The following is a 72,089-nucleotide window of genomic DNA, read 5'->3' as shown; positions in this document are numbered from 1 at the left end:
ACAACACAAGACATTTTTTTCCCCACATTATTAATTTAGACTAAGATAACAAATGAGTATTTTTGTGATTTCCAGAACAACAAATTTTCTTATATTATAGATTATCCTTCGTTTTTTTCTTCCCGATTTTATATTATTTATAATTATTGAGGCACAAGTTTTTTTTAGTTTTAACTAATTATTATTTTAAGTTATTTTAAATAATTGTTTAATGAATTAACCAAAGTATCAATTAAATTATGAACTCGATTTTAAATAAATAATTAATCATTAATATTAAATTGTTTTTGAATTATGTTTCACTCAAGGAAGAGCAAGGGATAAGTGATAAAGTGATAAGATATAGTTTAAATGTGAGCTGGAAGATTCGAAGAGATGAAGTTGGGGCATCAAAGTTGTTTCAAGTTTCATGTTCATGTCCAAAGTTATGCACAAACCAAAGTGAATCCAAACAAAATATGCAAATCCTTGCTACAAGCCACCTAAATGTCCTTGTTTACTGCTAAATCTCACAATGATCCGGAGTTTAGATAAATCCTTTGAGTTTTCACATATTAATGAATACATAATATATGTACAATAAACATAGCATACCATAGCATAATTGTCATACCCCAAAATTTGCCCATGCTATTTTTCATACACAAAACCAAATCAAAAGACAAAGCTCCAAAACACAGTCTCCCACACAGAAGTTCTAAACTAGGGTTTGAATAATTCAGAGGAAAATCATTGAATCAATGGCTCAAGGTGGTTCCATAGGGTCACTAACATCCCAAAGTATCTCCATATAAAGTTTCAAGTCAAACAGAGCAAATTTAGTCCCTCAAATCCTGATTAGGTCAACAGTCGACTCCCAAGGGCAAAACAGTCATTATACAGTCAAAACTCAAGATATTTGGTCAACAACATTCTCATAACCCTAAAATCATCATTTGATCAAGGGTTGATCATGATGATGCAAGGAAAGATCAGAGAAGTCAAAAGTCAAGAGTTACTATTTTGGGCATGAACTAAAAAAGTCAACCAAACTTTGAAAAATCACCAAATATTCATACTTCATCAGAAAAATTCCCACCAAAGCTCATTTTGAAGGGAATTCATTCCTCTATCCAATGGTCCAAGAATCAGGGCTCATAGGTCAATGGTTTAAGAAATATGGCTTCATACATTATAGGTCCTTTTCAAAAGTCAACAAAAGGACACTTTTTTCAAAAGGTCATAAAATGAGAATGGAAAATGATTTTTATATGGAACCAAAGACATTGGTTAGAAGACCCTCTAAGGTTTCCAAAATGTCCTAGAACACCTCCATACCTCAAAAATTGAGGGAGATACCCATTGTCAAAGTTGGACTATTTTGGAGGGAAAAATATGAAAGAATTTGAATATTTTTGCAAATGGGCCCAAGTTTTTTTTTTTTATCCAATCTTGATCCTCAAGTCTTCTAGAGCCCATAAACAATTTTCCACGAAATTATGATGATTATTTGGTTTTTTTGTTGAATTATTAATAATTAAAATAAGATTTAAATCAAGTAAATCAAAGAAATTTGAAAAGATTTGATTTAGTCATATTTTTATCAAATTCAATTATCAATCAACATAAATAATTGATTCAAGTTTGTGGAAAAGAGATTGGCAAGAGATTGGACTATATTGGCAAAATTTGACAAATTAAGAAAGATATTCAAATCAAATTTTCCAAAACTTGCATCTAAGGATTCAACAAGATTTTATTCAGTTTAGACAACCCTAATCAGTCTCTATAAGTACACAAACAAACCAAAGGCAAGGGTTCACGAATTGGCATCCCAAAGAGCCATCAAATCCGAGTTCAAAATTCATACAAAATTCAAATTCCAATTCTTGGCTACAAGGTGATTCAAGGCTTTTTGTTGATCTCAATTCATCCCTGGACTTCCAAGGAACCTCTCCCGATCGATTTCAAGCACTGCATCATCAAGAACACTTCACTACATCCCACGGTTTGTTCTTCTGAAAATTGATTCGATTTGTGTTTTTCATGCATCCTCATTGAAATCTTATTGCATAACATTGTTTGCCTTGATGTAATGATTGTTTCTGGACCGTTAATTGCTTTCCCATGCGTGTTTGCTACTAATTGCCATTGTTAGGGTTTTCGGTTTGGATTAGGGTTTTTCTCCACAGGTGAAATTAGAACCAATTGATACCATGGTTGAATTCGCAAGGTCCATACGAATTCAATGGACCTGGTGCGAAAAATTTCTGTTCTTGTTTGCCCCTATTCGCTATTTTTCAGGAATGGAGGAGACATATTATAGCGCATCTGAAAAGGAGCGCTGTTAAAAGAAGGGGCTAGAGGTAGAAGACGCTTGCGTGGCACCACCTGGTTGGTTAGTTTGAAGGGTTCGCGCGCGTTTTGGCTTTGGTTTGCAGACGGATCCCACGCGACATGAAACACGCGTTAGCGTGTACCCTCACCATCCTGACCATCAGATCTCGCTAGTTCTTCATCCAATGCGCCTGATGCTGCGTGACCATCATACACCACGCTCGTGCGCCACACTGGATCCAGCTAAGTATTTTTCAATTTTTTTTAGTTTTAATTACATAACCCTACTTTTATTTATATATTAGTATATATTATGCTTTTTAATCATTTTCTTTTCATTATTATAATACAACTATTATAATTATTTTCTAAAAATTTTTTTTTAATTAATATTTAAATTATTTATTTTCTTATATATTTACTTATTTACTTATTTAATTTATATCTAATTATTTATATAATCAAAAATTTCACATATGTTTTATTTTTTATTCTAAAAAATTCATAAAAAATATCTGTGTGTCTGATTTTATTTCCTCTTCCCGGTTTAATTAATTAGGTCGCGAGACCAATAATTAATTAAATCGTTTACATTATCTTATTCAATTTACGTCCCTTGATTAGGGTTGGTGTCGAACATTCTAATACACTAAAATCTTTTCTTTTCTTTTGTGCCTTGCCTTTTCAGGGTTATCAACATGGTTCATTCCGAATACGCGGCTGATTCAAAAACCCAAAGTTAAGTATTTTACTTAATTTAATTTATTTTTCTGTTTGTTTTATTTTATATAAGGGTTTGTTTCGCCTTCATCTTTTTCTACCTTGTTTCTTTTCAGGGTCAACCTTAAAGGCGCCCTATCAACCCTATCAGATCAAATCAGAGCTAAGTACCTTTGCCTATGTTATTATTTTAAATTTATCTATTCTTTATTTTAGGGTTAATCTTGTTCGCCCTCGAATTAGCCATACACTCACCCCCTCTGTTTATTCTTTCTTTTCCAATTTTCAGGGTTTGTCAACTGCCAAAGCTACGAGTATTGGTAACCCTAAACCCTATCCACAAATTATTACTTGTGTTAAACCTTTTGCCTTTTATTTTTATATCCCGCTGGTTTCAATTCCCCTCTCCTCCGCTGGTTACAATTTCCCTTCCCCATTATTATTGTTATATTATTGTGTGGTTAGTAATTTAGGGAGTGCAACTCTGAATCAATTAGAATAACTAAACACAAGATAATATAATCTGAATTGAATCACATGATTGGTGCACACACGCACGCTTTTTGGGTAACCCTCTCTGTTGCCTGTTGCCTGTTGCCTGTTGCCTTTGTGTTTTTGCAGAATAAGCCTCGTCCCTCGAATTCGAGGATACCTCAGCCATGTTGCCTCGATAAAAAGGTCACGACCCTAATGATGCTGCCTTCGATACACAAATGACCTCGACCCTCGGATGTTGCCTACGGAAAAGGCTGAGGTATCTTCTGGCGGCCTACGAATAAGGCTTATTCTGATCCTTGCCTTAGACTACCTGCCCTTCTATGGCATGGGACAGTCTTATGGCAAAGGATATTTCGATGACCCTTAAACCTCCAAACGAAAGGCTTCCTGCCCTCTTATGGCAAGGATAGACCCTTTCATTCTGAAAGGCTAAAAGAGACCTATCATCTGAGTTTAAGGTAATTGCCCCTAATTGCCTTGCAATGCTCAAACTTTCATTATATTCTTTCTCATAATTTTTCAAAAAAGGGCAACGCTCATTTACGAGCTAAAGTCCCTATCTCTTTCATCTACATTTTCTAAACAAACGAGCAAGCAAAGCAATTAAGAGCCCATGGAAAACCATGGATGCAAAGGGTGCCTTACACCTTCCCTTTGCATAAATTACCCCCCGAACTTAGATTTCTTTAAAAAAGGTTTTTTTCTGTTTCTTTTTGCCTTTCCGAATTTGTTTGGATAAAATAAAAGTCGGTGGCGACTCTTGCTTACCGCGACATTTCGATCGATAAAAAGTCAGTTCACCGTATTACAGAACTGGCGACTCTGCTGGGGACGATTTCGATAAAAGAGGGGTTACCTTAAAAGTTTAGGAATCATTTAAATGTTTTCTATTGTTTGCTTTGTTTGATTTAATTTTGCAGGGCTGTTTTGGGTATTCTGTTGTGTGAAAGATCCTAACCCGGATCTGAGTACCTTAGGTATATGGCATGAGATCAAGGAGACTGCACAGCGTATACTGATGTGGTTGATCTGATGGCCATCGTTAGTGTGGCACATTGGTTTGTCCTGGTGTTCCTCGGGATCCGACCTGAGGAAATGCTTGGCTGCCGCGTGGTGTCATTAAGCACTAATTTGCCCTTAGAACCTTAGTCGAACTTGACTTTGGCCTATTAGAAAGTAGCGAGATGGCCGGCTTTGGTTCCGACTGAAGTTGGTTGATACTCGAAGCTACACTCATATGGACTGGACTTTCAGGACCTTTTCGGTTGGCGATTCGATTGCCGAACTGAGATAAGCGCCTTCGAGAAAGGTCAATGATATGAGCTCCTTAGAACCTGATCTGTATATAGGACAGGTTTGAACCGACTAAACTTCAGTGGGGAGGGTACGCGCCCCCAGACCACATGCAAGCCTAACCTTAAGGCAAAATTGTGTGACTTGTTTGTGTTTGTTATCTACTTGACATCATGACATCATAAACATCATAAGCATCATAACATCATGACTAACCATTCGAGGACCAAGGAATTCATCTTTGTTCTGTTTTGTAGGTCATGGAGACTAGAAACACCATTCGAGTTAACTTTGTGAAGATACCTTCCGAACTGAAAGAATTGGTATTAGAGATTCCTGGAGGTTCCCGATTCTCTGAAAGACATGGTCTCTTGCCCAGTTTAGTTACTTCAGGTTTTGACGAAGAAATGATGAGTGTACTATTTCAATTCTTCGATCCCGAGCATCATTGTTTTACTTTCCCGGATTATCAGCTGGTGCCTACTATGGAAGAGTTTGCTGACATACTTGGACTCCCCATCCGAGATCAGATTCCGTTCACTGGTTTGGAAGAAATTCCAAAATTAGAAGTTATCGCTTCCGCTTTACATCTTAAGAAGTCTGATATTGATGGTCATTGGGAAACCAGAAGTGGAGTCAAGGGATTCCTCGCTAAGTTCTTACTTGGGAAAGCTCGCATGTTTCTGAAGTCCATGAGTTATCAAGCCTTCGAAGACATATTAGCATTACTCATCTATGGTTTGGTGTTGTTCCCTAATCCTGATCAGTTCATTGATGTGCACGCCATAAAGATATTTCTGACACGCAATCCAGTTCCTACCTTGCTTGGAGATATCCTACACTCTCTTCACACTCGTACTATGAAGAAGCGAGGGACTCTTATGTGTTGCATACCTTTGTTATCTAAGTGGTTTATTTCGCACTTGCCTCGCTCAGTAATGAGGAACGACCAAAGGTTGAAATGGCACAAGAGAATAATGTCACTTTCACATTCTGATATTCGTTGGCTGTCTTTATCCAAGGAAAGTTTCACCATGATCGACCGTTGTGGACAATATCCTAATGTGCCTTTACTTGGCATACGAGGGGGTATTACTTATAATCCTTGCTTGGCTTTACGACAATTTGGTTACGCTCGAAGAGATGGTCCTCACCATATGCTTATACAAGGGATTGTGTTTGATTATGAAGATGATACTCAGAATCACCGCCGGAAGTTCATACGAGCTTGGGATATGGTAAATAGAGTTGATAACAAAAGCTTGGGACAAAGAAACTCCATTCCTTTGGGGCCTTACCTTAGATGGGTACGCACTCGTGCTCAACGTCTCATCATGCCTTATCCGTATGTCTTACCTGTGATAGTGGAGCCTGATTGCGAGGAAAGAGTTCCTCAAGTTATTACTCATCCAGACATGCCAACTGACATCGAAGAATTAAAGAGATCCTGGATTCAACTAAAGGAAGAAAGAGACACTTTCGAAGCTCAGTTTCGTGACAAAGAAAAGAAAGTGTTAGAACTCACAAGATTACTTCAAGCAGAGCAAGGCATCAACAACTTCATTGGTTCAAAAAGGAAGCGTCCATGGGAGACTTGAAGACTTTATCTTTTCTAAGTTTTATTTTATTCCTTATTGTAAAAGACAGCAATAAAACAATTTACAATTACTTTTTCTTAATTATTATTAATAAAGTTTCTTCTTGTTTTGTTTTAAACAAATTTGAATTCTAAGGTCCTCGAAACATTGCATATGCATAATCATATCATTCATAAACATCGCATCACAGGTTTCATAAAAACAAATGCCTCATCTTTCCGCTGTTTATTTCAGTAACAAAGATGGATCTCGAACAATCTGTCAAAGCTCTCCAAACTCAGAATGCTGAATTTCAAGCTCTGATTCTGAACCTGGCCAATGGGCAAAATGAACTGAAAGCCCTTCTGACTAAGAAGGAAAAGAAGACTCAGAAGCCCAAAGGAGTGATCAATCTGGGAAGAAGGTTCAAAGGTCGTCCCAGGAAGGCCGAAGATGCTGAAATCCCTAAGAATGAGGAAGACGAAGAGAGAGATGATCTCAGTGTCAAGAACAATCAGGGAAGCCATGTAGGTTCTGATGGTGAAGAAGAAGAAGAAGAAGAAGACGAGTATCCCCAAGACGAGGATTACGCTGATGAGAAGTATAGGCTACTGGAAGAGCGTCTGAGAAGTATGGAAATTCAGAAGGTACCTGGGTTGGATTTTGAAGAATTGGGACTCGTTCCTGGAGTCGTTATTCCGCAGAAATTCAAGACACCCGCTTTTGCTAAGTATGATGGAATCTCTTGTCCTAAGATGCATCTGAGGTCTTATGTGAGAAAGATTCAGCCTCACACTGCTGATAAGAGGCTCTGGATCCATTTCTTTCAAGAAAGTCTATCTGGAACTCAACTCGAATGGTATTATAAGCTGGAAAGTGCTAGTATCCGCACTTGGGAGGATTTGGTTGTGGCTTTCTACAAGCAATACCAATATAACTCTGATCTTGCACCGACTCGCATGCAACTTCAAAGCATGTCCATGGGTCCTAAAGAAAGCTTCAAGGAGTATGCTCAAAAATGGAGAGACTTAGCTGGAAGAGTCCAACCTTCTTTAAATGATAGAGAGTTGGTAGACATGTTCATGGGCACGCTAACTGGGCCATTCTATAGTCACCTGCTGGGTAGTTCTTCTTCTGGGTTTACTGAACTCATTTTAACTGGAGAACGTGTGGAAAATGGTATTCGAAGTGGGAAGATTCAAGTGGGTTCTGCCTCTGGAACTACAAGGAAGCCATATCAAGGAAGAAATGAGTCTAATGCTATTCATAGTCAAAAGAGTCGTGGTAAGGAGGATCAGAATCAATCTGTTGGTGCCATCCTTATCTCCGCACCAATATCTCAACAAGCTCCTAGACAAGACTACCAACGCAAGACTGATAGACCAAGGAGGCAATTCACCAAGATTAACATGCCTTTATCTCAAGCTCTGCAACATCTGTTGAAAGCCAACCTGATCACCATAAGAGATCCTCCAAAGAACGTCACCACTACGTCTCCAAATTATGACCCTAATGCAAAATGTGTGTATCATTCCAATAGCTCTGGACACACTGCTGATAATTGTTGGGCATTGAAAAACAAGATCCAAGACATGATCGACGCTGGCGAAGTTGAGTTCGACACCCCTGCAACTCCTAATGTGATCACTGCTCCCATGCCTAATCACAACAAGATTGCTAATGCTATGGATGGCTAGAAGGATGAACTTTTTTAGATCATTAGATTTACTTTCATTTGCAATTTCTATTCTGTTTGTTTAAACATTCGAATTATGATAGACATTATCTGTTTTAATAATTATCATCAGTGCATTGCATATGATTGTCTTGAGTACATTATTTCGTTATCACTCATTTTAAATTGCGTATTTACTTTGCATATGTTTTATGTTTACTCAACTCCTGCTAAAGTTGTATACCTTTTGAGGGAGGATGACGAAAATGATACCGCAACCTCATACAATATGCTTTTGAACGGACTATGCTGACGATGTACAGGCGTTGTTTCAACTCCTAAACAGTGGAGATATAAGGATGGTAATCCCTCGTCAACCCCTTTGAGCCTAAGGAGTAGAAGTTTCTTTTTGTACGAAACACCCGCATTTATAACCTGGGGCAGGGTAGTTCTCAGTTAATTTGGCTGTGCATTCTATTTCAAGAAAATCGTTCATTACGCCTTTCAACAAAGGGTTCAATCACAAGCGATCATCCGTACACATCAAAGAAATGTTGGAGATGTCAAAAGCCATTGATGGTTCATCAATCGTCAAGCGAGGCAGTCAATATCTTTCAAAAGAAAAAAAAAGGGTGAAAAAAAACATATATACAAAGAAAAGCCTGCTAAGTCAAAAATCAAAAAGAAGACTTAGGCAAAAATCAAGGCGTCCCGCTGACTGTAAGTTCAAAAGAGACAGTTCAGGCAAAAGTTAGGGATATCAAAAAAAATGAAAGAAGAGAAGTTAATAAATTCCTGAACGACACAATGTTGTGACTACCGAAAGGAAGAAGTGACTGCCATCTCAAAAATTCTCTTTGCTTGCGAATCATCATCATTATCAAAGGTGCGAACCCAAAAGTCTCTTGGAACCTGAATGCATAAGCCGAATTTACTGAGTTTAGGACTGAAGATCATCATGAAGAGGGGTGGGTACAATCAAATTTTGAGCCTTTATCCTTTGTTTCTTAAGCCGTGAACCAAGCCACGTTACAACCCTTGAAAGTCCTAACTGAAGCATGGTTAGTTCGAAAGCATACTGTCACCAAAAGGTATCCTGACTCCTTAAGGTTTATCACAAATGCTGAGTTGATATTTTGTTTTTACAAGCATCAGGTTTTTACAAACATCGCATTGTTACAAATACCATGTCTTTATAAATATCACGCTTTTACATCTCTTGTTTTAATGTTTTTTCAAAAACTCAAGACAAACGTATGCATTGCATCTCATGAATTCATTATTAAACATATTCTGCTACATAATTTCAAATGTTAGCATCAGAAAGAACTTGCACAGGGTACAACTAATGACTAACAGTTGTCCAGACAGACAAGATCATCCCAGAAGCAATGTCTCCTATGTACACAAGGGGCATGGCACGTTTGCTCAATCAATCAGGGGCAATCAAGTCAAGATTCAAATAATCTCTCAAAAGCCAAACAATCAAAGGCATACACCTCAAGTGGGTTTCAAACTATTTGTCCAAACAATCTGGGGCAATCAAGTCAAGATTCCGAGAACCTCTCAAGGATGCCAAAATAATCAGGGGCACGCATCCAAGAAGATCTGAAGCTACTTCTCAACCAACATAGGACATCATATTGGGCATATGATTACTAGGGGGCATGTCTCCTAAAGTGCACATCTTATAAAGTCCTCGCAAGGCGAATCTTTCCAAAGTTCCTGCTAACTGGGGGCAAATCTATACAAGTCCAGTTTGACATTTTAAGTGACGTGTCCTAAATCAAGTAGTAGTTACTATAATACTGGGGGCAACTTTCACTCATGTCTCCCCACAAAGCCGGGTTCACAAGATCATATCCCCACAAAGTAATCATTAAGAAGATATCTTCAAACGCTCCCGATAAAGACATGGCTCCCCAACAGAGTTTACACCTTCAACGCTGCATGTTCTCCGACACTTGGTTCTTTTCCAACATGGCTTACTAATATCTTTCTCCCCAGTCAGGGTATATCAAGTTACTGATCATCCCCAAGCAGAAATCATAAACCCCCAGCTGAGCATCTTCAAAACAAGATCAGACATCAAAATCACAAGGACACAGAGATTTATTTTCTCAATCAAGACAACATGAATCATACTCACATATCATATGACATAAACACATTCATACATTACATTACCTCGCAATAAATTCATCCATAAACATACAAAGTTTCTCATTTATTTTGAGAATCCCGTCACATAAACGCATTACATGCATCATGACATTGCATAAAGAAAAACCTTACCTTTTTCAGAATGCAGGTACCGACAAATGAACGAAATCTCCAACTTCCCAAGATCTAATTCAGCTACTACGAATGGTACTGACACGATCAACGCTCGAAGATCTAATTCATTTACCACGAACGGTAATGACACGATCACTTTCAAAGTCTAATTCAGCTACTACGAACAGTACTGACACGACAAAAGATCTAATTCGGTTACTACGAACGGTACTGACACGGTCAACTCTCAGAGATCTAATTCTATCATCACGAACGGTGTAGACACGATCACTGACCTTCTCAGTCTAATTCAGCTACTACGAACGGTACTGACACGACAGAAGATCTAATTCAGATACTACGAACGGTACTGACACGATCAAATTTCAGAGGTCTAATTCTATCATCACGAACGGTGTAGACGCGATCACTGACCTTCCCAGTCTAATTCAGTCACTACGAACGGTGCTGACACGACAAGAGAATCTAATTCTATCATCACGAACGATGAAGACACGATTATCTCCTCAGATCTAATTCTATCATCACGAACGATGAAGACACGATCACCTTTCCAAGATCTAATTCAAGTATCACGAACGATACTAACACGATCAATTTCCAAGGATCTAATTCATCTACCACGAACGGTAATGACACGATCAACGCGCGAACGACATCTTCTCAAAAGTCAACTACCAGATGGCATCCACAAGCCCATCTCCGACAAAAGTCCCTACTTCAAATAGGGCAAATTTCTTGGTATTCTTATGTTCAATCATCTTCCACCTTCAGATACCGACTGGCGCGCAAACCACTCTACATCTTCAGGTTTAAGATAATTGAACAGGGGCAGCTGTCATACCCCAAAATTTGCCCATGCTATTTTTCATACACAAAACCAAATCAAAAGACAAAGCTCCAAAACACAGTCTCCCACACAGAAGTTCTAAACTAGGGTTTGAATAATTCAGAGGAAAATCATTGAATCAATGGCTCAAGGTGGTTCCATAGGGTCACTAACATCCCAAAGTATCTCCATATAAAGTTTCAAGTCAAACAGAGCAAATTTAGTCCCTCAAATCCTGATTAGGTCAACAGTCGACTCCCAAGGGCAAAACAGTCATTATACAGTCAAAACTCAAGATATTTGGTCAACAACATTCTCATAACCCTAAAATCATCATTTGATCAAGGGTTGATCATGATGATGCAAGGAAAGATCAGAGAAGTCAAAAGTCAAGAGTTACTATTTTGGGCATGAACTAAAAAAGTCAACCAAACTTTGAAAATTCACCAAATATTCATACTTCATCAGAAAAATTCCCACCAAAGCTCATTTTGAAGGGAATTCATTCCTCTATCCAATGGTCCAAGAATCAGGGCTCATAGGTCAATGGTTTAAGAAATATGGCTTCATACATTATAGGTCCTTTTCAAAAGTCAACAAAAGGACACTTTTTTCAAAAGGTCATAAAATGAGAATGGAAAATGATTTTTATATGGAACCAAAGACATTGGTTAGAAGACCCTCTAAGGTTTCCAAAATGTCCTAGAACACCTCCATACCTCAAAAATTGAGGGAGATACCCATTGTCAAAGTTGGACTATTTTGGAGGGAAAAATATGAAAGAATTTGAATATTTTTGCAAATGGGCCCAAGTTTTTTTTTTTTTTATCCAATCTTGATCCTCAAGTCTTCTAGAGCCCATAAACAATTTTCCACGAAATTATGATGATTATTTGGTTTTTTTGTTGAATTATTAATAATTAAAATAAGATTTAAATCAAGTAAATCAAAGAAATTTGAAAAGATTTGATTTAGTCATATTTTTATCAAATTCAATTATCAATCAACATAAATAATTGATTCAAGTTTGTGGAAAAGAGATTGGCAAGAGATTGGACTATATTGGCAAAATTTGACAAATTAAGAAAGATATTCAAATCAAATTTTCCAAAACTTGCATCTAAGGATTCAACAAGATTTTATTCAGTTTAGACAACCCTAATCAGTCTCTATAAGTACACAAACAAACCAAAGGCAAGGGTTCACGAATTGGCAGCCCAAAGAGCCATCAAATCCGAGTTCAAAATTCATACAAAATTCAAATTCCAATTCTTGGCTACAAGGTGATTCAAGGCTTTTTGTTGATCTCAATTCATCCCTGGACTTCCAAGGAACCTCTCCCGATCGATTTCAAGCACTGCATCATCAAGAACACTTCACTACATCCCACGGTTTGTTCTTCTGAAAATTGATTCGATTTGTGTTTTTCATGCATCCTCATTGAAATCTTATTGCATAACATTGTTTGCCTTGATGTAATGATTGTTTCTGGACCGTTAATTGCTTTCCCATGCGTGTTTGCTACTAATTGCCATTGTTAGGGTTTTCGGTTTGGATTAGGGTTTTTCTCCACAGGTGAAATTAGAACCAATTGATACCATGGTTGAATTCGCAAGGTCCATACGAATTCAATGGACCTGGTGCGAAAAATTTCTGTTCTTGTTTGCCCCTATTCGCTATTTTTCAGGAATGGAGGAGACATATTATAGCGCATCTGAAAAGGAGCGCTGTTAAAAGAAGGGGCTAGAGGTAGAAGACGCTTGCGTGGCACCACCTGGTTGGTTAGTTTGAAGGGTTCGCGCGCGTTTTGGCTTTGGTTTGCAGACGGATCCCACGCGACATGAAACACGCGTTAGCGTGTACCCTCACCATCCTGACCATCAGATCTCGCTAGTTCTTCATCCAATGCGCCTGATGCTGCGTGACCATCATACACCACGCTCGTGCGCCACACTGGATCCAGCTAAGTATTTTTCAATTTTTTTTAGTTTTAATTACATAACCCTACTTTTATTTATATATTAGTATATATTATGCTTTTTAATCATTTTCTTTTCATTATTATAATACAACTATTATAATTATTTTCTAAAATTTTTTTTTTAATTAATATTTAAATTATTTATTTTCTTATATATTTACTTATTTACTTATTTAATTTATATCTAATTATTTATATAATCAAAAATTTCACATATGTTTTATTTTTTATTCTAAAAAATTCATAAAAAATATCTGTGTGTCTGATTTTATTTCCTCTTCCCGGTTTAATTAATTAGGTCGCGAGACCAATAATTAATTAAATCGTTTACATTATCTTATTCAATTTACGTCCCTTGATTAGGGTTGGTGTCGAACATTCTAATACACTAAAATCTTTTCTTTTCTTTTGTGCCTTGCCTTTTCAGGGTTATCAACATGGTTCATTCCGAATACGCGGCTGATTCAAAAACCCAAAGTTAAGTATTTTACTTAATTTAATTTATTTTTCTGTTTGTTTTATTTTATATAAGGGTTTGTTTCGCCTTCATCTTTTTCTACCTTGTTTCTTTTCAGGGTCAACCTTAAAGGCGCCCTATCAACCCTATCAGATCAAATCAGAGCTAAGTACCTTTGCCTATGTTATTATTTTAAATTTATCTATTCTTTATTTTAGGGTTAATCTTGTTCGCCCTCGAATTAGCCATACACTCACCCCCTCTGTTTATTCTTTCTTTTCCAATTTTCAGGGTTTGTCAACTGCCAAAGCTACGAGTATTGGTAACCCTAAACCCTATCCACAAATTATTACTTGTGTTAAACCTTTTGCCTTTTATTTTTATATCCCGCTGGTTTCAATTCCCCTCTCCTCCGCTGGTTACAATTTCCCTTCCCCATTATTATTGTTATATTATTGTGTGGTTAGTAATTTAGGGAGTGCAACTCTGAATCAATTAGAATAACTAAACACAAGATAATATAATCTGAATTGAATCACATGATTGGTGCACACACGCACGCTTTTTGGGTAACCCTCTCTGTTGCCTGTTGCCTGTTGCCTGTTGCCTTTGTGTTTTTGCAGAATAAGCCTCGTCCCTCGAATTCGAGGATACCTCAGCCATGTTGCCTCGATAAAAAGGTCACGACCCTAATGATGCTGCCTTCGATACACAAATGACCTCGACCCTCGGATGTTGCCTACGGAAAAGGCTGAGGTATCTTCTGGCGGCCTACGAATAAGGCTTATTCTGATCCTTGCCTTAGACTACCTGCCCTTCTATGGCATGGGACAGTCTTATGGCAAAGGATATTTCGATGACCCTTAAACCTCCAAACGAAAGGCTTCCTGCCCTCTTATGGCAAGGATAGACCCTTTCATTCTGAAAGGCTAAAAGAGACCTATCATCTGAGTTTAAGGTAATTGCCCCTAATTGCCTTGCAATGCTCAAACTTTCATTATATTCTTTCTCATAATTTTTCAAAAAAGGGCAACGCTCATTTACGAGCTAAAGTCCCTATCTCTTTCATCTACATTTTCTAAACAAACGAGCAAGCAAAGCAATTAAGAGCCCATGGAAAACCATGGATGCAAAGGGTGCCTTACACCTTCCCTTTGCATAAATTACCCCCCGAACTTAGATTTCTTTAAAAAAGGTTTTTTTCTGTTTCTTTTTGCCTTTCCGAATTTGTTTGGATAAAATAAAAGTCGGTGGCGACTCTTGCTTACCGCGACATTTCGATCGATAAAAAGTCAGTTCACCGTATTACAATAATCATTCGTCTCACTTTGTAATTTGAACAAGTTTCAGAAGTATTGCACATATCACAAATGCAATCATCACACAAGCAAATACATCAATTCAAATATTCACATATCAACAATGTGACTTGAAATGCAAATTAATGTGACTCATGCATGTGGTACCATGTGAATATCAAGCTCACCGCTCCCGATTAAAAACCAGAGCCACACTTCAGATTTGGACAAGATCAAAGCCCTCAAAATATGAACATATAGTTCACCGCTTCCGATCAACAAAGGAACAAAGCCACGCCTCTATTTCCACACAAGGATCAAAGCCAACCAGCGTATCATCTCCCCATGAATGCATGTGCAACAAGACTCACAATATATGCAATTAAGATTATCACACAACCTTAATTATCCAAGCATATCACAATAATTCGCACAATTCGAATTATTCACCAAAATGTTGCACAACACAATCATCATATAACAATCACAATAATGCATAAAAATTAGAATTCAACAATTATATATATCACAATTAGCACATGGTACACAATACCAAAACATATTATTCCCAAATAACATTCATACATGACATACACATACACAATTACACGTCATTTTCACAACCACATAATAATTAGGTCATCTAGTACTAGCAAATTCATTTCCATCACAAAGATCATTTCATTAGCTTCCTAACGCTTCGAACGACACTTAAATCGGAGTTACGGTCGCAAAGATATGTTCAAAACAATTTCTTATAAAAATATCATTTTCATAACAGTATGTATCGACACGAAACCTCGTGTGTCGACTCATAATTCAAAATTTGAATTTTTCAAAATAGCATGTATCGACACATGCTCATACGTATCGATCTCAAATTATTCATGTCTCTTTTTTTAGAAATTGCACAACATGTGTTGACGCATAGTGCTTCGTGTCGACTCATAACATGATTTTTCAAGACATGTATCGATACATCAACTTATGCATCGATACATACCACTTCCAAACTTCTGTTTTTATAAAATTACACAGTATGTGTCGACGCATACTAACATGTGTCGACTCATGTTATGAAAATTTCCCCAAACCATGTTCAGAAATCTTGTTCAGACTATGAGATCTCAATCAAACATCAACAATAGTCTATAGCAACAGAATACATGTTATTGAACATATAACTCACATCAATTTCATGAATTTCTACACAACCCTAAAATTTTGAAAATTATGAGATAGAGAGATGAAGAATTCTAAGCATACAACTACCCATTGCATACATATATACCCACAATAAAGAGGATTCTTCCCCTTACCTAAAATCAAAATCCTTCTTCTTCAAGATTCCCCAATTTTCTCTTTCTTTCTCTTTCTCTTATCTTCTCTTCTTACCAAATGTTAATGTTATGAAATGACCTAATTCGACTCTTACTATCTCCTTTCGCTCTAATGGGCTTAACTACCCATTCTATCTCAACTAATTAGGCCCATTAGCTATTATTTCATTATTCCACCAATAATAATAATTACTCAACTAGCCAAATTAACACAACAATACACATAATCAAATAATTAAATAATTATTATACCACAGAATAATTAAATAAGTAAATAATTAATAAAAACGCCAAATAAAATAATTAAATAAATAACTAATAAAATTAGAATGTTACAATGGGCGCATGGCCCAGTGGTAAGCCTTTTATGCTGCAAGGTTAAGGGCGTGAGTTCAAGACTCCCTAGGGCCAAAACATTTTTTAGCACTTATTTTATTCATTTTATCAGGTACTACTGTTCCTAACTTTACTGCTGCCCTTGCATCTCTTTGAAACAATCAAAATCGCCTTCGAGGAGGGTCATCCAACTCCAAACCTCATCCAAAGTGTGACCATTGTAACCGGCTTGGGCATACTATCGACAGTTGCTGGAAGCTGAATGGAAGACCTCCACGTCAGATAAATGCAGCTCAAATTGATTATCCAGATACTACGCAGACTTCGCCTTCACTTCAGAATCCTACGCCAAGCTACGACAATTTTCTCAAGTGGTGTAAGACTAATCAGAACTCTGGTTCCACGACTTCGGTTGCACACACTGGTAATTCATTTGTTTGCTTCTCTCAATCATCTCCTCTTGGTCCTTGGGTCCTCGATTCTGGTGCGTCTGATCATGTTACCGGTAATAAAGGTCTTTTCTCTTCCCTCTCTACCTCTGGTTTCTTACCTAGTATAACTGCCGCAAATGGTTCTCAAACCCAATCCCAAGGGATTGGTACTATTCAAATCCTATTGTCTCTCTCTGTTACTTTTGTCTTATATGTACCTAATTGTTCGTTTAATTTACTATCGGTCAGTCGTTTAACTCGTGCCCTTAATTGTTATATCACCTTTACTAATAGTAGTGTTACTTTGTAGGATCGGAGTTCGGGACACACGATTGGCGTCGGATGTGAGTCTCAAGGCCTCTACTACTTCTCTGCGTCATCTACCACATGCTCTGCCACAGATTCTTCACTCACTATACATGCGCAGTTAGGTCATCTAGGTCTTCCCAAGCTCCAAAAGATGGCGTCTAGTTTATCTAAATTATCTAGCTTACATTGTGAGTCTTATCCAACTAGGGAAACATACTCGTAGTCACTTTCCCAATGGATTCAATAAACGGGGTGCGTCCCCTTTTGCTTTAGTTCACTCCGATGTTTGGGGTCCTTCGCGTACTGAGTCTACCTTTAGGTCTAGGTATTTTGTCACTTTTATTGATGATTTTTCACGTTATACGTGGCTATTTTTAATGAAGAACAGATCAGAATTGTTTTCTATTTTTGAAAAATTTTATCAAGAAATAAGAACCCAATTTGGCTTGTCTATCCGTACCTTAAGAAGTGACAATGCGCGTGAATATTTATCCCAATAATTTCAAATTTTTATGTCATTCAATGGTATTCTTCACCAAACATCTTATCCTCATACACCCCAACAAAACGGGGTAGCCGAACGTAAAAATCGGCATCTCGTAGAAACCACTCGTACCCTACTTCTCCATGGTAATGTTCCTCTCCGGTTTTGGGGGGATGTGGTGCTCACGGCATGTTACCTCATTAATCGCATGCCTTCATCTATCCTTAATAATAAAATCCCTCACTCAATCCTATTTCCAAACTCTCCTTTTCACTTAACTCCTCCTCGAGTTTTCGGGTCTACGTGTTTTGTACACATCTCTCCCCTGGTCTTGATAAACTATCAGCTCGATTACTAAAGTGTATCTTTCTTGGTTATCATCGATCCCAAAAGGGTTATCGTTTCTACTCACATACTCTACAACAATACCTCGTATCAGCCGATGTTACCTTTTTCAAGTCTGTTCCATACTTCGAGTCTAGCCAAGTAACTCCGGAACCCTTTCAGGAAAGTACTCCTCCACCTCTTTCGGATGTCCCATTTCCCATTATCCCCCATCGTTTTAGCCTTATGGTTGACCCTCCCACTACTCGCCCACTTCAAACATATCAGCATCGCCAACCCACTTCTGTCGTACCTATTCCTGAGGCAGTACATGTCCCTGAGGTCATTGCAGACCCTCCCCCGACGCCTCCGCCATCACCAGATCCGATCCTGCAACCAGAGTCCGATTTTCCGATTGCTCTTCAAAAAGGTATACGTCAAACACGAAATCCTTCTCCACATTATATTGATTTATGTTATCATTGTCTTTCCCCTTTGCAGTATACTTGTTTGTCTTCTTTGTCTTCTGTTTCTATTCCTAACACTCCAGGTGAAGCATTATCTCACCCTGAGTGGAGGCAAGTAATGATTGGCGAAATGTGTGCTCTTCAAAGCAGTGGTACTTGGGAATTGGTTCCTCTACCCCCTGGAAAATCTTTAGTAGGTTGTCGTTGGCTTTATACAGTGAAGGTTGGTCCAGATGGTAAGATCGATCATTTTAAAGCTCGTTTGGTAGCCAAAGGATACACTCAGATTTTTGGGTTGGACTATAGTGATACCTTCTCGCCTGTAGCCAAGATGGCATCTGTTAGACTTCTTCTATCCATTGCAACCATTGGACATTGGCCTCTTCATCAACTTGACATCAAAAATGCCTTTTTACATGGTGATCTTGAAGAGGAAGTATATATGAAGCAACCACCTGGGTTTGTTGCTCAGGGGGAGTCCTCACATATGGTTTGTAGGCTACAAAGGTCTCTTTATGGTCTTAAGCAATCTCCGAGAGCTTGGTTTGGCAGATTCAGCACTGTAGTACAACAGTTTAGTATGGTCCATAGTGAAGCTGACCATTCTGTGTTTTATCGTCACTCTGCCCAAGGGTGTATCTATCTTACTGTATATGTGGATGATATTGTGAGAACTGGTAGTGATCAGCAGGGAATACTCCAGTTGAAACAACATCTCTCGAATCAATTTCAGACAAAAGATCTTGGCAAACTCCGCTACTTCTTGGGAATTGAGGTGGCCCACTCTAACGATGGCTTGGTGATTTCCCAGCGGAAATATGCTATGGATATTTTGCAAGAAACAGGATTGTCGAACGCTAAACCAGCTGATACTCCTATGGATCCAAGTGTCAAACTGCTACCAAATCAGGGGGAGCCTCTATCTGATTCAGGAAGTAGGAGATTGGTTGGAAAGCTGAGTTATCTCACAGTCGCTCGTCCGGACATCTCTTTTGCAGTTAGTGTGGTAAGTCAATTCTTAAATTCTCCTTGCCAAGAACACATGGATGTTGTTGTTCGGATTCTGAGATACATCAAGTGTGCTCCAGGAAAAGGTCTCGTGTATGAAGATAAAAGACATACCCAGATAGTTGGATACTCTGATGCTGATTGGGCAGGGTCACCCATTGATAGACGACCCACCTCTAGATATTGTGTACTTGTTGGAGGAAACCTTATATCCTAGAAAAGTAAGAAACAAAATGTTGTTGCAAAATCAAGTGCCGAGGCAGAGTATAAGGCCATGGCAATGGCAACATGTGAACTCATTTGGTTAAAACAGTTGCTCAAAGAACTTCAAATTGAAGAAGCAAGACCAATGACACTTGTTTGTGATAATCAAGATGCATTGCATATTGCTTCAAATCCAGTCTTTCATGAAAGGACCAAACATATTGAGATAGATTGTCACTTTGTCAGATAGAAGATTGAATCAGGAGAAATTGTTACAAACTTTGTCAACTCCAATGATCAATTAGCAGATGTGTTTACAAAATCCTTGCGAATTCCCAGAACTAATTATATATGTGGCAAGCTTGGTGCATTTGACTTATATGCTCAAGCTTGAGGGGGAGTGTTGATATTTGTAAATATATAGTGTTAAGAATATTTGTATATAGAATAGTACCACATCGACTATATCATGTAATTAGATGTAATCTCTATATACATAATAAAGTCTCTGTAGTGCTTTACAAAACACACGGTTTATTCAAATGCCTCTTAGTCTTTCGTATCTTAACAGTAAGTATAAATGATTAATTTTGAATGGACCTAATTAAGTATTTAACATCATTAACAAACAATGGCTACAACTTCTGAATGTTTCGGCCTTTGAATGCAACTTCTGAAAGCTTCAGCTTTTGAGAGTTTATACAGTTTCAACATGTTTGAGTTCATGTAACTATAGTGTATGATCCAATAAGTGTGTTATAATCTGAGTTTTTTGATGTTTTCAGATTATAGAGTGTGTTATAACCTGGTTGGACACTAGTCTAACTAACTTTGAGTTAGTTACGAGTTACTTGCGTGTGATTACTTGCTATATAAGTAATCTCTCTTTGTATCTCAATAATGTAGCTTGTACCAATTATTCAAATCAATTCAATCAATTGTACTGTTTTAATTTGAGCATGTAAAAATAATAAGTTACTAGAAAACATTGACTTCAATTAAAACCTGAAAAAATTACATTAAGTTTCAACCAAAATCCTCTCAATTTTGCTCCCGGCTTAATTAAAATTTATCAATGGCTAATGCTGCTACTTTATTTTTGATGATGATCAGCATCATATTCATATCACTAAGACATTAATTAATCTTTCATTCCAAATTCTGTAGGATCAGTACCAGGCTTTGCACCCATTGCAAAAAACTCAATAATAACCTCCAAAGGCATGCCCTTTGTTTCAGGAACTTTCAAGTAAACAAATATCCATGAAATGATGCAGCAACTAACAAATAAAGCGAATACCCTAATGAGACCGAGAAGTTGGAGCAAATAAGGGAACACCAATGTGACAGCCAAAGTGCAGGCCCAATATGTAAGAGAAGTAAGTGAGATACAGATTCCGCGAACACTAGTCGGGAAAATTTCTGAACATATGATGCTGGGAATAATACCAAGGCCCATGCAGAAGACACTTTCATAGACCACAAAACTGATAGCTGAAATTGATGCATTTAGGACTGGACTCGGTTGAAAAAACTGTTTCATAACTAGTACTAGGAGACATACTATCAAAATCAGTATTGTGTACAGCAGGATTGACCTGTCATGAAAAAATAAACAATGTTACTTTCATAAACTCTCAAGGGGAGAACATATATATTATATGAAAACATTTTGACTTCATTTTTTCTTCCATTATAGAAATAGTCTATACTTTAACACTTATACGATAGGTGTTTATATTGTAAATGCTTAATTGAGTTGTATATCCAAACAACACGTAACTGTAATGTTGTAATACAGATAAGGTGAGCTTAACAACTGAAATAAAAACAAGATAAACTTGTACTTAGGACAGCGCTGACTTGAAAAAACAGTCTTATTACTAGTACTAGGAGACATACTATAAAAATTGATATTGTGTACAGCATGATTGACCTGTCATGAGAAAATAAACAATGTTATTTGTCATGAATATTGGTATTGTGTACAACATGTTCGACATGTCTAGAACTGGTGTTTTCAACTTACTTTCATAAAAGGGGAGAAATTTTACCTTCATGAAAACAGTTTGACTTTATTTTTTCTTCTGCTATAGAAATAGTTTATACTTTAACACTTATATGATGGGTGTTTATATTGTAAGTGCGTAATCGAGTTGTATATCCAAACAACACCTAACTGTAATGTTGTAATACAGTAAGGCTAGCTTAAACAACTGAAATGTAAACAAGATAAACATGTAATTAATACTGAGACATAGTATTAAACATACCTTCTTCCAGCAACATCCATGAGCCTTACGGAAATAGCTATACAAGGAAGCATGAAAAATGAAGTAATGATATTTACAAGAAAAGAAGCAGATATTGAACTTATGCCAAAATTTGATAGAAGAGCTCCTACTCATGCCTGCTCAAGAATCTGAGGAGCATAGTGTAACACCCTTCTAATTTCCCCGCATAAATTATAAAGCAATCAGAGTTTAACATGAATAAAAGGGCGTCACAATTCATTTAAAATAAAATTCTACATTCATGGTCATTCTCTACTGAGAAACAACATTTGATTGGAATAAAATTCATGTTTATCACAGCGGAAATTAAACAAACTTTGGATAATTCTTAAAACCACATAAAATACTATTCATAAGGTCACATGCCTTAGTTTCAAAAGAAATAATTATCCAAACAATCAAAATGAAATAATAGAGTATAATCAACTCTCAATCAAGCGTTCCCCAGTGTTACAAGTCTTAGAGCATGACACCGACACCTATTTATTAAAACTAAAGACATGACTTTACAAGCCATCTTCACCGATCTCTTAAGCCGCTACTTCAATTTGAAATCATCAACGTAAGGGTGAGACTACATCATAAATTAAATAGCATTATAAATCGCCAGATATAGAATTCATAAGCAATTATCCACCCTACTTAGCATATTCAGATTTATCAATTCATACCAATCACAATCACTAACCAACACACAATATTATAACATTGGAACACTTCCATTCATGTTATAACGATTCATACACCTAATGCAATGCAACTATATGCATGTGGTACCAAACATGGGACAACCCATCTCACCGATCCACCATCGTCAAGGATACGGCGACAGCCACTCACTAATTCCACACAATGGGAATTAGCAACCACTGATCCACCATCGTCAATGATCAGCCACATAATGATTATGAAATGCATGCATCAACCATAACATGCTCATCGTCAACATTAATCAACTAGATGTCATAATCATCAACCAACACAACAATCAATAGCCACACCCAGTTTATGCTATCCTCAACCATAACAAACGCATATTTTACATCGACAATATATGTATATCAATCACCAGTTACAACCACGACATCATAACAGATAAAACATTCATCAAAACACATGATAACCATATTTACCACGAGCAACATCCATTTGCATAACAAGCAGAAGCAATCACATTATAACAACACACATCATTGCACATATTCAATTATGCAAAAAACAAATTGATCGGTCACCCTTTCTACCTAATTTCCGTCATGTATTGGGTCTAAATCTGTCGATTCGGTAACACTTTGATCAGAGTTTTATTGTTTTTGTTTAAGTATCTCATGTTTGATTGCTTTTATGTTTACTTTGCATTATGTTTTAATTTAAGTTATTTAGATTCTTTTGATGCCATTTGGTTGGTTTGGTACATGTTTCAATTTTGGTTGAAGAGTCTAAAGTGTCAATGTGTTATACCCCAAAATTTGCCTGCATCTTTTTTCAGAAAAAAGGCAACAGACTTCTGTATAAAAATTGGGAGTTTCATATAATCTTGGATTTTATTTCATAAATATCCTGATTTTATGAATACTCAGTTTTTAGAATTTTTCTTATACGGTATTTTGGTTCGCAGTTGAATTTATTCTTACACAAACGCCAAGTACTGTTTATCACTTCACACACGCTGTTTATTTGAGATTTATTTGCAGATAAATAGCACTGACGCAATTGGTACAGAATTAAATCTTTTTGCAGGCGCAAAGTCCGGGGATTCAGACTATACTGGTAACAAGTAAATTATTATTAGTTTTTTTTTTGTTTCCCACTAATTTTTGTACTATATTCTATTATTTTCAAAATCTTTTCCTTTCTTTTCAAATCTCTTTCTTTCAAAATCAAATCCTAACTTTATTCTACACATCTCTCTTTTTCAAACCCTACCATACACTTTCTTTCAAATCCTACTACCACTCAAATTTTCCTTTTTGTACGGAATCACTTCATTCCCCAACGTCTGTATCCTTCTTTTCACTCTATAAATACCTCTCATTTTTTCCATAAATTCTCACATCAAATTTCAACTCATCCCTCAAATTTCTACCTCTTATTTATTTTCTCTTCTTCCCCGGCAAAAATGGCAAAGTGGGTGGATACACTGTTTCTTATAGTCATCACTGTTTCAACGGTGATCATGTCTTTCTTCTGTCTGCATAGTCCTGAGAAATGCGGACCTGCGATGTTTACACTTCCTATTATCTATATGCTGTTGTTTATAGCATGGATTTTTAATCGTCATTTTTAAAGTTTGTTGTATCTTTTGTTTTCAAATAATGTACCGTTTATTTGTCGTACTGTTTATTATATTATGTAATATTTGTACTGTCAGTATTAAATGTCGTACTATCTGTCGTACTGTAGTTTAATTATCCAGATAATATTTTGTGTGTTTTCTGCCAGTTAAATATTTATTTCACTGTGCATTAAATATTTTTCAAGGTTATTATCGGTAATTTCGTTCGTGTACGGTATATTTTATTTATTTATTATGTTTGTGTTTTTCTAAGAACTCATGTAAATAAATTTTCACCATTAACACAACAAAAAACAAAAAAGAAAAAATTAACTTTAACTGTTGAATTTTCACTTTAACTGCTACGTTAATGCCTGAACAGTCAGTTGACAGTCAAACCCGCTGACAGTGCAATTCTCCGTGTTTTGTACCATCAATCAAATCAATCTTTTTGCATTTCAAAGTTCCAAGATTTTTGTTCTAGAAGTCTTCTGAACATCACATGATCAACAGAAACTCAGCACTGCACAAAAATCAGGTACGCTCAACTGTCTCCTACACGAACAGTCCTTAACTAGGGTTTTTGTTTTTTTCAGGAGAACAAGTTTTTTGAGACCTCAAATGGATTTCATGGACCTCCATATATCTCAAAGTACCACCATACAAATTTTCAAACTTCAATTCGCTCAGACACACAGTCAGCAGCTCAAACAGTCAACAGACGACCAGTTTGACCGAAAAGTCAACAGACAGTCAAAAATGAAATTTTTTGTCAACATCCATATTTTGTCAAAATATTCATCATTTGATCATTGGTTGATCATAATTCATCAAGGAAAGATAAAAAATCAACAAAACCCTAAGTTTCAAAATTAGGGTTTTTTCCTAAAAAGTCAACTGAACTTTGACTGACCATAACTCTCTCATCGTTCATTCAAAAAATTCCAACCAAAGCTTGTTTTGAAGGAAATTCAATTATATTTCAAATTCAATTGGTCCCATGGTCATTGGATTCACCATTTGAAAAATATGAGCTCAGACATTACATGTCATTTTCAAAGTCAACAAAAAGTGGTTTTTTGTCAAAGGCCATAACATCAAGATAACTTCTCCAAATGAAAAAAAGTTTCCAAAGTGGATTGTAGAGGACATCTTGAGGTTTCTAAAAAGTACAAGAACTCCTTCATATGATAAAAATTGAGGGATTTATGCCTTGTTGAAGTTGGCTATTTTTTGGGAAAATGCATGAAACCAACATTGATCAAAAGTGTTTTTTTTCCAAAAGGGGCCAAGTTTACATGATCCAAACATGTTCCCAACAATGCTAAGGGCCTCCCACGACCAACCTAAGGCCTATAACATTTTATTTCTTTTTTGGTTTAATTTTATTTCATTTAAAATTAAATTGAAAAAGAAATGGTGAAGGATAATGTTATGTAGCTTTGTTCTTAAGCATGAGTCACCAAGAATCATTCAAAGCTTTGCAGCATGAAAGGGTACAGCAGGCCTAGGGCAAGAGGGTGAAGAAAAATCAAGCCATGGTTGCTTGAATTCAAATCTTTATATATTATAAAATTCAAAGATTCAAAGAAACATTAATGCTTGGTAGCTTAGTTTTTAAGTACTTCTATGGTCTATAAATGAAGTAGAACACTTCATTAATCAAAGAGACACAAGTTCAGAACAAAATCTATGCTTGTAACACACTTGAAATTTTGTAAGAAATTTAAAATTCGAATTTTAAGTTTCAGTTAGTTTCAATCCAAACTAAACACTCAAACACGATCCTTGAACATCACTGAATCTATCCATATCAATTGCAAGCCTTGAAACACTCAGAATCATCTACTAGAGCTCACGGTTTGTTCAAACCAAAACTAACACGAATTCAACCATACATGCATGTTTAACAAGATGTAGACATATATTTGAGTTTGGTTTATTGTTCTGATCATTTCTGGAAGTTTAATTGAGGTTTGGATGCTTGTACACGAAATTGCCAATTTAGGGTTCTTGAACTCAAATTTAGGGTTTCTCGAATTAAGCAAAATTACATGTTCAAAGTGGTACCATTGAACTCGTATGAACCAGACGAATTGAACCATGGCCTCGCGCCAAATTTCTTTCACGTTTTGCTTGTATTCGTGTTGCACAGGTGTTGTAGGTTAGAGTTTTTACAGCCCTCTGCAAATAAGAGGTGTAAAAAGTGCTTCCTGAGGAAGAAGATGATGCGTGGCTCCTTCCCATTGGTTGGAGGGCGCGCGGTTTTTTAAATAACTTTTGATTCAGTGCTTTGCAGGTTCTGTACACATCATGCTCCTCAAAATCTGAACCATCAGATCATGCCAGTTATCCATCCAATGCATATGATGCGCTAGTCCATACTATAGACTTACTAGCCAACCACACCTGATCAAATGTTTTTATTTTTCATTTTATTTAATTTTCTTTGCAAAATTATTTTAAAATAGTTTTAAAAATCCAAAAAATACACAAAAAATATTTTTAGGTTTATAAAATAATATATTATTTTTTGATATAAAAATATTTTATTTTCCTTTATAACTAAAATATTTTGTTTAATTAATTAGTATATATTTATATATTTACTTTTTAATTATTTCAACCAATCAAAAAATCAAAAAAAATATTTTCTTTTTATTAAATTAAGTTTATATATATTATAAGCTAATTTTGTACATATTTGAAATATTTTTCTCTTTAAGTTTTAATTATTTGTATAATTATTTGTATAATTATATGTTAATTTAACTTATTAATTTTCAAAAACAACTTCAAAAAATCAAAAAAATTAGTTTTATTTTAAAATTAATTAACAAGCAATATGAACATATTTTAGACTTAATTTTTTATGTTTAAATTTTATTTCTAATGCATAGCATTTTAATTAAATTAATTATGCATTAATTCTAATTAAAATCAATCATACAAAAATCCAAAAATATTTCTTTTATCTTATTGCAATTTAAATTCCTTGATAAAGTGTATAGGTTGTCAAATTCATGTAAATAGCGTAGTTTACATTTCCCGCACAATCGATGTAATAGCGTAGATTTACTTTCCGCATTTTACATTTCCGCATTTTAATTCCAGTACATATAAAACTGCGTGTATGTCAAAGATAAAAACCGAAGCGTTAGATCACTAACTTCAAAGATAAAAATATCTGAATCAAAACACAATCACACTTGCACCTCTTAGGGTAATCCCTCTGTTACTCTTTTCAAAATCAAACTATATTGTTTCAAATGCAAAATCGAACTTTTGTTTACATCTGGTAAAAGGAGAATTTTCTAAAGGAAATGGGAAAAGACCTTATAAACTTAGGGTAGACCTCCTAATTGCTTGCTCAAATCAAAACAAATAAATGTCTCATATACCATTGTTTTTCAAAATAAAAAAGACAATACTTGGTATATATCCAAACAAGGATCATTACGAAGTTAACGTTCTTTTTTCAAAACATCCTTCGAAAGGTAAAACACTTTGTATACATCCGCACAAGGATCATTATAAAGTCAATTTACAAAATGAATTTTAAGACCATATACAAGCATTTCAAGGCAAGACAAATGATTCAAAACAAGTGAGCTAAGCAATTAAGAGCCCATGGATAACCATGGATACAAAGGGTGCTAACACCTTCCCTTTGTATAACCTACCCCCTTACCCAAAATCTCTTAAAGGTCTTTTTCTGTTTCTTTTATAAACCTTTCCTTAATTGGATAAAATAAAAGTCGGTGGCGACTCTCTGATTTTCAAAACTCAAAAACAAAAGAAGAGTCAGTTCGTATCTCTCACACGAGAGGTAGTAAAAAACCGAGCGCACGACAGAACTGGCGACTCTGCTGGGGAATTCAAAAAAAACAAAATGTTTTCAAAAGGGGTTACCTTAGAGTGTAGATCACTTCGATGTTTTCAATTGCTTGTCTTGATTGATCTATTTTTCAAAGGTTTGTTTGGGTATTTGCTTGTGTGAAAGATTCTAACCCGAATCTCGAGATACCTTAAGTATGTGACAATAGACCAAGGAAACTGTACGGCATGTACCGATACGGTTGATCTGGTGGTCACCGTTAGTGCGACACTTTGGTTTATACTGATATCCCTTGAAAACGATCAAGGAGTATGTTAGGCTTCCGAAATGTAATTAAACACTAATTTGTCTTAGAACCTTTAGTTGAACTTGACTTGTGGCCTATTAAGTGACTAGCTTTGAAATTGATCGAAGTTAGTTATCCTCGAGGAATGTTTTGATCGGCCGTCCGAGCGCCGTATTGAGATATTGTCTCCAAGGATCATAGAACCCGAATACTATCCTAGGACAGGTTTTAACCAACTCAACTTCAGTAGGGGAGGGTATCACCTATCAACCTCATGCAAGCCTTTAAACCTAAGGCTATTTGTTTGATTTGTTTGTGTGTGCCACATGTTTGACATCATGACATCATAAGCATCATAAACATATCATTTTCTCACTAATCATTTCAAGGATTGAAGAGTTTACCTTTGTTCTGTTTTTACAGGTAATGGCTCCCGTTACCAGAGATTATATCCGAATCAACATCTTGAGAGTACCATCTGAACTTAAGGATTTAATATCAGAATTTCCCAGAAATGCTCAATTCACTGAAAAGCACGGTCACCTACTCCATTTGGTTACCTCAAAATTTGAAGAAGACATGATACGGGTCCTTTTCCAGTTTTTTGATCCCGAACATCATTGTTTTACATTTCCTGACTACCAGTTGGTACCCACTTTGGAAGAGTTCTCTGAACTGATTGGGTTACCTGTTCGAGATCAATTACCTTTCACTGGTTTAGAAAAGATTCCAAAACCTGAAATCATTGCTGCTGCCTTACATTTGCGAAAGTCAGAAATCGAGTCCAATTGGGAAACAAAGAGTTGAGTCCAGGGTTTGCTTGCTAAGTTCTTAATGGAAAAGGCTCGATTACTACTAAAAAACAGAAGTTACCTAGCTTTTGAGGAAGTTGTGGCTCTTTTGATCTATGGGTTGGTTTTATTCCCTAATCCCGACCAGTTCATAAGTGTACACATTATCAACATTTTCCTAACCCACAACCCGGTACCTACCTTGCTGGGAGACATACTACATTCTTTACACACTCGTACCATGAAGAAACGAGGAACTCTTATGTGCTGTGTACCACTACTGGCTAGATGGTTTACATTACACCTTCCCCGATCAGTGTTGAGAAACGAACAAAGGATGCAATGGTCTTGCAGGATTATGTCTTTGACTCATTCAGATATCCGGTGGAACAACTTCTTTCAAAGAGACATTACTATCATTGACCATTGTGGAGAGTAGCCTAATGTGCCACTCCTTGGCATCAAGGGAGGCATCACTTATAACCCCTCTTTAGCTTTGCGCCAATTCGGATATGCACGAAGAAACGGTCCTCACGACATGATTATCCGTGGCATTGTGTTCGACTACGAAGATGATTCCCAAAGATATCGACGAAGGTTTATACATGCTTGGGGCAGTGTCTACAAAGTAGAAAGCAAAACTTTAGGACAATGGAACTCTATTCCCATGGAGCCTTACCTCAAATGGGTGCGGGCTCGTGCTCAGAAACTCATTATGCCATATCCCGCTATTCTACCTGTGACTATTGAGCCAGAAGTCGAAGGGAGTGAACCTCGAGTTATTCTACATCCGGACATGCCAACTGACCTGGAAGAGCTACAGAAATCTTGGGTTCAACTAAGAGAAGAAAAAGACACCTTCAAAGCACACTGTCAAGACTATGAGAGGAAAGTGTTGGAGCTCACCAGACAACTCCAGGAAGAACAGCAGATTAACACATTCCTGGGTGCAAAGAGAAAGCATCCATGGGAGGCTTGAGGAATCCTTTATTTTCTTTATTTTTATTTTGTAAGCCCAAAAAGAGGCAAAGAAAAGAAAAAAAGAAAAGAAAAAAAGAAAAGAAAAAAAGAAATAAATTGTTTGACTAATAAATGTTTGTTTCTCTTTTGTTTTAACAAATCTAAATTCTAAGATCCTTGAAAACATTGCATATGCATTTCATTCATAAACATTGCATAACAGGTTCACATGATGGGTTTCTCATCTCCTCGCTGTTTATTTCAATTAGAAGAGATGGATTCCGAAACAAGCGTCAAGAATCTCGAAGCACAGAACGCCCAAGTTCAGGTAGCAATTCTGGAGCTAGCAAAGGGGCAACAAAAACTGAAAGCCCTGATAATCAAGAAGAAAAAGAAGCCCAAAGGATCTGTAGGCTTAAGTCACCTTGCAAGGAAGGTCAAAATCCCAGTCAAGAGGTCCAAAAAGGTGCCGATTCCTGAAATAGTCGGTGAAGGTGATCGAGAAGACAATCACAGCAACCAGGGTTCTGCCAAACCCTCTCTCTCTTCTAACGAAGAAGATTATCATTCCGAAGACGAACAGGGTGATGACAAATACCAGCAGTTGGAAGAACGCATGAAAGCTATGGAGATACAAAAAATACCTGGTTTAGACTTCAATGACCTTGGGCTAGTCTCAGATATTGTTATCCCTCCAAAATTCAAAGTTCCTGTCTTTGCAAAGTATGATGGAGTTTCTTGCCCAAAACTACATCTGAGGTCCTATGTGAGGAAGATACTACCTCATACAGCAGATAAAAAATTATGGATTCATTTCTTCCAGGAAAGTCTGTCGGGTACACAACTTGAGTGGTACTACCAACTGGAAAGTACAAAAGTTCACACCTGGGAAGATTTGGTTGCTGCTTTCTACAAACAGTATCAATACAATGCTGACCTTGCACCAACCCGTACTCAACTGCGGGGCATGTCTATGGCACCAAAAGAAAGTTTCAAAGGGTATGCACAAAAGTGGAGAGATCTGGCTGGAAGGGTTGAACTACCCTTATCTGATCGCGAGCTGGTCGACATGTTCATGGGCACTGAAATTCTGGTTTGACAGAACCCATATGTCATATACGATGCCATGACATCTGGTCTGTTATAAACGCAGCAATGGTAGGATAGGATGATCTTTAATTTTGGTTCAACACCTGTATGCTAAACTATCATAATAATACTAGAACCATTTATGCATAATGATAACTCAGTTATCACAACCAGATTTTGATCTGAGGTGGTTCTGTAAAAGAACAAGCTTTGGAAGTATTCCCTGATGTCATATTGGATGTTACGACATCTTATACCAGATTAATAAACCAGTGCAGAAAATAAAGAACAGCATACAAACAGTAACGAACACACAGAATTGTTCACCCAGTTCGGTCTAACCAACCTACTCTGGGGGCATACCAAGCCAGGGATGAAGTCCACTATTAGCAGTATCAATTCAGAGCTAAACTCCCAGTTTACAACTCCTCACTTAATCACTACCCAATGACCCTTCTACCTAGGTTCTCCCTAGATATGGAATATCTCCATTCCACTCCCAATCATAGCAATGATGTCTAGCAGTCAACAACTCAGCCACTGCATCGACGGCTTAATCACCAACAATTTAAATATACATAATGGAGTAGTTCCAAGAACACAATCTTCACTCATTGCTTCACAGATTCTGAGTGAATATAATAAACCTCTTACCTACAGGCTTCGAGGCACAAATCAGTGACCATCCCACAACCTGGGTGGTTCACTTACACGGCTAACCCTAAAAACTACATATTGTCAATACTCGGCTAGCTTCATAAACTAGGTTACAAAGTTTCCTATTTATAACCTATTCCCAACTGGACTTGGGCTTACAATCACAACATTATTTGCTGTTACAAATCACAGAAAACTTTCTGCTAAAAACAAGGTCTTCAATCATAAGTTTCCTAATTTATCTTCATAATTAGAAACTGCATAATTCTCGAATATTCTAATCTTGATTCTCTTGACCTTTAAACCTGCGCCACATAGGATTGCATAATATTCCATAGAATATTCTGCATCTTTTGAGTACTTACTGAATCTTTATATTCCAGCTCAGCAGGCGCGTGACAGCTAAATATAACAGTAACTGCTGTCAAATACTGATGTCACAGAGCATGTCGTGACATTCCATAGAACATCTTGATGTTGTACCTGTTCTGCATAAATCACAGCAAACAGTATTCTTCACTTCAATTCTCTGCTTCTCACATATCAGGGTGCCAAAAAGACAGCCCATGATTTGTTCTATTACTGATGTACAATCAGCACAATCTTTAGTTTCCCAAAATAAAGACCGAGATAAATAAGGAAACATAATAGAAATAGAATAGAAAATGTAGCAGCTACTGCTGTCAAACACTGATGTCATGACGTCGAGCATGACATCCAACTCACAGCATGTATTAGCTTACACAACCAGAACCTGCATAACCTTTAACACTACACACCACATGTCATGACCTTAGTCAAGACAACAGAATACACATGAATGTTTTACCACAAAATGCAGCCAATCAAAACATCTACAATCTCCCCCTTTGGCAAATTTTTGGCTAAAACATTCTGTCACCACATTAGAGAAACATAGTAAAAAAACAACCAGCAAACTACCAGTTATGCAAAGCACATCAAAACATCAGTCGTGCTGAACAAGTTCCACAAGCTACACTATCACATAACATGAACAGAACCAACTTGTTCAATATGATCTGGGGTGACACTCTCTTCTCCCCCTGTTTGGCCATAAATGTTGCTAAAGCAACGGACATCTCCCCCTTAAAAGTTACTCTTCATGACATGACCACCTTGAGACTGTATATTGCAACTGTGAAGAGCCTTCCAACACTTGTTGACATGCAGCCACTAGACGAGTTCAAGATTTGTGGATACCAGACGCACATGATTAGATTCAACCATTCCCAGAAAAGCTGACTGTAATGATACATCTTGTTAAATAAACCTTTTCATAAGAAACTTCCTCTAACTAAGTTGAAAAAGCTCCTGCTGACTTGGACCACCTTCATTATGATGATAGAGTATAACAGACCAAGATAGTTTTCTAGAATTATATCTTGAACTAAGAAGACACTCCCCCTATCTGAGATAATTTGTGCTTCATACAGGAAAACTTGTAATGATGAATGGAAAATATAAGACGCATCTTCATATCTTCAAGAGCGCACCCTCTGCCCAACTAACTAGCTGACACACTTCACTATTACAAAGTAACTCCTTTACAAAATATACTCACATCAGAATTTAGATGTTATAACATCTTGTATAACATTAAGATACAGTTGAACAGCTCAGTACATTCAACTAACTCCACTTCTCTTTCTTCAACAGATTCAAGTCTACCACCTTATCTCCACCTGAAATAATTAACAAATAACCTTTTGACACTTGATGCTTCCATAGAAAGGTTGCCACAGACTCAACATAAAGAACTGCCACTTCTTCCACTTGTTGATCATAACCCTACCGAGTTGCACTCTGATCATGGTCTGCCAAGATAATTTGAAATTCTCCTTGATATGATGTTTCTCATAATGATTAACCTACTCTCGAATTAGAATTAGAAGAATCCTTTTTATCTACAGCTATGTTGATCATCTCACCAAACTTCTGTCTTCATAGTCATACTCACTACTGAAGTCTTCATCATGAAAGTAAACACGAATTGCCAGAACATGTTACCATCACCTACACTGATTGATGTCTTGTCATACTTCATACTCCCCCTGAGAATTACAACATAAGGATGTTTTGAATAATTGTCCTTAACTTGAAGCATTCTTCATTTGGAACTGCCACACTTTCCAAATTTGGAATCCTTAGTTTGCTTGCTACACAAGATCCAGACTGCCACTTCATGTACCTTGAAGTAGAAGAAACTTCTAAATAGCTCTTGAACATGTCTTCAACAGATAGGTCTGAACCTAATCTTTACTGGTGTCTTCAAGTGTTGTGATGTAACATACAAAACAAAGCATCACATACATCTTCTTCTTCTTCCACATAGTTGATGTAAATATCCAGCTCCCATCAAGACACTCACCATCTCCTATATGTTTCTTCTTCTTGAATCAACTCACCAGCCAACCATTGCCTTTCTTAATGCTTAATTGAAGATAACACAGAACTATAATTGATGCATAGTTCAAATCGGACCATGGACACTTCATACACATACTTAGCTCCCGACAGAGTATATGAATCTGTATTCAGGCTGTACATCCAATAAGTACTAAGTCTCCCGTCAAAGCACCTATTAGTCACTCAGATAGAATTTGCTGCTCACACCAGGTCCTTCTAAATGATCTCTTCTTCATACATGAAAGCATTGACAGTGATGTTACAACATCTGTTATGACATCATTCATTTAGACTCTTTGGATTTCTCATTCAACATCTCCTGTATGACACATGGGGAAAGACAAATAAAGCACGACCAACACCATCAGCTCAGCTACACATCAGTCATGATTAAGGGATAATATATGCCATATCTCAATAAGCTTTTCTTCAGACCTCTCTTTTGTCTTTGAGATAATGGATGCCACAATCTGTACCCCATGAGGAGATTCCCTCAACAAGGTTTCTGGAACAGATTCACTTATGACATAACTCCTGAAAATACCTCAGATTCCATACAGTAATCTGACTCCCTTGAATCATCACACAATATTCAAAACCATATTTCACTATGCACGATACACAGTATTCAGTTTTCCCCACTAACTGTTCTATGGTTAAGAAAACAATTCACACATCTGGTTCCTTTGATCAAAAGAACATACCAGATATAAGCTCATCTTGAATTTTCATAGAGGTCTTGAAAAGAAAACCTGAATGAATCCTTTCACTTGCACTGAGCTCTACTTCCAACTCCCATAAGCTTATGCCTGAACTAAACTGACATTTGGGATGGAAGGTTCAGTTGATTGTATTCTGACCAATCAACACAAAAAGCAGATGTCTCCTCTTCCAGATCAGGAGTAGGTTCCAAACAAATGTACTCACACTACATAAGTTTAGCACCAGAACATCTGTTCTTCAACTGGTAGCTGCATACCAGTATGCCATCAGTTCCTTCTTCTGCCACTTGAAAGGACTTCCTCCCTTTACAGAACCAGAGTTCAATGCTCTTACAGACCTGGTTGTGAAACCAAGTTTGAGTAAGCAACCTCCATCCCGCAGTTATGCAGTTATGTCATCCAAGCTCACACTTTGATGAATCCCTGCTTCTTTTCCAACGACATCAGACACTCTGATGCATGAGTCATCAGAAGGACTAGTTAGAGACTAATCCTCTAGCTGTACCCAGGATGCCACTTCCTTGAGCAAAGCTGTTTCCATGATGTCAAGAATACTGCCACTTGTTCTTGACTTCACAGTGTGCATTAGCCAATGCACTTCCTTACCTAGATCAGAAATAAACTGATCCAAGTAACCACTATCAAGATTATGATGTCTTCTTCTTCTTGTGAACTCCAAAGCTGAACATGTTTCTTGCCAGGAAATGTTTTTCAGAGATCATATGTTTATGTGGCCACCAAAGAGATAGATCTTAAAACATATGCACTATCCTTCCTGTACAGGGTCTTGAAGAAGAGATGTTCCAACATCTTTAAGAACATCAGTTATCTTGAACTCCAAGGATAATCAATTAAATACTTGTACTTGGCACAAATAGCAATTGATCTTAAATCCTTTCCCAATTAGATTCACCCTTAGGAAAGAGATAGATGAATCTTTCCTTACAAATGTGTCACGCAACAGCCAGATCCATGTGACACCGTTCAACAGCCAACTAAACACAAGGCTGAACCAGACGTGGGGAGGTTAACCAAATCTCCCCCTCAAACTAACAATCATGGAAATTCCACACCGCTTATCCATGCATTGTACATAAAAGTCTCATCATACAACATCCCTACTAGAGGCAACTAAATCCATGAGTTATACCTATACATACTTCATACCCCAATTGAGGGGACTATACTTATATAAACCATGGTTAACAAAAATACCGTGCAGCGGAAAACAACTAAAATTTATCCTCAACAAACCTCAGGCCTAACACAATAACCTACTAACATAGCTGCTCCCTTGGCATACAATAACATGTAGGTTTCATTCTTACCCTGTCATGAATGGTCCATCCTCCAACTTCAAGGGACCATTCAACCAATCATATGAACCCTCCTTGTTCAGCAGATTCTTCAGCTACGTCGGCTTCTTTCATTACACACGGATCTCCTTTTAATCCTTCTTGAAGAACTCAGAGATCATGAGAAATAAGTTTAATCATTTTATAGACCAAAATAAGATTAATACCCTTATCTTTCATCAGCCCCAGCTTCATAGACCACAGCTCCAGTGATACTTCATAGCATCTTCAACCTGACAGGTCTTAACTGATCATATATAATAAAGTGTTGAGGTGTCTTACGATGTTATGACATTAACGGTGATATTGCACCTTCAGCTTCTCTCTTGATGAGGATTCCTCTGTTTAGAGAAAATTTTCACAAGAAGGTTCATCTTCAGATATATCAGGATCATATTGGACGCCATAATCAAGAAGATTCTCTTAATTAGGTCACCACAAATAAGTTTAAGAGATAATTTATCAAGATCCTCACTCCCGTATGAAGAATTTGATATTAACACTTATAACTTTACCTTCTTCCTTTAAAAAAAAGAATACGTATCCTGGACAAATTGGTCTTCAATACCTGATTTGTTGAAAAATATTCTTTTGAGATGAAAAATAAAACCATGTGTTTTCTTTAAATCTGCTGAAACTTCCATGTCATACAACCTCCAGTAAAAGCCAGTCGTCTCCTGATCACTTCTTTAGCACATAGATCAAATAGGCTAGACTTTACATCTCAATCAAGTGCTCTTCTTCTCCTTTACCATTGCACCAGAAAGTATCATCCCTCGATCTCATCCTGAAACAGAATAGGATGCCTGCTCTGATACCAATTGAAATTCTGGTTTGACAGAACCCAGATGTCATATACGATGCCGTGACATCTGGTCTGTTATAAACGCAGCAATGGTAGGATAGGATGATCTTTAATTTTGGTTCAACACCTGTATGCTAAACTATCATAATAATACTGGAACCATTTATGCATAATGATAACTCAGTTATCACAACCAGATTTTGATCTGAGGTGGTTCTGTAAAAGAACAAGCTTTGGAAGTATTCCCTGATGTCATATTGGATGTTACGACATCTTATACCAGATTAATAAACCAGTGCAGAAAATAAAGAACAGCATACAAACAGTAACGAACACACAGAATTGTTCACCCAGTTCGGTCTAACCAACCTACTCTGGGGGCATACCAAGCCAGGGATGAAGTCCACTATTAGCAGTATCAATTCAGAGCTAAACTCCCAGTTTACAACTCCTCACTTAATCACTACCCAATGACCCTTCTACCTAGGTTCTCCCTAGATATGGAATATCTCCATTCCACTCCCAATCATAGCAATGATGTCTAGCAGTCAACAACTCAGCCACTGCATCGACGGCTTAATCACCAACAATTTAAATATACATAATGGAGTAGTTCCAAGAACACAATCTTCACTCATTGCTTCACAGCTTCTGAGTGAATATAATAAACCTCTTACCTACAGGCTTCGAGGCACAAATCAGTGACCATCCCACAACCTGGGTGGTTCACTTACACGGCTAACCCTAAAAACTACATCTTGTCAATACTCGGCTAACTTCATAAACTAGGTTACAAAGTTTCCTATTTATAACCTATTCCCAACTGGACTTTGGCTTACAATCACAACATTATTTGCTGTTACAAATCACAGAAAACTTTCTGCTAAAAACAAGGTCTTCAATCATAAGTTTCCTAATTTATCTTCATAATTAGAAACTGCATAATTCTCGAATATTCTAATCTTGATTCTCTTGACCTTTAAACCTGCGCCACATAGGATTGCATAATATTCCATAGAATATTCTGCATCTTTTGAGTACTTACTGAATCTTTATATTCCAGCTCAGCACGCGCGTGACAGCTAAATATAACAGTAACTGCTGTCAAATACTGATGTCACAGAGCATGTCGTGACATTCCATAGAACATCTTGATGTTGTACCTGTTCTGCATAAATCAAAGCAAACAGTATTCTTCACTTCAATTCTCTGCTTCTCACATATCAGGGTGCCAAAAAGACAGCCCATGATTTGTTCTATTACTGATGTACAATCAGCACAATCTTTAGTTTCCCAAAATAAAGACTGAGATAAATAAGAAAACATAATAGAAATAGAATAGAAAATGTAGCAGCTACTGCTGTCAAACACTGATGTCATGACGTCGAGCATGACATCCAACTCACAGCATGTATTAGCTTACACAACCAGAACCTGCATAACCTTTAACACTACACACCACATGTCATGACCTTAGTCAAGACAACAGAATACACATGAATGTTTTACCATAAAATGCAGCCAATCAAAACATCTACAGGCACTTTAACTGGCCCTTTCTACAGTCATTTGCTGGGAAGCTCATCATCAGGTTTCACTGACCTGATATTAACTGGAGAGCGTGTCGAAAGCGATATTCAAAATGGAAAAATTCAAATAGGCTCCTCCTCTTGTACCACAAAGAGGCCCATCAGTGGGAGAAATGAAGTTAATACAATGCATAGTCAGAAAAGTCGCAAAAATGAGCATCACCAATCTGTAGGGGCTGTTCTGATCTCTGCATCTGCACCTCAAAAAGATCAACCGCCGAAGTATACGCGTCGACCAGATGCACCAAGAAGAAACTTCACCAGAATCAATGTGCCAATCTCTCAAGCATTGCAGCATTTGTTAAAAGCAAATCTGATTACATTGAAAGATGCTCCAAAGAATGTCAACACTTCCTCTCCGAGTTATCGCCCCGATGCAACATGTGCATACCATTCCAACTGTCCAGGACATGATGCAGATCACTGTTGGAACCTGAAAAATAAAATACAAGACATGATAGATGCTGGGGAAATTGAGTTCGATCCTCCAGAGACTCCAAATGTCATCACTGCACCTATGCCGAAACACGACAAGACCGTTAATGCTATCATAGACACTGTTTATATCTATGATGTGAGGGAATTGTCAACTCCGCTCCTTGAAGTCAAAAGAAAGCTAATACGAGCTGGTTACTTTCCAGGTTGTGACCCTGATTGCTTTTATTGTGCACACCTACCCAATGGTTGTGAGAACCTGAAAATAGGAATTCAAAAGTGGATGGATCGCCGTATCATTATGTTTGAAAGGCTCCCTTCTATGGACGATTTATGCGAAGTTTTTGCAAATGGGATGAGAATAGAGGACGTCTTAGTGGTTTCTAACATACCATTGAAAATCCCTACCAAAGCTCCTTTCAAAATTTCTGCTGCACCCAAAGTGGCATCTGTAATCATCACCAGTCCGACTCCATTCCCATACTCCTCAGGCAAAGCTGTCCCGTGGAGTTATGACACTTATTTTTATGTTCATGGAGTTAAGCAAGACACCTTGACTGAAGAGGCCATGAATTTTACTACTCCAACTGTTGATAATATTGTGGGTACTAGTAAGATTACGAGAAGTGGAAGGATCTTTTCACCAGAAATTTCTCCAAATGTTGCTACTAATCCAGTCCAGGTCCCAGTTCCTAATCAAGATATCAACGCTCGAGGCAAAGAGCCGCTAGTTGAATCAGTTCAAGTACCGGTGGAAGTCACTGTTGAAGATCCGTCGAAGCAAGAAATGGAGGAAATATTGAAAATCATCTGCAAAAGTGATTACAATATTGTCGAACAACTGGGGCACACTGCTTCAAAGATTTCAATGCTGTCTTTGCTAAAATATTCAGAGGCTCATGCCAAAGCCCTGATGAAGTTCCTGAAAGCTGCTCATGTACCATAGGAGATTTCAGTCGATCAATTTGAAAATTGTGTTGCCAGTCTAACAGTGAATAACGGTCTCGATTTCTCTGATGCTGATTTAACCCCTGCTGGGAAAAATCACAATAAAGCCCTGCACATCTCTATTGAATGTAACGACACTACTCTGTCTCATGTGCTGGTGGACAACGGTTCCTCTTTGAACGTGTTACCAAAAGCAGTACTGGAAAAACTTGACTTCGAAGGAGTTGTGTTACAACCAAGCGATGTTGTGGTAAGAGCCTTCGACGGGTCAACAAGAACAGTGTACGGAAAAGTGAAGCTCCCAATCAGAGTGGGCTCTCAGATCTTTGATTCTACCTTTTACGTAATGGAAATTCACCCAGCATATTCCTGTTTACTAGGACGCCCTTGGATACATGGGGCAAACGCTGTAACTTCTACCCTGCATCAGAAGTTAAAGTATCCGATAAAAGGTAAGGTCGTCACAGTTTTTGGCGAAGAAGAGTATGTGGTTAGCCACCTAAGTAACTCCAAGTATGTTGAGATGGATGGTGAATTCATCGAAACTCCCTGCCAATCTTTTGAGGTGGTCCCTCCAGATGTCTCTACTGCCAAACACATTTCCGTTACTCCTGCTACAAATATAACTCCAACTATGGCTTCTCTCAAAGATGCCAAAGCTGTGATCGAAGAAGGTGGTTGCACAGTATGGGGACAGCTCCTCGATGTACCTTACAAGTTCGATAAGCTATGCCTAGGCTATGCTAATGGAAATCAGAAGAACAATCAAAGTCCTCGTTCTGGAGGATTAATGTCACATTTCATCAACCAAGGAGTGAACGTTGTGGAAGACGATGGAGTGATCTTGAACCATATTCCACCTGTTTCCATGGAAGTTTGGGATACTTTGGGAGAACCAAGCGGCGGGTATGATTTTCTAGTAAAGTACACTACACCTCAAAGTTATTTTATTGCCATGGAAGACATTACCCCAACTGGATGGGGTGATCAGTTTGAAGATTGCAAAAGTTTCACAAGTTCCATCACTGAGCAATACCAAAGTCCACCTAGTCCAAAAGAAGTCTAGGATACACTAGGAGAACCAAGTGGTAAGTATGACTTTATGGTGAAGTATTCTGCTCCCCTGAGCTCGCAGATCGCTATTGAAGACATCACCCCAACTGGATGGGACAATCATTTTGAATACAATATGACATTCACAAGCCCTATCGATTCTGAAGAAGTCTGGGAAACACCAAATAATGAGAATGATTTCCTGACACAAAACACTGCTCCCCAGAATGCACAAGTTTCCCTCAAAGACATCATTCCAACTGGAGGGGACGATCTTATCAGGTATCTCGCTCAGCCAACAGAGGTATCTCAGCCTGGGCTCTCGTATCCAGCAGAGTATCTTGCTTATCCTGAAGGATCAACAACTCATTTCCCCACCAAAGAAATCAATGTTGTGGAAGACGAAGAAGATAACTGCAACTGGAACAGCTGGATACTCCCTGCTCACAACAATGGATTAAACAACTGGGAAGCTGAGGATGTGATCTCCTTTGATCAGGAGCAAATGCAATTTCCTATTTTCGTTGTTTATATGTGCAAAGATAAAAATGGTTCCTGTACTACCGAACCATGAACTTGAAAGCCGTGTGCCTTGCCCGAAGCACACGGGTCCTTTTTATAAGGGTTTGTCATATCATGATCATGTTCATTCAATAAAATCATGGGACATTTGCATATTCAAATTTTGTGATCCTTTTTCTTTCTTTGCTTTCATTCATTTTCAAATAGCTATGTGTTCTTATACACACCCACATAATAAATGCAGATTCACATTCACTCTGGATCCTGTTGATAACGATTCTGCTATTGCCAGTCATGACTTCGAAAATCCGATTTACCAAACTGAGGACGAAAGTGAAGAAGACTGTGAAGTACCAAGGGAACTTGCAAGGCTATTAGAACAAGAGGAAAAGACGATACAGCCGCATGAAGAACCAATTGAGGTTATCAACTTGGGCAGTGACGAAGAAAAGAAAGAAGTCAAGATAGGGGCTGATCTAGAAGACAGTGTCAAGCAAAGACTGATTCAAATGTTACAAGACTACGTTGAGATATTCGCCTGGTCCTATGAAGATATGCCTGGCCTTGACACAGATATTTTGGTTCATCGCCTGCCGATCAAAGAAGGTAGCACTCCAGTTAAGCAGAAACTGCAGAGGAGTAGGCTCGATATGTCAAAAAAGATCAAAGACGAGGTCGAGAAGCAATTCAATGCTGGCTTTCTGAAAGTTGTGAGTTATCCTCATTGGATAGCTAACATAGTGCCTGTACCTAAAAAGGACGGGAAAGTCAGAATGTGTGTAGACTACAGAGATCTGAATCGGGCAAGCCCCAAAGATGATTTTCCTTTACCTCACATCGATGTACTGGTTGACAATACTGCACAATGCAAGGTATTCTCCTTTATGGATGGATTCTCAGGGTACAATCAAATCAAGATGGCGCCCGAAGACATGGAAAAAACAACCTTCACAACACCCTGGGGAACCTTTTGTTACAAAGTAATGCCCTTTGGTATAAAGAATGCAGGAGCAACATATCAGCGTGCAATGGTAGCTATGTTCCATGATATGATTCATCAAGAAATAGAGGTTTACGTGGATGATATGATTGCAAAGTCCAACACCGAAGAAGAACATCTGGATCATCTGCACAAGCTGTTTGATAGACACAAGAAGTACAGGTTGCGACTAAATCCGAACAAGTGTACCTTTGGAGTAAGATCCGGTAAACTCTTAGGTTTCATCGTCAGTAGCAAAGGTATTGAAGTTGATCCTGCCAAGGTCAAAGCCATTCAAGAAATGCCCATACCCCGTACCGAGAAACAAGTCAGAGGATTCTTGGGACGTCTGAATTACATAGCCAGATTTATTGCCCATATGACTACTACTTGTGTGCCGATCTTCAAACTGTTGAAGAAAGATCAAGTGGAAAGATGGAACGAAAAATGCCAGTTAGCCTTTGATAAAATCAAAGAATATCTCCAAAAACCGCCAATCTTATTACCACTAGTGGAAGGAAGACCTCTGATAATGTACCTAACAGTGTTAGAAGATTCAATGGGGTGTGTACTGGGGCAAAATGACGAGACCGGCCGAAAGGAGCATGCAATCTACTATCTTAGCAAAAAGTTTACCGATTGTGAAACAAGATACTCACTACTCGAGAAAACTTGCTGTGCCTTAGCATGGGCGGCTCGCCGACTAAGACAGTATATGCTAAACCATACCACTTTCCTGATCTCTAAAATGGATCCCATCAAGTATGTGTTCGAAAAACTTGCTCTCTCTGGAAGAATAGCGAGATGGCAAATGACCTTAACAGAGTATGACATCCAGTACACTTCACAAAAAGCGATCAAAGGAAGTGTGGTAGCTGATCATCTGGCTCATCAAGCAGTGGATGATTATCAAGCGTTGAACTTTGACTTCCCAGATGAAGACATTATGCTAGTTACTGACTACAAACAACCAGGACCGGAGGAAGGACCCGAGCCAGGATCCCGATGGACTATGGTTTTTGATGGAGCTTCTAATGCGCTCGGCAATGGCATCGGAGCTGTGATCATTTCTCCCACAGGAGGACATACACCATTCACTGCTAGATTATGCTTCAACTGCACTAACAATATAGCCGAATATGAAGCATGTATTCTGGGTCTCAAAGCTGCAATTGATTTAAGAATCAAGTTCCTAGAGGTCTACGGAGACTCGGCGCTTGTAATTTATCAAGTCAAAGAGGAATGGGACACGAAGCACCCGAATCTAATTCCATACAAAGAATATGTGCTAAGTTTGATTCCCTACTTTGAAGAAATCACTTTTGAACACATCCCGCGCGAAGAAAATCAACTAGCTGATGCCCTAGCTACCATGTCATCTATGTTCAGAGTCAGGTGGGACAATGAGGCACCAATGATCACCATTTACAGACAAGATGAACCAGCTTATTGCAATGAGATTGATACCGAAGGAGTGGAAGAAAAACCATGGTTCCATGAAGTAAAAAGATATCTCAAAGCTCAGGAATACCCTGAAGGGGCATCCATTAACGATAGAAAGTTTCTAAGAAGATTTGCTGCTAAATTCTTTCTAAGTAATGGAATCCTATACAAACGCAACCATGACTCGACTTTGCTTCGTTGTGTAAACAAGAAAGAAGCAGAACAGATTATGGAAGATATACACGATGGTGCTTTTGGTACTCATTCAAGTGGACATACAATGGCTAAAAATATTCTGAGAGCAGGTTATTACTGGTCCACCATGGAGACAGACTGCCATCATCACTCTAGAACTTGTCACAAATGCCAGATATATGCCGACAAAGTACATGTACCTCCAGTCCCGTTAAACGTCCTGACGGCTCCTTGGCCTTTTGCAATGTGGGGTATTGATATGATTGGAGAAATCAAGCCTACTGCCTCCAACGGACATCGTTTTATCCTGGTCGCTATCGATTACTTCACCAAATGGGTAGAAGCAGCTTCATTTGCTTCTGTCACCAAGAACGTGGTGGCCCGATTTATCAAGCACAATCTCATTTGTCGGTATGGCATCCCTAAAAGGATCATCACAGACAATGGCACAAATTTAAACAACAGAATGATTACTGAACTCTGCACACAGTTCAAGATCAAACATCATAATTCATCTCCATATCGACCAAAGATGAATGGCACGGTGGAAGCTGCCAACAAGAAAATCAAGAAGATCATACAAAAGATGACAGTAACCTACAAAGACTGGCATGAGATGTTACCTTTTGCTCTTCATGGTTATCGCACATCAGCGTGTACTTCAACAAGGGCAACTCCATTTTCCTTAGTCTATGGTATGGAGGCAGTTCTTCCAATTGAAATTCAGATTCCTTCCCTAAGGATTATGAAAGAAGTTGATCTAGACGAAGACGATTGGATTCAGACTCGGTTGGACCAGATAAACTTGATTGATGAAAAGAGACTCGCAGCTATTTGTCACGGTCAGTTGTATCAGAAGCGTATGATCAAAGCCTTCAACAAGAAAGTCAAAAGTCAGGCATATCAAACCGGTGATTTAGTTGTAAAACGCATCATCCTACCACAAAGTGACCCCAGGGGAAAGTGGACTCCCACTTATGAGGGACTGTTTGTAATCAAGAAAGTATTCTCTGACGGAGCCATGTTGCTTACCACTATGGACGGCGAGGATTTCCCACACCCTGTAAATGCGGACATAGTCAAAAAGTACTTCGCTTAAAGAAAAGCTCGCTAAGTTGAAAACCTGAAAGGGCGACTTAGGCAAAAATGAGCGTCTCGGTGGACTAAAAACCTGAAAGGGCGATCCAGGCAAAAATTAGAGACTAAAAAAATAATTATCCCGGTAGGCTGAAAACCTGAAAAGGCATCCTAGGAAAAAGTTAGGGAATAAAGCGTACGACTATGTCCCGTTTAGCTACCTACTCACCTTCAAGGTTCAACACATCAAAGGCACCGATCAGTCCAATCACTTTCTTCCAACAAGTGAGGGATGAGATACTCAAAGACAGATTGGCAATAGCATAATTGAAACTTGACTAGATTGTTTTCACATAGCTATTTCTCTTTATAAGTACTTTTCAAAGTTTTATGACAATTTCCTACTACTAGGATTTTTGTCTCCTTGTACTAATCCGCCTATTATGGCTCTTTTTCAAAAATCAATGCAGCTCATGCTCAAAATCAACGTTTTCACTTTTTCTGTTTTGAATATGTAAACGTCCCAATGATAATTTTGAATGATCATATGCATTTGAATATGACTGATGTTTATAAGAAAAACAGGAATAGCATTCAGGTAGTGTTCCAATCATCTGGACATCATCCCGAAACCAGTTTCAGAGGAAAATTCCCCAACAGAGACGTATTTCTCAGCAAATCCCTCTATGAGGTTTTTCTCTCCAACAAAATGATTCGAGAAATCTTATTCCCCAGCAGGGCTGTTCAAGATCACTATCCCCAGAAGGTGTGGTCTCCACACCAAGGCTTGGTCAAATAGTGCATCGGAGGATTATGCATCTTTTTCATTCCCATTCAAGGGGCATCAAAATCAGAACTTTCAAAATTACCTTCATCCCCAAGCGGTAATCAAAGATCCCTCAACAGAGTATTCTGGTCCGTGAGGAATTTCCCCATCCGAGTACACTCGAACAAGATAGCAAAAATCATCAACGATCACAATGCTTTCGTTTCCAAAATAACAAGCAGGGATTTATTTTCCCAACCAGAAGTTTGATACGCTCTAAATTGCATAAGTCATACATCATACGCGTATTCATACACAACATATAATGTTTCATGACAAACACATACATAACATGCATGTTTCTCATTTATTTTGAGAATCTCGACATATACATTACATGCATCATGACATTGCATGTCACTAACTTGATTTTTTCAGGTGGACGAATATCCTTAGCAGATTTGTTCTCAATCACATACTGTGTTCCTCTGGTTTCTATTCAAACAAACATTCCTCTCAGATATAATCAAGCCAAAGATTCATTCTGAAGAGATCTCTCTTTTCAAAACTTCTATCAACTCAAAAAAACAAGCAACATAGATCTAAGTCGATACCTTGGACGGTTCCTTAAAGATCTACCATCAAAGATCTAAACCGGAAACCTCAGACGGTTCCACAATGATCTACCATCAGACCTAAGTTGATACCTCAGACAGTTCCACAATGATCTACCATCAGATCTAAGTCGATACCTCAGACGGTTCCACTACGATCAATCTTCAAAGATCTAAAGCTGATACCTCAGACGGTTCCTCATATATCAACTTTCAAAATCTAAAACGGAAACTTTGGACAGTTCCGTAACGATCAGCCTCCCAGACTTAAAGCGGTAACCTTGGACGGTTCCGAAATGGTCAACACAGAGGTTTATTAGCCTTTCTAGGTAGTCTTTTCTAAGACGTTTATTAGCCTTTCTAGGTAGTCTTTTCTAAGACATTTATCAACCTCTCTAGGTAGTCTTTTCTAAGACATTTATCAACCTTTCTAGGTAGTCTTTTCTAAGGCGTTTATCAACCTTTCTAGGTAGTCTTTTCTAAGACGTTTATCAACCTTTCTAGGTAGTCTTTTCTAAGACGTTTATCAACCTTTCTAGGTGGTCTTTTCTAAGACGTTTATCAACCTTTCTAGGTGGTCTTTTCTAAGACGTTTATCAACCTTTCTAGGTAGTCTTTTCTAAGACGTTTATCAACCTTTCTGGGTAATATTTTCTAATACGTCTATCAACCTTGCTAGATCAGTCTTGCTTAAGACATATCATATCCTTTCTAGGAGTCTTTATAGGCCAGTCTTGTTTAAGACATGTCATACCTTTCCAGGTTATTTTTGCTCAAAGACGTATCATAGGCTTTCTCGGTAGTCTTCTCTAAGACATACCTCCACCTTTTTAGGAAATCTTCCATATCCAATCTTTTCTAAGATGTTTATTTTCCTTTGAAGGAGTTTCTCAGTTAATCTTCTACAAGACATTTCTTCCCGAGCTTTGTTTAAAGCCTAAATCTCCTTTACATCAGTCAATGATCTACCCTATTGAGGAACCTCTTCAGGTAGTCTTCTATAAGACATTGCTTCATTTTGATGAATCTCTCTCATTCAGATACAATCAATGTATATGACTCAGTCTGAAAAGCGTCTGCTTTAGACAATACTCTGTCAACACCATTATGGCATATGCAAGCCCATATCAGACAACTTCCTGTTAAAATCTTGGTGGCATCTGTAAGCCCATCCCCGTTAAAAGTCCCTGCCTCTGCAAGGGCAAATTTCTGGGTATTCTAGTGTTCAATCCTCTTCCATCTTCAGATTCCGACTGGCACACAAACCACTCTACATCCTCAGATTTAAGAAGATTGAACAGGGGCTGCTGTCATACCCCAAAATTTGCCCATCATATTTTGACTTACATGCACAAGGCTACACAAGAATTGGGCATGCTCATCCTTCTCCTAAGCAAAAGGGCCCCAATTAGGGTTTTGTTTCTTCTCAATGAAAAGAGATTTTTAACACCTCAAGTGGACTTCATGGTTTCCCATATGCTTCAAAGGATCCCTATGCCATGTTTCAAGCCCTGATTCATAAGATTGCTCAATCAACCGCTCAAACGATCAACAGTCGACTATCCTTGATCTAGAAGTCAACTATGGTCAAAGTTCAGTCAAAACTCCCGATTTTAGGGCAACATCAACATTTCTATGTTATATTCATCATTTAATCAAAATTTGATCCTGATTCATCAAGAAAAAGGTCCAAAATCATCAAAGGAAGAAGTTACTAAATTAGGGTTTTAAGGAGAAAGTCAACTGAACTTTGACCGATCATAACTCTCACATGGTTCATCAAAAATTTACCAACCAAAGCCTATTCTCAAGGAAATTTCATTTTCTACAACTTTGATGTTGGGTCTAAAGTCAAGAAATGCACCAGTTGGATGATACAAGCTAATACATTATAGGTCCTTTTGAAAGTCAACAAAAAAGACATTTTTTCTCAAAGGATGGTAAATGAACATGGTAAGTTCAATGAAGGTGAAACCAAAAGTATATTTTAGAAGACTCTTTGAGCTTTCTAAAATGTACAAGAACACCTTCATATGATAAAAAATGAGGGAGATATGATTGGTACAAGATGGTCGATTTTCAAGAAAGGCGTGAGAACCTAAGTGACAAAATCCATATTTTTGAGTAATGGGCCATAGTCCTTGCACCATCCACGAAATTCCAAGTTTATCAAAGGCCCATTTGTCATTAGTTTATTTATTTTATGATTTTATTTATTTATTTTTGGATTTATTCATTTAAATTCACTATAAATCAAATAAAAATCAAAATAAATAAAATCAAATCACACCAAAACTTTCCATTCATGTAAACATGTCCCAATACATTCCATGATCCCATAACACGTGAAAAAAGGTTGGAAAATAGTTTTTAAACCAAAAAAGAAAGTTTTCATGTACAATTAAAACAAAATATTTTTTCAATCAATTGGCTTGATCCCTCTCCAATATTTTCTACCCTAATTCATGACATATATATTCACACACTTTGCAGCCTCCACGACCACGAACCCTAAGCCTTGAAGCTGCCTCAAAATACTCTCAAAAATATCAAAAAAAAAAAGAATAATCGTATTCTTTGATTCAGCCATCCTCCACTCAAACCAAGCATCCAGATTAACTCCTTATCGTCCAAAGGGTAAGAACAAAGCCTTAAGCATGCTCCATGGTGTTCTAAACACGTTGCTCCATGATCATATTTATCCATGCATATTTCTTTGTTACACCATGCGTTATTGATAAGTGCCAAAATGTTGTTATTTTGAGTATATAATTGTGGCACTTATCGATTCTATTCATTCCGTTTTTGTATAAAAATCCCCACTTTTGTGTATATATTCACATTATTTAGTTTTCATATGTTTTATATACCGTTTAATAGTTTTTCCTTTGTTTTTATAGGTATTCATGCTTATTGGAGCCTCGAGGAATAAAGTGTCGAAGGCACGGCTCCGATTGCGCGATTTTGGATCAAATAAGCAAGTTTTGTGCAGCAAGCGCCGCTGAGCGGCGTGTAAGCGCGCTTTCCAGGGGCGAGCCAATTTTCCATGGCCGCTAAGCGGTGGTTCTGGCCGCTAAGCGGAGGCCTGTTTACTGTTGTAGATATTTTGTGAATACGTGTAGCCCGCTAAGCGAGATGCAGGCCGCTAAGCGGCCGTAGCAGAACTTGCCTTTATATTTCTTTCATTTGAACATTTCTAGGTTATGGTTTTGGGAAAGTTTTAGTTCCAACTCCATCATTTTCATTCTTAGATTAGGATTAGCTTAGAAAACAACACCGGGTCATGCACTTGGAAGATCGGAGGTGGATTTCTCATCAACCGGAGCTGACAACCCGCGAGATGTTTGGTTTATCTTCTCTATTCTTTGTGTATTTCTTTTGTGTTGGGTTTGTTTGTATATTTACTTGAATCTTATGTATATTTACCGATTTACCGATTATAAAGTTATATTTAACTTCTTTACAAATCTATGTTGATTATTGTTCTGGATTTTTGCTCTATGCTGGGGATTTGGGTTGCTTTAGAGATAAACTTCTTGAATCCTTATCTAGGATGATATTCTGTTGGTTCTGAACTCTAGAGATAGATTTAGAGCTAGCATTCACCGATAGTATCTGTACTTAATGCTTTCGTGTTTGAGCGGCGCGCGAGAGATCGCCGACGCGAGAATACGGATGTTCTCGCGACTTTGCGTTAGAGATAACCTTAGTTGTGAGATTATCTCGTTTGTGCTCCAGAGATGGACGCTTATGTGAGAGATACGTGATAACATAGATGAGTATCGTAAGTTGAGTATAACGGGTCGGTAAGTGTATGTTTGTGAAGAGTGAATATATTTACATTCCTGATAAGTTATTTCTCTTCTAAGAATGTGTTTGTTATTCTTTCCTGTGTATATCTTTGTTTACTTTTGTCCATTCAATCCCGAGCTCGAAACCATAGAAACTGTTGAATGGCATCTTCCATCTCTGTGGACGATAATTCCCGGATCAATATTTCCAAATCTTTTCTTTTGTTGCTTGCCCTATACTGCATTCAACAGTTATACTGTGTTTTAATCGAAACTAACTACATATTCGAGTTCTGTATGCAGTATGGGAAAGGTTTGAACCATAGCCATGAAGTTTTAACGCATAGAACACGGATTGCCATGTTTAGGGCAAACGAATTCACCCTTTCGTTTCCTTAGATGCAATCGTTTTTTGGCCAAAATAATGACGCCAATCGATTCGTGAGGCCTTGTTTAGCATATCTGGGTTATCTTTGCTTTTGTTCACGTCGCTTTTTACAGGTTTTAGCATTCGAAGGTTTTATCGCAATAAAATCCGCAGCTGAATTCATAGCCAAATCCGCAGGAGAAAATGAAGAAGATGATGATGTGGAGCTTTGATTATTGACCGCTTGCGTGTCGCAGTAGTACTCGCCGGTCAAACAAAATACTCTCTCTCTCTCGCTATTGATTGGCTGTGTAGTATGCAGCGCTGACTTTTCTGTTTACCACGCACTACTTAATATTTAATTGTTTGCAGCGATTCCAATGATGAATCAAGCGAATGGCACAGTTGGCTGGGAGAAGAGATCCGTGACCTCTTGAACCTGGGTTCAAACCCTGGTTTTGCTACTTTTTTTAGTTTGATTTGTTCTTCTCATTTTTTCTTTCCATGTTTTTTTTATTTTAATTTCTAATCACCCATAAAAATCACAAAAAATAAGAACATGACAAATTAACCAACCAACCTTTCTTTTTTTTACATAATTTTATTTATTTCTTTTTGATAATATAATTAAATCAAGTTCTTAATTAGTTTTTTTTTAATAATAAAAAGGCAAAATACCCTTTTTGGTCCCTTAAGTATACTCCAAGGTCCATTCTGGTCCCTTACCTCTAAAAAGTGTCAAAGTGATCCTTTAATTGTCCAAAAAGGACCACGTTTGTCCTTTCTGTCAGCTCCGTTAGTCAAAGTCAAAGGAAAGGCATGGGTGGCATACATGTGGCATTTACGTTTTTATCTTTATTGCCAGGTGGTTTATTTTAATTGCCAGATGTGTAAATCAGCAATTGACATAAAATAGAAAGGAAAATGAAATAGAAACCTCATTGTCTCTTCGTTGGTTCTTGAAGGAAACCCTAGCGCAGCTGCCATTGACGAAACTCCAATCTCTAGTTGATGCGAACGAGAACGAAGACGACATTCAAGGTGAAAGCAAAGACGAAGACGACATCAGAGGTAAGTTTCTGCATCTCTGTGGCTGGTACTCTATTATGGTTTTAATTCCATGTTTCTGAAGTTTATATCGTGCGCTTCTATTTAGGGTTTCGTTTGAAATGGACGAGTATCTAATCATTACAATCCACCATAGTGGTGAATTTGCGAGTGAGGACTTGAGCGTTTACGTAGGAGGTCAGATTGCTAAACTGAGGGTAGATGCTGATAAGTGGAGTTTTTTTGAGCTGTTAGGTAGTATCAAGGAACTAGGTTATCGAGCCATAGAAAACATATATTATAAGGATCCAACTGGTGGGATGAATATATTGGTAGATGACAGAGGGGCATTAGAGATTGCTGATTTATATAGGGTTCATCTTAGTGTTGAGGTCTTTATTAAGCACGCATTGTCCCAGGCTGTTTTTGCTGATGAAGCTGAAGTTGTGTTAGATGATATTCCACTTAATGAAATGCCACCTAATGAGATAGTAGATGAGGTAGCAGTAGAGATTGAGGAAATATTGAAGGAATTTGATGAGAGGGCCAATGATTCTGCACAGGATGATGTGAGGAGTACTGATGTAACACAAGATGGTGAGAGGGCCAATGATGTAGCACAGGATGATGTGAGGACTAATGATGTAACACAAGATGGTGAGAGGGCCAATGATGTAGCACAGGATGATGTGAGGACTAATGATGTAACACAAGATGATGAGAGGGCCAGAGATGTAGCACAAGATGATGTAAGTGCAGTTGGAGCTGGTAATGGACTTGTGGGTGGTGAGGTTGATGATGATTTAAGACTGACTGATGATAGTTCTGATGATAGCAACTTCGAGTATGATAGTGCAATGGAGATAGTATTTGATGATGATTCTGATGAGTATAGTACTGAACTGGAAGAGGAGGATGGAATGGACTGTGATATTGAAGATAATGAACAAATGAAAAGTAAAAAAGGAAAACAAATGTCTGATGAAAACAAAGAAGATAGTAAAGGGAGTGATAATGATAGTGAGGATCTTGGAAGTGATTGTGATAGTGATGATAGCAGTAGGGCTAGGAGAAAGAAGTATCCAATTTTTAAGCTTTTAAAGGATATGTCCAATTACAGATGGGAAGTGGGAACATATTTTACTACAAAGGAAGATTTCAAGGAGGCAATTGTTACTTATGCAGTCCATTCTGGCAGAGATTTAAGGTTCACTAAGAATGACAAGATAAGGGTTAGGGTCAGGTGTAAGGATGGATGTGAATGGGAATCTTACTGTGCTAAGTTGCCTACTGAGGATTCATGGCAACTAAGGAAAGTAGTTGACACCCATAGCTGTAGTAGAGAGTATCATGTAAAGTTACTGAAGACAAAATGGTTGAGCAAGAGGTTACAGAATTCACTTAAAACAAACCCTAGACTGAAGCTGAAGGACATTAAGGAAAAGGTTCAGAAGAAGTGGAATGTTGGGGTCAACAAAACCAAGGCTATAAGGGCTAGGTTTGCAGCCAGAGACATGGTTGATGGGTCATTTCTAGGGGATTATACAAGGGTGTATGACTATGCACATGAGTTACTAAGATCTAACCCAGGTTCAACTGTTAAGGTTTGTGTCCAGCCTGCACAAGAAGGTTCAACTGTTGAGAATTTACATTTCAAGAGGTTGTACATATGCTTGGCAGCTTGTAAGGAGAGCTTCAAGTGGAGCAGACATTTCATAGGACTTGATGGATGTTTTTTGAAAGGCTTATGTGGAGGTCAAATACTTGCAGCTATTGGCAGAGATCCCAATGATCAAATGCTACCAATAGCATTTGCAGTTGTTGAAAGTGAAAACAAGGATAGCTGGACATGGTTCTTGGAGCTTCTTATTGATGATCTTGGTGGGAGGGAAGAGTGCCTCACATACACTTTCATTTCTGATCAACAAAAGGTATGACATTTTCATTTTACATTTTCATTTCTGATCAACAAAAATGTATGACACTTTCATTTTTTATGACTTAGGGTTTATTGCCTGCAATGGAGGAACTTCTTCCAAGAGTTGAACAGAGATTTTGTGTTAGGCATCTATACAACAATTTTAGGAAGAGGTTTGCTGGAAAAAAACTAAAGGAGATTATATGGAAAGCAGCCAAGTCAACTTACTACCAAGCTTGGGAGAGAGAGATGAAAGTAATGAAAGAGGTCAATGTAGAAGCATACAAGCACATGATGAGCACTCCTCCAAGATTTTGGAGTAGATCATACTTCAAAACTCATAACAAGTGTGATGCTGTACTGAACAATATGTCAGAAGCCTTTAATAGTGTCATATTGGAGTCAAGGGCAAAACCATTGATCACCATGGTGGAAGAGATTAGGGTATACATGATGGAAAGGTGGGCAACAAACAGGATGAGGTTTCAAAAATTAGAAGATGTTGATGTGTTACCAAACATTAAAAAGAAGATTGAAAAAACAAGTTCATACACAAATATGTGGCTTGTAAGGTAAATTCTGATTTCATTCTGATTTGAATTCTGATTTGTTAAATTCTGATTTGTTAAAGTCTGATTTGTTAAAGTCTGATTTCAATCTTGTTTGTTGAGTTTATATTGAAATAAGTTCTGAAGTAATACTGAAATAAATGCTGACTTTATTCTGATATAAATTCTGATTTTTAGGATGTCTGATGAGTTTATATTTGAAGTGAGGAATTTGGAAAACAATGCTGAAAAATTTACAGTCAATCTGAAAGATAGGACTTGTTCATGTAGAAGGTGGGAGTTGACAGGCCTCCCCTGTGTTCATTCACTATCAGCAATCAAAAGCAGGAACCAAAAGATTGATGATTATGTCCCTGAGTATTACAGGAAATCAAGATATATGCAAGTGTACCAGCCAGTTATTTTTCCAGTCAATGGCTCAAACCTATGGGAGAGGACAGAGTACCCTGATGTTCTGCCACCCAAATTTAGGAAAATGCCAGGAAGACCCAAAAAAAGGAGGAATTTGGAACAAGGTGAACTGGATGGCACAGATAGAAAGATGAGAAGAACTGGCTTCATTGTGAAGTGCAGTAGATGCAAGAAACAAGGACACAACAAACTTACTTGCAAGGTACCATCAACTACTGCACAAGCAGCTCCATCACAAGCAACTCCATCTCAGACTACTTCTGTACAAGTATCCCAAACAGCTTCTTCAGCTCCATCACAGTCATCTCAATCAGCTCCTTCACAATCATCTCAAGCAGCTCCATCACAATCATCCCAAGCTCAGAAGACTACTCCAAAATCAGCCAAGAAGACTACTCCTAAAGCAAAGAAGTTGGCAGTTAGAAGGCCAAATGCCCCTTTTATCCCACCTGGTCCAACCACAAGGCTGACTGCTGCAAAAATAGCTATAGGTCCAACAACAAGGAGGACAACACCTACTAAAAGGGCCACACCAAAATGGAAACCATAGTCTCTTTATTTTATGTAGTGTTTTGGATTTTTAGACATCAGTTTGAATATTTTGTAATGTGTCTGAATATTTTGTGTTTTTAGAACCTGGTATGCAGTATTTTGGCCAAGTAATTTTGTGCTTTTGAACATGTGATTTCTGATGGCAAGGTTAATGTTAAAGTTAATGCAATATTTTGGCCTATAATTTTTGCCTTTTTCTGTCTTATGAATATTAGTGGTTTGTGTCCTTTAGCAAAAGTCAATACATACTTAGCAGTGTGTAACAAATCATAACATTACAACACTAACCCATAACATAATTTTTGCCATTGATCACTTTAAAACATTACAACACTAAACCATAACATTACAAATGACCAACACTAAAATTCGATACATGAATAAATATCAAATTCAGTACATACTAATTCATAACCTTACAACATACTAATACAGACTTTTCCAAATAACCAACACTAAAATAACACAGAAAAGCCTTTTCCAATTTTTCTCAGAATTCATCATCTTCTTCAACTCTCTTGTCTTTTGTTTTAGTCTGTCATTTGTTGCCTTAAGAGTTACCAACTCCATTTTTGTTGCATCAAGTTCAATTTGAATCTTCTCCATCCTACTATTCTGCATCTTCATATACTGGTCTTTCTCATCCATCACATCATCAAAAAACCATTGAAAATAGCCACACCCTGTTTGGGTTGAACCCTGTGAAATTCAAAATACCAATCATTCGAACCCTGCTAAGGCAATAAATGACATGAACAAACAAGTGAAGTTCGTTTTTACCTTGTAATTACGACAGCCCCAGAATTGCTTCCCGAAATTCGTGCTTGTTGAAGCCCTACGAAGCAAAGCTATCTCTCCACACCCACATACGGGTCTCCATCTCAAGTTTGCAGCAAAACCATCATTCTTCGTGTTAGATTCGTATGAACATGGCCCTGCGATTGATGATGATGTCTGCTTCATTGGAAACTGGTGAACCCTAGAATTTGGGGAAGAAAGGAGGCAAACGATGAACCCTAGAATTTGGGGAAGAAATTCTGGGAACGATGAAGAAGAGAACGTTGAAGAACGATGAAGAAGAGAACGTTTATATCATTCCACGTCACCTGCCACGTATACAGACCTAACGTCCGTTTGTGCCATTTGGACAGAAAGGACAAACGTGGTCCTTTTTGGACAATTAAAGGATCACTTTGACACTTTTTAGAGATAAGGGACCAGAATGGACCTTGGGGTATAATTAAGGGACCAAAAAGGGTATTTTGCCTAATAAAAACAACTAGTGTAAATTAAGTCTTAATTTTTTATTTTTTTAAAATATAACTTCTATTTAGAATTTATTTGATTTAACAGGATTTAGTTTAGTTAACCATTTAAGTAATTTAACAATTAATTTAGGTTTTTTTTAAGTAATCATAATTTATTTTAATTTGCTCATTAAACCATCAAATCATTTTAATCATTTCCGATTTCTTCTCTCATCTCAAAAATCCCGTGTATGGCGCATGTTCGATTTCTTCTCGCATGTTTGATTTAACTTCTGCACTTTTAAATTCTTGTATTTTATTGTATATATACTGCTTAGATGTATGCTAATTAGGGTGTGTATGGCAAGACTAAAAAAACAAATCGTAGTTAACTTTAACTCAAGATTGAATATAATCGAATCCAACACACTTGCACGCACTCACCCTTAGGGTACGCCCCTCTTGGTTGCCTTTCGAAATAAGGTCGTGTCCCTCGAATGTAGAGGTATCCTTTAGCAAAGTCCCTCGATTTAAAATCATTGTAAAGATCATAAGTCCCTCGATGACCCGCGATGTTGCCTACGATAATATGATCTAGTCCCTCGAATGGTTACCTACGAAACAATGATAGTCCCTTCGAATATTGCTAAAGGTACTTCTACTTGTTGCCTTCAAACGACCTCGATGACCCTTCGATGACCCGCACGTCCAATATAACAGGGACTGCCTACTCCTATATAGTATGGATAGTCCTGGGAACTTTAAAAATTACAGGAAAAGACCAATTAATTAGGGTAGTTCTCTTAACCTGCCTAGCTCAATAAAAGACATCTTTTCACTACTATTTCGAAAAACTAAGGCTACGCATTTACGCTAAAATCCTTATACTTCTTTTCAACTCAAAACAAACAAAACATGAGCTAAGCAAGTTAAGAGCCCGTAGATAACTACGGATGAAAAGGGTGCTTGCACCTTCCCTTTTCATAACTTACCCCCCGAGCCCATTTTCTTTAAAAAAAAAAAGGTCTTTTTCTGTACTTTTTACCTTTCCTAACGTTGGACAAAATAAAAGTCGGTGGCGACTCATGCTCACCGCAACATTGTTGCATTTTAAAAGTAAAAGTCAGTTCACCGAGTTACAGAACTGGCGACTCTGCTGGGGAGTCTTTAAGAGGGGTTTACCTTAGGGCTTAGTTCATTATAAATGTTTTTAATTGTTTGTTTGTATGCTTTATTTTTAAGGGAATTGCTTGGGTTTGTTATTGTGTGAAAGGTCCTACACCCGGATCTAGTGTACCTTAAGTATGTGGCATGAGACCAGGGAGGTTGTACGACATGTATCGTTATGGTTGAACTGGTGGCCACCGTTAGTGGGACGCTTTGGTTTGTCCTGATGGCCCTTGAATATGATCGAGGAGACATTTGGCTACCGCGTGGTGTCATAAGCACTGATTCGCCCTTAGAACCCTAGTTGAACTTGACTTTGGCCTATAGGAAGTAGCGAGATAGCTGGCTTTGGATTCCTGACTGAAGCCGGTTGATACTCGATGCTACACTCATTGAGATTGGACTCTAGGGATGCTTTTGGCTGGCCGATCGAGTGCCATGTTGAGACAATGCCCGCGAGAAAGATCGGGGATATGAGCACCATAGAACCCGGTTACTATTCTAGGACAGGTTGAACCAACTTAACTTCAGTGGGGAGGGTACTTACCTACGAACTTCACACAAGCCTTTAAACCTAAGGACACTTGCGTGACTTGTCTGTGCTTTCCACTAACCCTTCGGCTTTCATGCAGGTTTTTCTTGTGGGACTCACTCGTTTATACCATCTCACGCTTTGCCTGATGCATTGCATAACATCATGACATCATGACATCATAAGCATAACATGATTTAACTAACCCTTTCAAGGATCTTAGGGATTTAGGGCGCACAATTTTAGGTACTCTTATCAAGGACCGAATTCCTAATCAAGGGGCAAGAGGATTTATTTTCCTCTGGCCACATACCTTCCGATTCAGAGACTCAGTACCTATCAAGGGGCAAGAGGATTTATTTTCCTCTAGCCATGCACCTTCAAAATCAAAAGCTCCCGAATCAGAGGCGATGACCCACTCGATATGGTGAGCTTGATTCCCAAAGAAGAACATCCAAAAATCAGAGTTCTTCAAACGAAGAAGCGACCAAATCATTTTTGACGTTGCTAACTAAATTTCCAGAGATCCTTGAAAATATTGCATCTGCATTCATAACATTGCATCACAGGTTCCCACCACAAGTTTCTCACCTCCTCGCTGTTTATTTCAGCATCATGAATCTCGAGCATTCAGTCAAAGACCTTCAAGCTCAGAACGCCCAATTTCAAGATCTGATCCTGAACTTGTCCAAGGGGCAAGATGAACTGAAAGCACTCCTTACCAAGAATAAGAAAAAGAAAGGCAAGAAGACTCTAGGGAAAGGCTTAGACCGATCTTGCAACTCAGGGATGCCGAAGCCTCTGAAGACAGTGACGAGGATGAGCAAGATGATGCAAAAAGTAACCATGATTCCGCCAAACCCTCTGAAGAAGAATAGGACTATCACCATGAGGATGAACATCCTGATGACAAATACAAGTTGCTGGAGGAGCGTATGAAATCCATGGAAATTCAGAAGGTACCTGGACTGGATTTTGAAGATCTAGGACTCATCTCTGGAGTTGTTATACCTCCGAAATTCAAAACTCCAATTTTTGCAAAATACGATGGAGTCTCTTGTCCTAAGCTGCACTTGAAATCATATGTGAGGAAGATTCAACCTCATACTGCTGATAAGAAGCTATGGACCCACTTTTTCCAAGAGAGTTTGTCTGGAACTCAACTCGAATGGTACTATCAACTAGAAAGTACCAACATCCGTACCTGGGAAGATTTGGTTGTTGCTTTCTACCAGCAATACCAATACAATGCTGACCTCGCACCAACTCGCATGCAACTACAAAGCATGTCTATGGGACCCAAGGAAAGCTTCAAGGAGTATGCTAAAAAATGGAGAGATCTAGCTGGAAGAGTGAAACCCTCCTTGACTGACAGAGAATTGGTCGATATGTTCATGAATACACTGACTGGTCCTTTCTACAGCCATTTACTTGGAAGCTCCTCGTCTGGTTTCACCGACCTCATACTGACTGGAGAACATGTTGAAAGTGGTTTCCGAAGCGGAAAAATTCAGGTGGCTACTTCTTCTGGTACTATTAAAAAGCCATACGATGGGAGGAATGAATCTAACACTGTTGGGGCAGTCCTGGTCTCTAGTCAGGCACCAACACAATAACCACTGAAAGATCAGCGTAAGCAACAAGGTGGCCAACATACTTGGAAATCCAAACCCAAGAGGTCATTCACTCCACTGCATATGCCATTGTCTCAAGCTTTGCAACATCTTCTCAATCAGAGCCTGATAACTTTGCTGCCTCCATACTCAGCTACAGCAAATCCTGCTCCTGGGTACAAGCACAATTCAAGATGTGCTTATCATTCAAACAGTCCTGGTTATGATACAGAAGATTGTGGGCCGTTGAAGCATAAAATTCAAGACTTGATTGATGAAGGAGTTATTGAATTCGGCCAGCCAGAAGAGCCTCATAAATTCTAATGCATTGATATCTAGACAGATGGCTTTTTTTTAGATCATTAGTTTATTTGTATTCGCAATTTCTTTCCCGTTTGTTTAAAGATTCGTCTTATGTCAGGCTCTATTTATTTTATAATAATCATTAATGCATTGCATATGTTTGTCTTGACTTATTTCGTACCGTTATTTCAAAACTTTGTTTTACTGGATTTTCTTTATGATATTCAACTCTCGCTAAAGCTGTGAACCTTTTGAGGGAGGATGACGAAAACGATACCGCAACCTCACACAGTATGCTTTTGAGCGGACTATGCTGATGATGTACAGGCATTGTTTCAATTCCCAAACAGTGGAGATATAAGGATGTTAATCCCTAGTCAACCCCTTTGAGCCTAAGGCGTAGGAGTTTTCTTTCTTGTACAAATTAAGACCCTTAATAATAACCTGGGGCAGGGTAGTTACTCAGTTAATTCAATTATGCTGGTAATTCTTTTACAAGATCGGTGGTGAGTTCTTATAATCACTAAAAACTAGGCAGTCAATATCCATCAAAAGAAAGATGATTAAGTCAAAACCTATGAAGTCGACTTAGTGAAAAGAGAAACATCCCGCTGACTGTAACTCCAAATAAACAGTCAGGCAAAAATTAGGGATAACCAAAGTCAAAAAGAGGTCACTACAAATCCTCGACAAGAATATTACAAGAAAAAGGAGATAGATGACTGCCTTTTAAATAAACTTCAGGTTTTCGAATCTTCACCGATGTCAATGTTACAATTCCACAAGTCTTTTGGAGCACGAGCACACAATTAGCTGAGCATAGGACTGAAGAACATCACGAAGATTGGATGGGTACAAATATACTTCGAGCCATTATCCTTTCTTTCTTAAAACCGTGAACCAAGCCACGTTACAACCTTTGAAAGTCCTAACTGAAGCATGGTTAGTTCTAAAGCGTACTGTCACCAAAGGTATCCTGACTCCTTAAAGTTTACTATAAATCCTGAGTGGACATCATGTTTTTACAAATATCGTTTTCTTACATCTTTTGTTTTACTAAAAAACTTTTTAAACTTCAAGACAGACGTATGCATTACATTCATATGAGTGTCATTATAAAATAATTTTGTCTACATGATTTCAAATGTTTGGGCATCAGGAAGAATCTGCATGGGGCATGGCTAATGACTAAAGGACCTCCTGACAGATAAAGTTGCAGAGATGTCTCGCACGCCTGACTCTGTCTGCTAAAAGCTTGTATATACAAGGGGCATGACACATTATTATCCCACCTATCGGGGGCTATCGTGTCACGATTCATAAAATCTCTCAAAGATGCCGAGCAGTCAGAAAAAAGCTAATCCATCATTAGGGGCACGTTGCATCAGTCACAATTTTCAGCGAGAGCTGTTTAACTACTAGAATCAGACAATGTCAGTATCCGTCTCTCCTTCGAAGTTCAAATTCCAGTAATCTCAATCATCGAGTATACCAGGTTACTGAATCCAGGGGACGATAGACTCCCACATGCAAAGGGCCACATATGGTCAAGAAAATGTTTTTCAACAGCAAGTGACGAAATACCTGAAGACATGGGGCAATGAAAATTCGAAACCTCAGAGAATCTTCCCTACAGAGTTGTTTTCACAAAATATCCCCACAAAGTACTCCCCGAGAAGTTATCTTCCAAAAAATGTCTTCCCAACAGAGGCCTGTTTCCCCAACGGAGTTTACATCTTCGACATTGCCTGTTCTCCGACACAATCTTCTTCTCCGACATGGTTGACACTCACAGTTGAACTCGATCAGACAATATATAAGAAGGTTATTCTTCTCTCTTGTCCTGAGGATACATCAGGATCAGATCACTCAAGTTACTTTCATGCCCAAGCGAAGATCAAAAATCCCCAGCTGGATATCTTCAAACGGAAGACAGGAATTCTCAATACTCTTGTCATCATCTCCAACAGCATGCAGAGATTTATTTTCTCAACCAACAGTTGCTATACAAAGTTATCAATATGCTTCGACTATATAGTTTATCCTAGCATCATTCACATTACATACATAACATGCAACATTCTCGTTTATTTCGAGAACCTCATTACACAATGCATGCATCATGACATTGTATAAAACTAGTTTTGCCTTTTCAGGTCAATTCACAAATTAAAGAACTCTATCATTCAAATACGGTACAAAGACGATCGTGTCAACGATTCAATCTTAACGCTCATTCAAGACACAAATACAATTCAAAAGCTTCATTCTGGGTCTTTCCTCAAAGATAATTCAGAAACAATCAACGAAATTCTCATCCTTTCTAGGAGCCTTTCTAGGTAGTCTTTTCTAAGACGTTTATTAGCCTTTCTAGGTAGTCTTTTCTAAGACGTTTATTAGCCTTTCTAGGTAGTCTTTTCTAAGACGTTTATTAGCCTTTCTAGGTAGTCTTTTCTAAGACATTTATCAACCTCTCTAGGTAGTCTTTTCTAAGACATTTATCAACCTTTCTAGGTAGTCTTTTCTAAGGCGTTTATCAACCTTTCTAGGTAGTCTTTTCTAAGACGTTTATCAACCTTTCTAGGTAGTCTTTTCTAAGACGTTTATCAACCTTTCTAGGTGGTCTTTTCTAAGTCGTTTATCAACCTTTCTAGGTGGTCTTTTCTAAGACGTTTATCAACCTTTCTAGGTAGTCTTTTCTAAGACGTTTATCAACCTTTCTGGGTAATATTTTCTAAGACGTCTATCAACCTTGCTAGATCAGTCTTGCTTAAGACATATCATATCCTTTCTAGGAGTCTTTATAGGCCAGTCTTGTTTAAGACATGTCATACCTTTCTAGGTTATTTTTGCTCAAAGACGTATCATAGGCTTTCTCGGTAGTCTTCTCTAAGACATACCTCCACCTTTTTAGGAAATCTTCCTTATCCAATCTTTTCTAAGATGTTTATTTTCCTTTGAAGGAGTTTCTCAGTTAATCTTCTACAAGACATTTCTTCCCGAGCTTTGTTTAAAGCCTAAATCTCCTTTACATCAGTCAATGATCTACCCTATTGAGGAACCTCTTCAAGTAGTCTTCTATAAGACATTGCTTCATTTTGATGAATCTCTCTCATTCAGATACAATCAATGTATATGACTCAGTCTGAAAAGCGTCTGCTTTAGACAATACTCTGTCAACACCATTATGGCATATGCAAGCCCATATCAGACAACTTCCTGTTAAAATCTTGGTGGCATCTGTAAGCCCATCCCCGTTAAAAGTCCCTGCCTCTGCAAGGGCAAATTTCTGGCTATTCTAGTGTTCAATCCTCTTCCATCTTCAGATTCCGACTGGCACACAAACCACTCTACATCCTCAGATTTAAGAAGATTGAACAGGGGCTGCTGTCATACCCCAAAATTTGCCCATCATATTTTGACTTACATGCACAAGGCTACACAAGAATTGGGCATGCTCATCCTTCTCCTAAGCAAAAGGGCCCCAATTAGGGTTTTGTTTCTTCTCAATGAAAAGAGATTTTTGACACCTCAAGTGGACTTCATGGTTTCCCATATGCTTCAAAGGATCCCTATGCCAAGTTTCAAGCCCTGATTCATAAGATTGCTCAATCAACTGCTCAAACGATCAACAGTCGACTATCCTTGATCTAGAAGTCAACTATGGTCAAAGTTCAGTCAAAACTCCCGATTTTAGGGCAACATCAACATTTCTATGTTATATTCATCATTTGATCAAAATTTGATCCTGATTCATCAAGAAAAAGGTCCAAAATCATCAAAGGAAGAAGTTACTAAATTAGGGTTTTAAGGAGAAAGTCAACTGAACTTTGACCGATCATAACTCTCACATGGTTCATAAAAAATTTCCCAACCAAAGCCTATTCTCAAGGAAATTTCATTTTCTACAACTTTGATGTTGGGTCTAAAGTCAAGAAATGCACCAGTTGGATGATACAAGCTAATACATTATAGGTCCTTTTGAAAGTCAACAAAAAAGACGTTTTTTCTCAAAGGATGGTAAATGAACATGGTAAGTTCAATGAAGGTGAAACCAAAAGTATATTTTAGAAGACTCTTTGAGCTTTCTAAAATGTACAAGAACACCTTCATATGATAAAAAATGAGGGAGATATGATTGGTACAAGATGGTCGATTTTCAAGAAAGGCGTGAGAACCTAAGTGACAAAATCCATATTTTTGAGTAATGGGCCATAGTCCTTGCACCATCCACGAAATTCCAAGTTTATCAAAGGCCCATTTGTCATTAGTTTATTTATTTTATGATTTTATTTATTTATTTTTGGATTTATTCATTTAAATTCACTATAAATCAAATAAAAATCAAAATAAATAAAATCAAATTACACCAAAACTTTCCATTCATGTAAACATGTCCCAATACATTCCATGATCCCATAACACGTGAAAAAAGGTTGGAAAATAGTTTTTAAACCAAAAAAGAAAGTTTTCATGTACAATTAAAACAAAATATTTTTTCAATCAATTGGCTTGATCCCTCTCCAATATTTTCTACCCTAATTCATGACATATATATTCACACACTTTGCAGCCTCCACGACCACGAACCCTAAGCCTTGAAGCTGCCTCAAAATACTCTCAAAAATCTCAAAAAAAAAAGAATAATCGTATTCTTTGATTCAGCCATCCTCCACTCAAACCAAGCATCCAGATTAACTCCTTATCGTCCAAAGGGTAAGAACAAAGCCTTAAGCATGCTCCATGGTGTTCTAAACACGTTGCTCCATGATCATATTTATCCATGCATATTTCTTTGTTACACCATGCGTTATACTGTGTTTTAATCGAAACTAACTACATATTCGAGTTCTGTATGCAGTATGGGAAAGGTTTGAACCATAGCCATGAAGTTTTAACGCATAGAACACGGATTGCCATGTTTAGGGCAAACGAATTCACCCTTTCGTTTCCTTAGATGCAATCGTTTTTTGGCCAAAATAATGACGCCAATCGATTCGTGAGGCCTTGTTTAGCATATCTGGGTTATCTTTGCTTTTGTTCACGTCGCTTTTTACAGGTTTTAGCATTCGAAGGTTTTATCGCAACAAAATCCGCAGCTGAATTCATAGCCAAATCCGCAGGAGAAAATGAAGAAGATGATGATGTGGAGCTTTGATTATTGACCGCTTGCGTGTCGCAGTAGTACTCGCCGGTCAAACAAAATACTCTCTCTCTCTCGCTATTGATTGGCTGTGTAGTATGCAGCGCTGACTTTTCTGTTTACCACGCACTACTTAATATTTAATTGTTTGCAGCGATTCCAATGATGAATCAAGCGAATGGCACAGTTGGCTGGTAGAAGAGATCCGTGACCTCTTGAACCTGGGTTCAAACCCTGGTTTTGCTACTTTTTTTAGTTTGATTTGTTCTTCTCATTTTTTCTTTCCATGTTTTTTTTATTTTAATTTCTAATCACCCATAAAAATCACAAAAAATAAGAACATGACAAATTAACCAACCAACCTTTCTTTTTTTTACATAATTTTATTTATTTCTTTTTGATAATATAATTAAATCAAGTTCTTAATTAGTTTTTTTTAATAATAAAAACAACTAGTGTAAATTAAGTCTTAATTTTTTAGTTTTTTAAAATATAACTTCTATTTAGAATTTATTTGATTTAACAGGATTTAGTTTAGTTAACCATTTAAGTAATTTAACAATTAATTTAGGTTTTTTTTTAAGTAATCATAATTTATTTTAATTTGCTAATTAAACCATCAAATCATTTTAATCATTTCTGATTTCTTCTCTCATCTCAAAAATCCCGTGTATGGCGCATGTTTGATTTAACTTATTTTTTTTATTTAAGATATTAGAATGTACATAGGTAAAAAAATGTAAGATCATATTGAATATCTTTATGTTTCTGCACTTTTAAATTCTCGTATTTTATTGTATATATACTGCTTAGATGTATGCTAATTAGGGTGTGTATGGCAAGACTAAAAAAACAAATCGTAGTTAACTTTAACTCAAGATTGAATATAATCGAATCCAACACACTTGCACGCACTCACCCTTAGGGTACGCCCCTCTTGGTTGCCTTTCGAAATAAGGTCGTGTCCCTCGAATGTAGAGGTATCCTTTAGCAAAGTCCCTCGATTTAAAATCATTGTAAAGATCATAAGTCCCTCGACGACCCGCGATGTTGCCTACGATAATATGATCTAGTCCCTCGAATGGTTGCCTACGAAACAATGATAGTCCCTTCGAATATTGCTAAAGGTACTTCTACTTGTTGCCTTCAAACGACCTCGATGACCCTTCGATGACCCGCACGTCCAATATAACAGGGACTGCCTACTCCTATATAGTATGGATAGTCCTGGGAACTTTAAAAATTACAGGAAAAGACCAATTAATTAGGGTAGTTCTCTTAACCTGCCTAGCTCAATAAAAGACATCTTTTCACTACTATTTCGAAAAACTAAGGCTACGCATTTACGCTAAAGTCCTTATACTTCTTTTCAACTCAAAACAAACAAAACATGAGCTAAGCAAGTTAAGAGCCCGTAGATAACTACGGATGAAAAGGGTGCTTGCACCTTCCCTTTTCATAACTTACCCCCCGAGCCCATTTTCTTTAAAAAAAAGGTCTTTTTCTGTACTTTTTACCTTTCCTAACGTTGGACAAAATAAAAGTCGGTGGCGACTCATGCTCACCGCAACATTGTTGCATTTTAAAAGTAAAAGTCAGTTCACCGAGTTACAGAACTGGCGACTCTGCTGGGGAGTCTTTAAGAGGGGTTTACCTTAGGGCTTAGTTCATTATAAATGTTTTTAATTGTTTGTTTGTATGCTTTATTTTTAAGGGAATTGCTTGGGTTTGTTATTGTGTGAAAGGTCCTACACCCGGATCTAGTGTACCTTAAGTATGTGGCATGAGACCAGGGAGGTTGTACGACATGTATCGTTATGGTTGAACTGGTGGCCACCGTTAGTGCGACGCTTTGGTTTGTCCTGATGGCCCTTGAATATGATCGAGGAGACATTTGGCTACCGCGTGGTGTCATAAGCACTGATTCGCCCTTAGAACCCTAGTTGAACTTGACTTTGGCCTATAGGAAGTAGCGAGATAGTTGGCTTTGGATTCCTGACTGAAGCCGGTTGATACTCGATGCTACACTCATTGAGATTGGACTCTAGGGATGCTTTTGGCTGGCCGATCGAGTGCCATGTTGAGACAATGCCCGCGAGAAAGATCGGGGATATGAGCACCATAGAACCCGGTTACTATTCTAGGACAGGTTGAACCAACTTAACTTCAGTGGGGAGGGTACTTACCTACGAAATTCACACAAGCCTTTAAACCTAAGGACACTTGCGTGACTTGTCTGTGCTTTCCACTAACCCTTCGGTTTTCATGCAGGTTTTTCTTGTGGGACTCACTCGTCTATACCATCTCACGCTTTGCCTGATGCATTGCATAACATCATGACATCATGACATCATAAGCATAACATGATTTAACTAACCCTTTCAAGGATCTTAGGGATTTAGGGCGCACAATTTTAGGTACTCTTATCAAGGACCGAATTCCTAATCAAGGGGCAAGAGGATTTATTTTCCTCTGGCTACATACCTTCCGATTCAGAGACTCAGTACCTATCAAGGGGCAAGAGGATTTATTTTCCTCTAGCCATGCACCTTCAAAATCAAAAGCTCCCGAATCAGAGGCGATGACCCACTCGATATGGTGAGCTTGATTCCCAAAGAAGAACATCCAAAAATCAGAGTTCTTCAAACGAAGAAGCGACCAAATCATTTTTGACGTTGCTAACTAAATTTCCAGAGATCCTTGAAAATATTGCATCTGCATTCATAACATTGCATCACAGGTTCCCACCACAAGTTTCTCACCTCCTCGCTGTTTATTTCAGCATCATGAATCTCGAGCATTCAGTCAAAGACCTTCAAGCTCAGAACGCCCAATTTCAAGATCTGATCCTGAACTTGTCCAAGGGGCAAGATGAACTGAAAGCACTCCTTACCAAGAATAAGAAAAAGAAAGGCAAGAAGACTCTGGGGAAAGGCTTAGACCGATCTTGCAACTCAGGGATGCCGAAGCCTCTGAAGACAGTGACGAGGATGAGCAAGATGATGCAAAAAGTAACCATGATTCCGCCAAACCCTCTGAAGAAGAATAGGACTATCACCATGAGGATGAACATCCTGATGACAAATACAAGTTGCTGGAGGAGCGTATGAAATCCATGGAAATTCAGAAGGTACCTGGACTGGATTTTGAAGATCTAGGACTCATCTCTGGAGTTGTTATACCTCCGAAATTCAAAACTCCAATTTTTGCAAAATACGATGGAGTCTCTTGTCCTAAGCTGCACTTGAAATCATATGTGAGGAAGATTCAACCTCATACTGCTGATAAGAAGCTATGGACCCACTTTTTCCAAGAGAGTTTGTCTGGAACTCAACTCGAATGGTACTATCAACTAGAAAGTACCAACATCCGTACCTGGGAAGATTTGGTTGTTGCTTTCTACCAGCAATACCAATACAATGCTGACCTCGCACCAACTCGCATGCAACTACAAAGCATGTCTATGGGACCCAAGGAAAGCTTCAAGGAGTATGCTCAAAAATGGAGAGATCTAGCTGGAAGAGTGAAACCCTCCTTGACTGACAGAGAATTGGTCGATATGTTCATGAATACACTGACTGGTCCTTTCTACAGCCATTTACTTGGAAGCTCCTCGTCTGGTTTCACCGACCTCATACTGACTGGAGAACATGTTGAAAGTGGTTTCCGAAGCGGAAAAATTCAGGTGGCTACTTCTTCTGGTACTATTAAAAAGCCATACGATGGGAGGAATGAATCTAACACTGTTGGGGCAGTCCTGGTCTCTAGTCAGGCACCAACACAATAACCACTGAAAGATCAGCGTAAGCAACAAGGTGGCCAACATACTTGGAAATCCAAACCCAAGAGGTCATTCACTCCACTGCATATGCCATTGTCTCAAGCTTTGCAACATCTTCTCAATCAGAGCCTGATAACTTTGCTGCCTCCATACTCAGCTCCAGCAAATCCTGCTCCTTGGTACAAGCACAATTCAAGATGTGCTTATCATTCAAACAGTCCTGGTCATGATACAGAAGATTATGGGCCGTTGAAGCATAAAATTCAAGACTTGATTGATGAAGGAGTTATTGAATTCGGCCAGCCAGAAGAGCCTCATAAATTCTAATGCATTGATATCTAGACAGATGGCTTTTTTTTAGATCATTAGTTTATTTGTATTCGCAATTTCTTTCCCGTTTGTTTAAAGATTCGTCTTATGTCAGGCTCTATTTATTTTATAATAATCATTAATGCATTGCATATGTTTGTCTTGACTTATTTCGTACCGTTATTTCAAAACTTTGTTTTACTGGATTTTCTTTATGATATTCAACTCTCGCTAAAGCTGTGAACCTTTTGAGGGAGGATGACGAAAACGATACCGCAACCTCACACAGTATGCTTTTGAGCGGACTATGCTGATGATGTACAGGCATTGTTTCAATTCCCAAACAGTGGAGATATAAGGATGTTAATCCCTAGTCAACCCCTTTGAGCCTAAGGCGTAGGAGTTTTCTTTCTTGTACAAATTAAGACCCTTAATAATAACCTGGGGCAGGGTAGTTACTCAGTTAATTCAATTATGCTGGTAATTCTTTTACAAGATCGGTGGTGAGTTCTTATAATCACTAAAAACTAGGCAGTCAATATCCATCAAAAGAAAGATGATTAAGTCAAAACCTATGAAGTCGACTTAGTGAAAAGAGAAACATCCCGCTGACTGTAACTCCAAATAAATAGTCAGGCAAAAATTAGGGATAACCAAAGTCAAAAAGAGGTCACTACAAATCCTCGACAAGAATATTACAAGAAAAAGGAGATAGATGACTTCCTTTTAAATAAACTTCAGGTTTTCGAATCTTCACCGATGTCAATGTTACAATTCCAAAGTCTTTTGGAGCACGAGCACACAATTAGCTGAGCATAGGACTGAAGAACATCACGAAGATTGGATGGGTACAAATATACTTCGAGCCATTATCCTTTCTTTCTTAAAACCGTGAACCAAGCCACGTTACAACCTTTGAAAGTCCTAACTGAAGCATGGTTAGTTCTAAAGCGTACTGTCACCAAAGGTATCCTGACTCCTTAAAGTTTACTATAAATCCTGAGTGGACATCATGTTTTTACAAATATCGTTTTCTTACATCTTTTGTTTTACTAAAAAACTTTTTAAACTTCAAGACAGACGTATGCATTACATTCATATGAGTGTCATTATAAAATAATTTTGTCTACATGATTTCAAATGTTTGGGCATCAGGAAGAATCTGCATGGGGCATGGCTAATGACTAAAGGACCTCCTGACAGATAAAGTTGCAGAGATGTCTCGCACGCCTGACTCTGTCAGCTAAAAGCTTGTATATACAAGGGGCATGACACATTATTATCCCACCTATCGGGGGCATTCGTGTCACGATTCATAAAATCTCTCAAAGATGCCGAGCAGTCAGAAAAAAGCTAATCCATCATTAGGGGCACGTTGCATCAGTCACAATTTTCAGCGAGAGCTGTTTAACTACTAGAATCAGACAATGTCAGTATCCGTCTCTCCTTCGAAGTTCAAATTCCAGTAATTTCAATCATCGAGTATACCAGGTTACTGAATCCAGGGGACGATAGACTCCCACATGCAAAGGGCCACATATGGTCAAGAAAATGTTTTTCAACAGCAAGTGACGAAATACCTGAAGACATGGGGCAATGAAAATTGGAAACCTCAGAGAATCTTCCCTACAGAGTTGTTTTCACAAAATATCCCCACAAAGTACTCCCCGAGAAGTTATCTTCCAAAAAATCTCTTCCCAACAGAGGCCTGTTTCCCCAACGGAGTTTACATCTTCGACATTGCCTGTTCTCCGACACAATCTTCTTCTCCGACATGGTTGACACTCACAGTTGAACTCGATCAGACAATACATCAGAAGGTTATTCTTCTCTCTTGTCCTGAGGATACATCAGGATCAGATCACTCAAGTTACTTTCATACCCAAGCGAAGATCAAAAATCCCCAGCTGGATATCTTCAAACGGAAGACAGGAATTCTCAATACTCTTGTCATCATCTCCAACAGCATGCAGAGATTTATTTTCTCAACCAACAGTTGCTATACAAAGTTATCAATATGCTTCGACTACATAGTTTATCCTAGCATCATTCACATTACATACATAACATGCAACATTCTCGTTTATTTCGAGAACCTCATTACACAATGCATGCATCATGACATTGTATAAAACTAGTTTTGCCTTTTCAGGTCAATTCACAAATTAAAGAACTCTATCATTCAAATACGGTACAAAGACGATCGTGTCAACGATTCAATCTTAACGCTTATTCAAGACACAAATACAATTCAAAAGCTTCATTCTGGGTCTTTCCTCAAAGATAATTCAGAAACAATCAACGAAATTCTCATCCTTTCTAGGAGCCTTTCTAGGTAGTCTTTTCTAAGACGTTTATTAGCCTTTCTAGGTAG

The 72,089-nt window shown here is 37.9% G+C and overlaps 1 protein-coding gene and 1 pseudogene across 1 annotated transcript; one reads left to right on the top strand and one right to left on the bottom strand.

Moving 5' to 3' along the window:
- Positions 1-20,986: 20,986 nt before the first annotated feature.
- LOC131649910 (monosaccharide-sensing protein 2-like) lies at positions 20,987-52,110 on the bottom strand (annotated as a pseudogene).
- A 182-nt stretch (positions 52,111-52,292) lies between these two features.
- Positions 52,293-55,618, top strand: LOC131649909 (uncharacterized). The gene is made up of 3 exons (XM_058919649.1): positions 52,293-54,101; positions 54,176-54,660; positions 54,835-55,618. Exons 1-3 carry the CDS (start codon positions 52,293-52,295, stop codon positions 55,616-55,618), a joined length of 3,078 nt encoding a protein of 1,025 aa, XP_058775632.1.
- The last annotated feature ends 16,471 nt before the right edge of the window (positions 55,619-72,089 follow it).

The sequence above is a fragment of the Vicia villosa genome, linkage group LG2 (assembly GCF_029867415.1).
Source record: "Vicia villosa cultivar HV-30 ecotype Madison, WI linkage group LG2, Vvil1.0, whole genome shotgun sequence".
Lineage (NCBI taxonomy): Eukaryota > Viridiplantae > Streptophyta > Magnoliopsida > Fabales > Fabaceae > Vicia > Vicia villosa.
Note: the sequence above shows the minus strand (reverse complement) of the source record. Positions and strands in the feature narration are given on the sequence as shown.

What these genes read in the sequence shown, in the direction of transcription:
- LOC131649909 (XM_058919649.1), top strand. Translation starts at nt 52,293, where the DNA reads ATGGACGAGTATCTAATCATTACAATCCACCATAGTGGTGAATTTGCG. An exon ending in TCATTTCTGATCAACAAAAG is followed by an intron (nt 54,102 to 54,175) that starts GTATGACATTTT and finishes TTTATGACTTAG; the next exon opens with GGTTTATTGCCTGCAATGGA. An exon ending in ACAAATATGTGGCTTGTAAG is followed by an intron (nt 54,661 to 54,834) that starts GTAAATTCTGAT and finishes TCTGATTTTTAG; the next exon opens with GATGTCTGATGAGTTTATAT.